Here is a 68,290-nt window from a genome sequence, read left to right as displayed (position 1 = left end):
TGGAATATGAACAATTCTTGAAATCATAAATTTACAGAGAGTGTGTAGCAGGCTTAGAGTAATGGTAAAGTTTCAACAGGTCATTCACTACACAATTCATAAGTAAATGCATCATAGGTCTTTGCTGCATAAATGCCTTAAACAGTGCTAAGACTACTGGATAATGATTTAAGCTAATTCTACGGGAGAAGAACGAACAGACACAGTTTCGTAACTGAAATTGCATGCTGGAATCTTTTCCGTTCAAGATTCTTAGATCTTATAAAATCTGCTCAAGGTTGTTAAGATCGTACATACTAGCTTATTATCCTAAAGCAACGAATGCCATAATGCATTTCATGTAGCATAGCAGGCAATAGCATACTTTTAATCTGTTTTTCTACGCAACAAATTCTAGTACTACTTTACTGAAATCGAGCTGTTTTTTTCTTATGTTTTGCTCAGGTAGTTGGAACTCCCAATTACATGTGTCCTGAACTTCTGGCTGACATTCCGTATGGATTTAAGTCTGACATTTGGTCTCTTGGTATGTTAATGGTCAATTTCTCTTAACTCTAATTCCCACTGAATAAGGCTTGCCATTTTGTAACGTTTCATTTGTCGATTAGGTTGCTGTATGTATGAAATGGCTGCTCATCGCCCCGCTTTCAAGGCTTTTGTAAGATTTCTAGTCCTCATTTGTTCAGCTTCCCTATGTTTTCTATTCCTTTGAAAAATGTTTAAAATCATATTTGTATGCCTAAAAGTGTGTTGAGTCGTTGACGACCTAATGCTCCTGACTATAATAGACATTACTTTTTCTGTTTTCAGATACATAACATATATTTTCTCTGGGCTCATCTTTATTATAAATATATGCATTCACGTCTCAGGATATGGCTGGACTAATAAGCAAGATTAATCGATCATCGATTGGCCCATTGCCTCCTTGCTACTCCCCATCCTTGTAAGCATATTTGTTCTTTGTTGGTCCTTTTTTTTTTCCTTTTTCCGTGATATAATATCTTTGATTATTCTCATTTATATTGTTTGATTAGAGATTCATTCCGCCTATCTTTGAGTTACTTAATGCTCTGTGGTGATCTTTTATACATTTTTTCGTGGAAAAGAAATATAGCCTTCCCTTAGTCCTTTTATGCAATTCAAGGATAAAGAAAGTATAGAATCATAACTCGAATGGTGCTTTATTTAACAGGAAAACGCTAATCAAGAGCATGCTAAGAAAAAACCCGGAACATCGGTCAAGTGTGAGAACCTCCTCTATGTTTCTTTATATTCGTTCCTATTTGTAAACAAGGCCTTCGTATAACCTGATTTTGGATATTTTGTCAGGCATCAGAACTACTGAGGCACCCATATCTGCAGCCTTACGTAGATCAATACCGCCCATCCTATAAACCGATTGCTGCCATTACGCCGGAGAAACCTCCTTCCACTGGTCGTGTAAGTCGAAAGAACATGGCTGAGAGCCAAAGTAGCAGCAGTTCATGCAGTGACAGAGACAGCTTAGTCTCAAGCGAGAAGAACATAGTGAACCGTGGCCATAAGGCCCCCGAAGTGGAGATGGCTTCAGTTGATGAAGACGTTGATTGCTGTCTGCTTTCGAAGACAGAGGGCCCACAGGTTATGGACTCGTTGCCCGTAGATACCAAGGAACATGATGTCGGCAAGCCACTGCATGAGGAACAGAGAAATAGCAATGAAATGAAGCAGCCTAAAACAATTAAAAATATTATGATAGCTCTCAAGGAAGGAAAAAACAGAGAAAATAGTTCTCCACTTAGAAGCCACCATGCAAAGCCAAGCAGTGCTAGCAACCAGAGAATGATTATCGAAGCATCACCAAGAATCGCAAAACAACCAAATCTTGTTAATTATGGCCCTAAGGGTAGTACAGAAACACTGGCAAAGATGAATGCTGATTCCAATAAACGAGTACAGGGAACACCTTCCTTGAAGCATCAGGTAATAAAAGGTTTTTTGTTCCTTTTTTATTTTTCCTTCTCCCCCTCCCCTCGACTGAAACTGGTATAGGCTGGGTTTATATTCTTATTGACCGACCTCTGTAGTTACCTGTTGCGGAAACCCCTCCGAAGACGAAGGCTAGACATGAAGGTATCCCTCCCTCTGGTCTTGTAAAGCCCATTGCTGAAGAAGGATTTTCAACGAGGACGAGACAGAAAACACCTCCTACCCTGTCTAGAAGGCCATCATTTCCTGTACGCACCCGGCCAGCAGCACGTGACGTTCCCAATTGCCTAAATGATAACACGAAGAGTAGTCCTAATGATGTTCAAGATCCTGAAATCACAAAAGCAGTTCCTTATGGCTGCGCTTCACATATTTCAAGGGAAAACATGCAGCACTCGAGAAGATCTTTAGCTGCAGGTTCTAGGAGAATGCAAACGGAGAGCAGCAACTCGGCATCTTCTTCAGTATCTATCCAAGGTTTCGAGCTCTCTGATGATGCATCGACTCCGTTTATTAGCTCACCAGAAGAGTTACTTCACAGCCCTGAGCAAGCTACCGTATATGAAATTATTGACTCTCATTTTCCCCCAGAAAGGATAGGAAATTGCTTCAGGGAGCATCATGAGGCTAACTGCCAAACTAGAATACAGCATGCCGTTGAAGTTGAAATAAACGAGTCCAGACCCAGCTGTTCCACCCGTTCCTCATCACAATCTGAAGGAGTAGAAAATTTATCGCCTGGATGTCGTGGGAGTAACTATGCATCCACAGTATGCTCTTCTGGAAAACTACAAGAACGGTCGGATGATAAACTTATGAATGTCAACAATGCTAATTGTGTTGAGAGAAGGAGCTCTACTACCAATATGGAGATCTCGTTTTGCATCGCTGAAGATACACCTATGGGTGGAGAAGATGCTGCAACCATCAGCAGGCCTGATCCTGTGACCAAGTCGGACCTCACCTCACCATCAAGCGTTGATGACGAGTTCATGATCAAGAAACTCGTTTCTTCTGAGTGCACCTCTTCTGCTGTCCCTTCCATTTCACCGAACCAGAAGAGTTTGTTGCCAGACACAGGATTTCTGGAGCAAAATGCAGCTAATGATATGCCGGTTTTTACCAATACCCCACCAGCTCCGAATGATGTGACACACGTGGTATTTCACAGCAGCATCCAAGCTGTGATTGAGCATCCTGTGGCACAAAACACGAAGCAAGATTCGGATGCTGGAAAAACAATAGATGTGGCTGGAGATGAGGTTGGTTTAAAAGATCCAGCTTCTTCATCAGCTCCACAACCATCCACAGCCTCTGAAACTCCGACTTCGAAATCTACTTGCTCTCTGAATGTAACTCCTACTTCAAATCTCTTTGAAAACCCTGTCACCAAAGAAATAGATGTGACAACTACAACTGCTGACCCCGTGGTTGCAAAGTTGGATCCTTCTGAATCTGAATCTGAACCAGCAAAAACGAACCCCCCTTCAGCTCGGGAAGAAGCACCACCGGTGAAGGAAACTTTAGATGTTAATTCCTTCAGGCAAAGAGCAGAGGCACTCGAAGGACTGCTAGAACTGTCTGCTGACTTGCTTCAGCAGAACCGGCTAGAAGAACTCACAGTCGTCCTGAAACCTTTCGGAAGGGAGAAGGTTTCTCCGAGGGATACAGCAATCTGGCTGGCTAAAAGTCTCAAAGGGATGATGCTGGAAGAGGGCGGACGCAATCTGTAAATGCCGGTATATCTATTCTTTCTCTTCTTGCTCATTAGTTGAGGTTTCCGTATATAGTTCGGTGCATTTCTCGTGACAGCCTAAAACCTTTGCCATTTTACTGTTCTATTGGTTCTTTGTTTTATATTATTGTCAATGCAATGCAATGCATATTGTATATAATGTTGCAACTCAATATTTTTTTCATCTTATCCTTGCAAATGCTTTGTAAAAACAGGAATTGATCTGTGTGAGATTCTTGGGATATGTTGAGCTCCAATTTATAGAAGCTTCTGCTTCAATGGTGTATGGGATTCGGTTGGATGCTATTTATCCCATTATATTCTGTTATTTTGGACCAAATCAAGATTTGATTAATACCCATCTTCTCTTTTTAAAAGGAAAGGATTAGTAGAGATGTCTGAAATCTTTGGATGTCAAGTTTAACAGAAATCTGTTGTTTGAGCAGAAATAATGAGTTTGGCAGCAGTAAAGCGTGTAGGGCTGAATCTTGTTCCTGTTGTTTATGTTTTAACCACTAGCCTCATTTTTAAGATCTTGAATTTAAGTAATAAATATTTGTATAATAGATGAATATTATTATAATTTTGAAGAATTTTAGATAAAAGAGATTCTTCTCTTATATATAGGGTGCGGTTCTATTGAGAATGCTAAATGTATTGAGAACTGAGAATAATAAATAAATCAATTAATTCTTTGAATAAACTAATAAAACTGATGAACATATGTATATATTTAAATATGGTGAAAATCACGCTTCCTCCGGGATTCGAATCCATACCAAAATGTTTGTTTATAAAAATTATTGACTTATTCATCTAAATTATTGTCTTGTTTGCCAGAGTTAAGAAGTATTCTCAATTCTCAACACATTTATCATTCTCAACGAAACATTTCTCTTTTTATATATATACATATAAGGTGGGGCTATAATAAAAATACTCTTAAGTGTATAAAATATAAATGATTTTCAGCTCTTAGATCATCAAGATCTACGGTTGATTCGTAACCCTGTTGGATGAATTCGTGGTCCTGAGTTCGAATCTCAAAGGTAACAAAAATTTATTTTTCGCAATTCGTAACTCTGTTGGATAAATTCATACATGTTCTACATAAAATTCGTACATTAAGAAACGTTTATATTTTATACACTTAAAAGTGTTTTTATTCTAGCCCAACCCCATACGTATATATAATTACTAAACTATTCTTAAAAATTAAAATAAGTAATGATATTATAGGTAGAAATAAACTTAACCCAAAATGATAGCATAGTGCGTACACAAAGTAATCCTAAATTAGGCTTCACATGCATTATCTTTTCTTTCTTTTCTTTTTTCCCTAAAAATAACCAATGCAGAATATGCTGGAATTAGAAAAGGAAAGTTGCTATATATAGAGGTTGACGTCATCGGCCCAAGCCCAGCCCGGTAAGCTTAGTTGAGGCCCGGACCAAGCCAGACCAGGCAGAACAAATAAAAAAAATTATACTACCATAATTTATAAATTCAAGAAAAAAGTTAATTTATGCACTCATTTTTTAATACGAATGCAATTGTTGATTCTAAAATAAAACCTAAATATATATATATACACATTTTGTCATTGTGAACAAATAAGATTAAACATTTATTAAATAAAAGTATCGTTGGAGTAATGAGTATACAGTAACATTTACGATAACAATTGCAACAAATTAATAGGTTGTATGACTCATGATTGCAAATTAGGGTATTGATGATTATTTTATTTGCAATTAACCCTATTCTGGTAGCTAAATCTAGCTAGATTTACTAATTGAGTCCATTAAGTCCAGAAAGGCTAAACCTCATTGAGCTTATTAAATTGATTAATGCTCTTTTTTTAGGTAGCGGTAACCTAATTGTAATTAGCTCCCAATTTCGGAAATTAACCTATTTATAGATTCTCATCTTTATAGTACTTTTAATAGATTCTTCATTAGGAAATCGAAATACACTATATATCACTTTTGAATTTGTATATGCTTTTCCTTTTTGTGTTAATGCATGAAATATCTACACACTCGGATAAGATATTTTGGTAGATGAATGGGAAAATACAAAATGATAGTAATAAATATAATTGAGTCCTAGAAATAACAATGAAATATACTGTGAATAAAAAATACTACAATACAATTAAGACGTCTAAGACATGTAAGTCAAAAGGGAAAAGCCAATTTACACTTGGTTGCAATCAAGAAACGAATAAGAAAAGAAGAAGAAAATATTGGTTTTGACCTCTTAATCATCTACTAATATTTAACAACTTTGCTCATTAATTAGATATTTGAAATCGGAAAGACATTTGTATATAGGAAATAATATAATATAGGTCAACCGACTTAGGAAAACCCCCCATTACAATTAATCACGACAAAAAATCCGAGTCATACAATTAGTGTGAAGAGAGAGAGAGAGAGAGAGAGAGAGAGAGAGAGAGAGAGAGAGAGAGAGAGAGATGTTGAGAAAAGAAAATTAAGAAATGTAATTTTAAATCGTAATCGAATTTGTAAATTGAATTATTCCAATAATGATTTACTAAGGTATCAAAATAAAAAAATAATAGTCAGCTTTAATTGCATCTAAAGTAAATTCGATTAAAAAGATAGATAGGTGAATTACATGATGAGTCGATATCAGTCCTTAAATTGCATCAAAATCAGCTTTAATTGCATCTTTACTTTAGGATGCGGCAATGTGTTTTGGCAATTTGGGAGTTGATTCTTTAATTTCTTTTGTTTGGTTCGACACCAAATTAAAGTGCAATAAATATGAAAATCATAGTGCAATAAAACGAAATATATTTACCAAATGAAATTCTTTTGGAACATAAATACGAGATGGGAGTAAAAGTTATTACTACGAATGTCCCTCTCAGAATCGGAATAAATAATTGGCGATTAGCAAAAGATTAGAAAAATATTCCTTTTATATTTTTCGTCTTCACCCAAATCTCTTTACAGAGTTAACAGTCTTAACATAGTTAGCCTCAACGCCCAATTCCTCTCTCTCTCTCTCTCACTAAAAACAAGCTGAGTTGGTGCGATTTTTGATTCTCCGCCGACCTAGGAGAGAAACACGCGCCGCCGTGATTCCTGTAATGGACGACCGGAATCGGCCTGTGACAGGCTATCCCGCCCCAAATCCGCAGACAAACGGCTACTCAGCCACCGCCGCGCCGCCGCCGCCGCCGGGAACCGCGTACCCTTACGCCGCGGCGGCTCCTCCCCCCAGCGCCTACTACTACCAGAGCAACCCCTACCAGCAGCAGAACTACCAGTACGACGCCGAGTCGGTGCGCCGCGCCACCTGCCTCCGCCGCATCTTCGCCTTCGTGATCGGCCTCGTCGTCATCTTCGGCACCGTCACCTTCATCGTCTGGCTCGTCCTCCGCCCCCAGCTCCCCGAGTTCCGAGTCGACTCCTTCTCTATCTCCAATTTTACGCTCAGCAACGACTCGCTCATCTCCTTCACCTCCGAGATCAAGCTGACCGCCAGAAACCCTAATAAGAAGATGAAGCTCGGCTACGATCACATCGAGACCGCGATTTACTACCAATCGTATTCCCTCTCCGAGACCACCGTCGCGCCCTTCTATCAAGGCACGAAGAACGAGACCTCTCTGACGGCGAGATTCGCGGCGGCGGGGAGTTTTCTGGAGAAGGCCGCGGTGGATGGGATTACTGGCGAGAGGGGGAAGAATGGCAATGTGAACTTCAATTTGAGGATGCTTTCTAGGGTTAGGTTCGAGGCCAAGGCGTGGAGGACTCGAAGGAGGTTTCTGAAGGTGTTCTGTGGGGATCTGGTTCTTGGACTGCCGACTAGTGGGAGATCGGGGGTGTTAACCGGCGGACCGAGGCAGTGCCGCGTCGGGATTTGAGGTGACCTAATAATTCTTTGGTAAAGCTAATTAGGTTTAATTTGTTGGATATCTTTTTTCCCCTTTCTATTTGATGTTGAATGGGTATGAATCTAATTTGGTTCTGTATTTTGATATACAGGCTATTGGTTTCTTAGATTAAACCTGTTCCATGTATAGTTGGAACTCTCTATCTTCTTGATTTTTTCATTGTTGGTTGATTATATTTTTCTGTTAGAAGAATGGGAATGGAGTTTAGATTCACGGCTCTTGGTTTTATTTTAGTTTTATGGATTATATTACATTCTCCTTCTTGAGAGAAGGGGAAGCAATCTTAAGGATCCTGGTTTTGGGCTATGGTAAGAAGAGAAACTGCTAAAAAATCTTAGGACATTGATATGATATGAATATTTTCGATTTATAGAATGTTCTGTTGTGTGAGAAATTAGTTTTATATGTGCGTTTTTCATTGCAGTACTTCCCTCCGGTGCTGTCATACGAAAGTTTGTATCTCCAGGTCTTGAATCTTGCATCAACCAATAACTTATGCTTCAATCATACATTGGTACACATGCATGTCTCTGTTGAAATTGCTAGGAAAACTGTGGTGCAAGAGAGAAGCTGCGGTTTTGTATGCTAAAGAGAAGATGGTTATTTGATAATATATGGAAACCATAATTCGTACTAGATCGCATATATGATAGAAGTTGCATTAGGGCTCATGGTCATGGGCAGCTAATGTTAGTGCTTCGGGTTCTTGGGAGTTGGGATAGTTGCACTGCCATGCCTGCTCTAGGTTTATTCGTGCTTTGGCTCAACCATATCATATAAAAGCTAGGATGCATCATTTCGGATAGTTTTTGTTTAGTCCATAACATTCCTGCTATTTCTGATTAAGTTTCAATGATGAGGCTGCTCAGTCAAAGCATCCCTAGACATGGCATAAACTAACGCTAAATCTGTTGAGCAGAAACAAAGCTCTCTTGTTAATTTCATTGTGAAACTGGCATTTACTTGGTAAAATGCAAATATACTCTGTATTTTCCTGAAACAGAAATCTCCCTGTGATTAAAGATCGGCCTTACATCCAAGTTTTGTAGTTAGATTTTATTTGATAAAGTAAAGAGGATATTATGATAATGGTATGATTATTATCTTACTTTTTATGGTGAATGTTATTTGGTCTATTTAGATCTTATCCTATGACTATGAGAGAGGGAGAGGGAATTTTGTTGGGATGAGTCTCTTCTATTGTGTTCTAGGATGCACGATTTGTTTGGTTTGTGATAAAAAAAAAACTAATGGATGTTAATGCTAGAATTAAATTAGCCTACCATGGCATAACATTTCGAAGTGTTATTTTATTCCCTGATGAAGTGAGTATCATCATTTTCTAGAGGATCTTCGAGTGGCATGAAACCGATTACTTTAAAGTTGTCACTTAGTTATTCTTGGATCATAAAAATATGTAACGAAGTGCAAGTTTGAGGTGCTTATGGATATATTACGTTGTTACTTTCAAATATGGGTCCACCTCAATTAGGATACAGTTTAACCTCTGATACTTCTTCACAGAACCTAGAGGTTTATCAGCTCTTGAAAGCACACTAAAATTGGTAAGTGCTTCATTTTCTTTGGTGCTTGGCAAAATAGAGTTTTTCAATGATTTATCATATCTCAAGTAGGAATCCTTCTGCAATACAGGTGGTGGCTAGAACCTAAATGCTGGTTGTCATCCTCTGATATTGTAATCCTTTTCAAATACAGTGGCTTATGCATCTTATGGTGGCAATCTTGTCATATACGGCCTTCCTCCAGCTAGAATCTATTCATCTTTTTAAGTGTTATTTATCCTCAACTTTTATCCTACACTTTTCCAATAGTTGGATGATATCCAAAAGCAAGCAGGCATGACTTCTATTGTGGGTGGTGGAAATTGTGTAGGATAATTTAGATTCTTGATTATCTTTTTCTTCCCATTTTGATTCTTTGCTTGTGCTCCTTTGAAGCCATCTTTTCTCTCTCTACAGATAGAGAAACTTTGAAACGTAATTGAGGAAAAATGAGAAGTGTATTTGATATCATCATCTTGATATTTACTTCCCTTGGAAGTTGCAAGAAGCCATATATTTTTTAAATCGACACAGGTAATTACTTTCAACATGCAATTTTCTAAAACAATGTGTATAAATGATGCACTATATTTGTATATTGCAATTTTCAATTAGCATTTAAGACAATAAAAGAATTCATGTCAATTTAGAACAATGAAGTTGATCGTTGAGGAAAAGGTAAACTTTATGGGGAAAAATGCATGCTTGCGTAAAGGAAAAGTTCACAAAGTAGAAATGAAGTTTAGCAGAATCCAGAAGCGAATCGAAACAAACATGAAATCTACCATCTATCCGCTCTAGCTACACAATATCTTCAATAACAATAATCAAAACATGGGAATTCGTCTTGACATTAACACCTTTACTAAGGTGTATTAATTTGTTGTATCTGTCTACTGCAAAAACAAAAAAAGAAAAAAATGATTCTTTCTTGACACAATTGGTCTAGACATATGATTTAGTGTTCTCTGCTTTCTTTCTATCCAGATTTTCTGTAAAATACGAGCTCGTTACAGGCAAGACCATAGCACGTGAGATTATTTACCACGATCAAAGTAACGCAATCCCATATTCCAAATATTAGAGGGACAAAAAAAGAAGAAATAAACGAGAGATCAATCAGGCAACTAGCAGTATAGGCTTATAGGACACATGGGTGCTCTTACAGCATGGTCCAGGCGCAATTTTCCCGGGAAGCAGGCGACAAAGCTTTTAACTCGGGTCCTGTTTATGTTTCTGAACAGTTTCCAGACATTCTTTCGCTCTAACCACCTTTGATTGGAGATAGAAACTTCCACTCTGAGTATTCCTCTCGAACAACTTGTCATACCTCTGAGAATATTGAGGGAAATAGTCACATTCATTAGTTTACAATTAGCACACATCAAACACAACTTTTTACCTACAGGAGCAGGAAAAAGAAATGGAAACAGAGAAAGGAGAAGAAACCTTCAGAATCTCTTCCCACGATGTATTCTCAGTGACTCCGAGGATTTGCCTTGCCTCAGCATCAGTCATCATTTTACTACCTCTCTTGATATTTTCCATTGCTTCTTGAGCAGCACCTGTCTTTGAGGCATCTGCAATAAATCATGAAAAAATAGCGTCAGAAATAATGCCAATGCATTCAATGCATTGCCTCTGACCCTCAAGAAAATTGGAACCTCGTGCACAAGCAGTAATAATCAGAACCAGCTACTCCGCAAGCACTATCTCATTCTCCCAAAAATAGAAAACTGAATAACAACATAAAGAAAAGACTTACTTGCAAGTGCCTGACGATATGCTTGAGCAAACGCTCTTATCATTATTCCAGAGCCCATAACAATCAAGTTAGCAATAAGCCTACCAGCCTGCAAACACCAAAACGGGCATGAATTTGCAATAAATACATTTCAATATCTTATAGCGCATGAAGGCATTTTTTAGCATGTGATCCAAGTCCAACTACGATATTACACAATACAATGCCCAATTGGATAGAAGTTGTAAATCAATTCTGGATAACTTATATAGTGTGCGGCTCTAGAAACAGCACATAACACACAATTACAGCTGTAAACCAAAAGTGCAAGACAATTATCAAAAAGAATTTTCCTTAACTATATTCAAGAAATAATATGTGAAATTTAAATGGTCAAGCCTGAACTTCACAGTTAAACGTGAAGCATAATAATGGTTCTTAAACACAGTAAACAATTAATCAATTAGCCAACTCCCCAATCCTGGTGAGTTTAAGACTGTCCTTTAGATCCTTTTGATTTAAAATTAAATGTAAACAAGAAGAGTCATTTTTAATATGTAATATAGAAGCTAGGCATGCAGAAAATTGTGTGTTGCTTGAGATAAAAATCAGGTCAGGACCAGGAATATACCATGGCTAGAGGACTAAAACACGGCCACCAATTGATCTATGAACTCCAAATAACCTACATAAGAACAAAAATTGATAAGATCCAATAAATAAAATTATATGGGTGTAACTAAAACAGAAATTAAAAGAGTATGATCTGATTCATCTCCAAGTACATAGTTTGTATTATATTATATGAGATGTAAACAATTATGAATGATTTGGGGAATAGGCTATTAAGATCAGAGTTCAAATCAGTTATGTTGTTATGCATTCTGTGACGTGTTCAATTTTCATGTTTTGTTCCCTCATATCTCATCATCCAGTAATCTGAAACTTTTATACATTGGGTATGTAGGGAAATCACAGCCATGCCACAATTCAGCGGCTTTAATAGAAATAATCCCACAACTGTGTTCCAAACTGGAAACTCCAAATCTACACCAACATACTAAAATGAGGTAGGCTTACCTTACGTTCAATAATTGAGTTTTTCTTTTAGGTTGGTTCTTTAGACATGCTTTCTTTGTTATAGGCAATAGAATTCAGCAACAGCATGCTCCATAAAAGCACAAACTCAATGAAAAAGCAAAGAAACTCCGCCAATGTACAACCCAAACAGTCCCAAAACTCAAAATATCATTCTGGTAGAATCTTTATATAGATTTACAATGAGTTATGACTTTTACAAACAAATATCCAACCTTTTATTTTTGTTACAAAGATCATATAGCATAGAAAATATTTTATGAGTTCATTACTTTATGCCTTCACCAAATGAAAATATGAATACATAGTAAGCTTTCACAAAATGCACGAATAAACAGAAAATAGTTTAAAGATTATACTAGAGAATATACCATATACTGTTAATGAAATCATTTATTTCTGAACTGAAAAGAGAAAAGTTCAAACAAATTTAAGACACAACAAAATGTCACTTCGAAACTATAGCTAAACAATTGATATGAACCAGTTCAATTTCTATATACAATTCGAATTGTTTTAACATTCTTATAGAAGAATATCAAGCATTCCAAAGTTAGCTACCGTGGAGAACTAGGCATTTGTGATTACTGCAAGGTTTCAATATTTACAGTAAAAGCTCAGAAAAGTCATCTCCACAAAACAAAAGGAGAAAGAACAGTGAGGAAAACATGATTTCGCATAACTAAAATATGACAGTATGACTAAACGGGAGGTAAACATACTTTGCAATATCAACCATATTGCTGATGTAATAAATGTTGAATCATTCTAAAATGTGTGGAATCAACCATTAAAAAACGATCCAGACTCGATTTCTAACCTAATGCCTTTAGAGATTAATCGAAGTCTTGAATCTACCTTTCCGATGAGCTGGGAGCACGCGAGAAGAGCAGTGGTTGAAATCAAATGGAGATGAGCTGTGAGCACGCGAGAAGAGCGGTGGTTGAAATCAAATGGAGAGAAGGATCAAAAATCACGAAATTCCGTTGTGATAAACAAAAGCTAAAAGAAAGAAAAGGTGCAGATATTTCAACGAAGAAGAAAGGTAATATTCGTGCTACGGAAGAAACGGCATACCCTAGATGACCACAATATACATTCATAAGAACCCTATTTCATTTTGCTATTTTTTTTAATTGATTTATTTGTTTTCTTTGTTTATTTGCCTTTTTTTTTCCTTTTTCTAATTTGCCTTATTTTTTAGTTAGAATTTCTTGAGATCATTTTTCTTATTTGAACAAAGAAAAAGTGTGGTGGAATATAAATATTCCACTGCACACTTTAAATAAATAATTATTAAATAATAAAAAATTAAATTCATGTTTTAGTATTTTACATTTTAGTACTTTACACATATTAGATTATAATTGTATCATTTATTATTAAATATATATTTTTAAATAAATAAATAATAAACAGTTTATGTCAAACCGAATCAAATCGAACCCAAAATTTACGGTTCGTTTTGGCTCGGTTTCCGTCATCTACGGTTTGGTTTAGTTTCAAATTTTATGGGCGGTTTGTGTTCAATTTTTTTGGTACGGTTCGATTTTGACCCGAACTGCTCGAATGCTCACCCCTAAATATAACATTCAATTATTTATATTTAAGTTTTAAAACTACATGTCATGAATATTTTTTTAGCTAGTTATTTTTATAAATGCATATGATGTTAGGGTCTCACGGGATTTACTAAAGCCCGCTTTTTATTACTCCCTCCGTCTCACTCTAATAGTCTCGTTTTTCTTTTTGGGACGTTTCATTAGATTAGGCTCGCTTTTTATTTTGAGTAGAAAAATATATGCATAATTGTTGTGTATCATATCATTTTCTTCATAAAAAGTAAATTTTTTTATCTTTATGCTCAAAAGAAGTAAAGCCTATTCGAGTGAGACGGATGAAGTAATATTTTATAGGTATTCGAACATTTAAAAAATAATAATAATAATGATTAGTTATTTTCTATTGTGTTGATTCAAAAATGTGATTTATTGTTTGAACTATGCCTCATTCACTGCAAGTTATGGAATAGTGGCAACAAATTGTCAAATTTTATTTTTCTAACATGTTTTTTTTGTGTGAATTCTAAATGTAGTGATAATCTAATTTTTGGCATATGTTATTATGTGTGTGTCCCAAGATAAAGTAAGTATTTCAACAAGTTAGTATTTTTTTTTAAAGAATTAAAATAAATAACGGTGGATTAGCGACATAAGGATTTGGCTTCAATATGTGTCCGACTGTCGTAGCCGATCTATCGCAAAATGATTAATTAAGTTATACTACTACATTCATTACTTTTTATTTTTAAAAAATCCTTATCATATGTTGTCATCTTATTGTCTCTTATTTGATTTTAGCATTCAAGAGTTTTTGTTGAGACGACGACGACAATTTATTTTAGTCATATGGTTGGAGTCCAATTGCAATCTCGCACCCAAAAAGAGTCAACTTAAACTTAATTGATTGAACATATGATTTCAATATTCCAAGTTTAAAACAAAAAAATACAAATAATCCCTTAATTATCTTAATTTGTCATTTGGATAAGTCCACAAAAAATTATCTTAATATATTTTTAGTAATAATTTGTGGGTTTATTTCTTCACTCGCTAACCTGTTAGCCTTATTTTTCACTCACTAACTTAATTAACTTTTTCTACTTTCTTTATTTGTGGGACACTTTCTCCACTCAATAAATAAATAACGCAATTTTTCTAAAAACACGTGCATCTCTCTCATAGGACAACATTTGGTGGACGGACTGAGTATTTTTTTAATTTTTTTCATGAAAACATCATCATATTTGGGAAATGAAGTTTGATAGATTCAATCTTACATAAGCATTTTTCTATTCGAACCCAAAACTTTTTAGCATAAAAAATATTCACTCCATCACTATGTCATCCCAAAAATTATTCAACAAAAACAATTTTATTAAATTAACTCTGTTCATCAAATTTCAATCCTCTAACTAGTTAATGCATAACACCATAAATTAAAATATTGAGCACATGTCTCATATGAAACCGGTTTTATGGTGAAATCAGCTTCACAATGACACTACTTTAACATACAAATAAAACCGGTTTCATTTGTATGTTGAAGTAATGTCATTGTGAAGACGATTTTACCATAAAATCAGTTTCACGAGAGTTTCCGTGTTAATTAAATGAGCATTAATTAGATGTTCCTCAATAGCATAGAATCCCAACTTAGATGAAAAAGTTTTCAAGATATAGAAAACCACACTCTTTCGTTACACGTCGGCATCATATCTACACATTGAAAAGGGGAGTTTCACTTCATTCAAATTCATCTCATCACCAAAAACTAAACAACAACATGAGCAAGGACTGCGGCAACCACGGCGACGACCACCGGAAGAAGCTCTACCGCCACATCTTCCTGAGCGCGGCGGCGTTCGTCGCCGCCGTGCTCTTCGCGATCCTGCTGGTGTGGCTGATCCTCCGGCCGGCGAAGCCGCATTTCATCCTCCAGGACGCCACCGTGTACGCCTTCAACCTCTCCGCCCCGAACCTCCTCACCGCCACCATCCAGATCACGCTCTCCTCCCGCAACCCTAACGGCAGGATCGGCGTCTACTACGACAGGCTGGACGTCTACGCCGCCTACCACAGCCAGCAGATCACGCTGGCGACGCGGCTGCCGGCCTCCTACCAGGGCCACAGGGACATCACCGTGTGGTCGCCGTTCGTGTACGGCGCGGCCGTGCCGGTGGCGCCGTACCTGGCGGCGTCGCTCGGGCAGGACGAGCTGACGGGGACGGTGCTGATCCACGTTAGGGTTGACGGCAGGGTTAGATGGAAAGTTGGGACGTTTATCTCGGGGAGTTATCACCTGTATGTCAACTGCCCCGCCTATATCAACTTTGGCGCCAAAAATAACGGCATCGCCGCCGTTGGATCCGCCATCAAATATCAGCTGCTTATGGATTGCAATGTTGATGTTTGAGAATTTTTTTTTCTTTTTTTTTTTTTGGAAGAACGTAACGAAGAATTATTTGTCAGTTTTTTATTTATGTTTGCCGTTGCCGTGAAATGACGATGATGCCCCTACCTATGATTTTATGTTTTAAGTTATAATATTAATTGGAGAGTAATTTTTGGACACCAGGTGTCTTAAACACCTTCATAAAAAAATCGGTTTTTACTTAATATTTAATTTGACCGATTTTTTGTTATTTAATGATTTGTCTAAAATATCATTTTCAAAAATATATTCAACCGATTTTGTTAAGGCTAACAACATTAATAAGTAGGGTATGGACTATCTAACTAATACTCCTTATTAGTGGTAAATAATGCAACTTCACTGATTTATTATAGTACTAATAATCTACAGTTGAAGTTGAACTATAATTAATGAATATACATGTAATAAGAATATTGAGGATATATACTCTTAAAAAATCTTTTATTTTCTCTTTGTCTATCTTTGAAGAGAAGCACTTGCTTGTGGCAGAGGTTGCAGAATGCGTGAAGCCAAAAAGGCAAACAATGTTGAAAGTTTTTATTTCTTTCCTATTTTATAGAAAAAGGTAACTCTAGCATCTTGGTTTGGATTCGAACAACATAATTTTATTATTTTAGGATGCATGTTGTTCTATATATGAAAATGAACTATTCGATTGGGAAAATGGAACTCGTTTTGAAATACAAATTTATTTCAAGTATTGTTTTTCTTCATACCTTCGACAGCCATTTAATTCGAAAAGCTACTATGTTCATTCATGACGTAGTTGAATTAGAGTATTTAAAATAGACAGGAAAAAACAACACCAAAATTGCCCTTGACTTGAAACATTTTACATTTTACTCATTATATTTTAGTAAATCTTAATATGCTATCATAGCCAATGAGGCATAGCTCAAGTGACAAAATTGAGGCATCCAAAGACTCTCCATTGTGAGATGTCTTAGATTCAATCCCACGTGTGTGCGGGTAGTTTAGTAATTCCGCCTGCGTGCCGGTAGTTTCTTCACCTTTGTCTTTGTGTAGTGCAGACGTCTTACTTAGTTGATTATATAATAGATATATCTTGTAATTCTAAAAAAAATTATCATAAATAATTTACTAGATTGAAAGTTGAAGAGGGCGGGTGGGTATATTAACATGACATTCATTGGCATCGCATGCTTATAAAAGCAGTGGGTGGTTAGGTTAGGTTTTGTTTTGAACGAGTCTCCGTCTATACATGCTTTGCTTTCACCTTCAGCCTTTTTCAGTTTGGTGATGAGTCCTAAAAAGAAATAGTTTGGTGATCAGACTTTTTCAGTTTCTCACGCATAAATCAACTCATTTCTATTTTATCATATGTTTTAGAGTAACATTATGCTAAACTTTCTATTCCACCCTTATCTTAAAGTTAAAAAATTAATAAAAACATGAAAATTGAAAGATAGTGTCTTAAGGTGCGTTTACTTTTTTTTATTGTAAAATTTTCATTGAAAATGATGAATAAGAAAATATGAAAAATATTATCATTTTCTCTTTATTTTATCATATGTTTACTAGAGATGAAAAATGACAAAATATTGGATAATATTTTCACATCCCTACCATAGGATAATATTATCCAACATTGGAGAGAAAATGAACTGTCCGAGAAAGTGTGTGAAAATATGATTTTTCTCTCATTTTCCATCAAAGTAAACACACCCTTAGAGTTGGAAGTACAAATCTCTTTAGCTATTAAATACCCTTAACTAGTAGAAATTAAGTATGCATATTTACCTCTAACATCAACTATCTTCACCTCCTGCACCAGCAACACCACCACCTGCACCCACATTCCAACTCACACACACACACAACAGAGAGAGAGGAATGTGTTTGATATATATAGAATAGAAGAAGTTATAGAGGAGAATCCATATTTATTGAGAAGGGAATTCAGATCCGACTAATATCACGACCAAAGACCAATGTGGTGAGCCAGTTGATAGCCACATAGAATCTGTTCCTCCAGCTTACAACCCGAGTGAGATACGCCGACCGCCAAATGAACCAGCTGCTGAATCCGGCAATCGACACGCCTTTCCCCTCCTTGCTCTGCCTCAGATCCACCAGCGCCTTGTACCTCCCTATCGTCGCCATGCTCCCTAGATGCTTGTACACGAAAGGGGCCCCCAAATCCAACCCCGTTGCGCCATCAGCGCGTCCCCCGCCACTCTTCCCCACATGGTTCAACACTTTCGCCAGATATTTTCCCTGTCGCTCCGCCACCTGGGCCAGCGCTGGAAGAACATCCTTGCCCGTGCTCTCAAGAAACCCGCTGCAGTCCCCTATGGCAAACACATCCTCCACGCTAGGGACTCGTAGCCATTCATCGATCCCAATCCTGCACCATCACCATTCAATTTTACAACTCAGCGTATCGACCAAAATATAGTATATGACTTATACCTTCCACCGGCTTTAGGAACTTCGAGGCCATTCACAAATGACGAAGGACCAACCCCCGTCGACCACACCAAAATGCCATATGGGATATCGGTACCATCACTGAGAATTATTTTCTCCGGTTGGACGTCCTTCACTATTCCACGGACAAAACGGACTCCTGACTGAGAAATTCATACATCAATACTATATAGATATAGATGCAGAACCTCAAATTTAAATGCTAATCATCACAATAATTCCCTTACCTTAGTCAACTGCTTAATTGCATACTTCCTGAGGCGGTCATCGAAGGATGATAATATCTCATTTGCCTGCAGAAAGAGAAACACAAGATTCAGGACACAAATTCGATTCCAAGCACACAGAGAGGAATGACTTTATCCGTCCTTTATAGACGAGCAAGAAGACTGGGTGAGCAGTATGCAGGCCTAACCTCAACCAACGTAACATGAATATAATCCTTCACGTGAGAATATCTTTGATGAACATCCCTCTGGATGAAGTCGCTAAGTTCACCGCTAAATTCAACTCCCGTTGGACCACCTCCAACTACAACACAATGCAGGAGCCTCCGTTTCTCTTCCTCAGTGACTCCTGTTTACACAAACACTCTAAATGATAATTTTGAGATTCTTTCACTCCAATATAGTACAATGAAGATTTAGCAGGCTTGACATGTCATGCCTGGCACATCTGATAGCATCAGATTTAGCAGCAGTTTCCTGCGGATCTCCTGAGCGTGATAGACTTCACGAAGAAAGGTCGCGTGTTCCTTTGCACCCTTGATACCAAATGTGGATGCCTCTGCTCCAGAAGCAATTACTAGTTTATCATATGCCACTTTAAAGTTCCACGGCTCCAAGGTATTAACACCTTCAGTTACAGTCTGGCAGTGAACCTACCATGAAAGTTGGGATCTCTCAGATTCCCGAACAACCATAGATAATTATGGGACAAGTTTATATATAACAAACACTTGCAGGGTTCGGTTCAACCTACCTTGGTGGAAAAACTGGTATGACATTTGGCAATACCTTTACCTAGATCAGTTATGCCCAATGTTTTAGAACCAAGATGAGATTTTTCGACAATGACTTCCGAAAATTAAATTGACATGGAACTACCATCTACAAGTTAGAACTGAACTAACAAGTGGTGTGCTATTCTGATATAACCATTAACCACAACCAGAAGAAATCACAGAAATAATTTTTTCAATCGGCAGGTCCAAGAAACTCAGCACACATATGCGGTGCAGATTATACTACATATTTTAAGACACTAGAGTAAAATTCTTTCTAAAGTATGTAGAGAGAAATTTTTGTGCACCGTATATGAAACTAGCAGCGTTTCTCACATTTATAAGCAAAACCTAGTAAAAATGGTAACCTCGAACGACATAGAAACATCCAAGAATCCACATAAGATGTATGCTCTGAAATTTTACTGATTCAGTTTTATATTTACCCGCACTCACTAATCACTTGAACTGCCACAATCTACATAATGCCAATTGCTTTCACTCAATCACAATTCAACCCCAGAAAACATAGATGGATAATCTTTTGATAGCCTATTTTGGGTTTAGATTCTTCTTCTACTGTATGTTGCTAGATCTCAATTCTCAATGCAGATTCAAACAAGTAGTATATGCAATTAAAGCTCTCTCATTTACTCATAAATAAATAACATCTCTCCATATATATGTATATATATCAACACAATAAATGGTATACACTCTAACCAACAGGATCAGAAAAAGATTCTTCTTCCAAAATTTAACATAAATCATCCCAAAAAATCACAAAAAACAAATTAAGACAAACAGAAGGCGGAAAAATCAATCTCAGCTAGGGCATACCTGGTGATTCTGAAAATCCACCCCCTTACAATTAGCGAGGAAGAAATAAGAGCCGGGCTCCCGGGAAATGGCGGGCTGGATCCGGCCGATCGGCTCCGCGACGGAGCGGAATTCGAGCGTGCCGACGCACGTGGACGCGAGGAGAGGCGTGAACACCATGTGATTTCTGGGGGAGATGCACACGATATCGTAAATGTTGGTATCTATGTCCTTCATCAGCCTGCATCCGGCCCATCCCGTCCCCAAAACCACCACTCTCGGCTTCTCGTCGCCCTTGGTCGGCCGCGAGCCGGGATGGTTGCTCTGGATTTCGGCGCCGCTGAAATGCCGCAGCAATTGGGTCAGCGACGGCGGGGGGTGGGCGAGCAGCGCCGCCGGTCTCCGCTGCGGCGGCGATTGCCTCACTAGCTGGATGAAATTTCTGAACCACGGCATGATTGATGATGATGATCTGGAGAATGCGAGAGAATTTAATTGGGGTTTTATTTCATGGGTTTAAGAGAAGAATCTCCATGAGTGTAGGAGGGTGGAAAGAGTCTAGGGAGGCGCGACGCGAGGGCGGCGGCAGCTGAAAATGGTGGCGGATTTGGGTCAGCACATGGCAGCTGTAGAATGGTCACACAAATTCAACACATCATCTATGGTCACACAAATTCAAAATTTTCCTAATTATTTAATCCATCAAATCCAACAATCGTATATTGATGGTGAATTTTAAGCGATTCCAAATAAAAATATTTCTTTCATTCACGAAAAAATTAAACACAATTTTCTTTCGAGAAAAGCAATCGAATGTGAATGGCCACACCTCACAACTTTAGCTCAATTTGCAATAATCACATAGGGCAAGTTTTAGTTCTCTTTTGTGTTAAAAGTCATTTTTATTGCACAAATTTAACTCTCGTATGAAACAGAACATATATTTTTGGATACAATGGATGCTCTCTCAATCCTGATTTTTATTAGGACTATCAATCGGTTCGATTTTTGTAAATTAAATCAAATTTTTCGAAATAATTGAAATTAAAATGTGCCCAATTCTAAAAACTATTTCCGAACTAATAATGATTTCGGTTATTCGGTTACTTAATCAATTACTTCTTTTTTTTTTTGAGGAAAACTTAATCAATTACTAATAGACTTTTATTATCAATTAACCAAAAAAAAAGTCTATTATCATTACATATCCATCCTATATCCAAATGATCAAATGATCATTTGGTATATGGAAACCAAGTTGGATATAATTCGATTCGATAAATATTGATTTATCGAAATTGTTTAGACACCCACAGTCCCTTCTATATATGTTAAATAAATTTAAGCATGTAATATTGCAAAATTAGAGTGAAATAATCAAATTCAAAATATGTAGAAAACCACCAAGAAGTAAGGGGAAAAAGAAACTCAAAATATCCCTTCAAAGGCATTCTAACGATCCAATTCTACATATATATAAAAAAAATTATGCTCAAATTAAATATCGGGAGGAAAAGGAAAATGGATAGAAAAGAAAGAAATGAAAAAAATAAAATAAAATTGAAGGGTCGCATATTGAGCCCAATCGAATCGCTTGAAATGATATATAAAAAAAAGCCCAATTAAGGCCCACTAAGAGTTGCACTTAAATGACAATACGCGCCAAAATATCGCCTACGTAACGGTGCAAACTGAAGGCGCGAATATTAAGCCACTCTTTTATAAACTAACTTCTTAAAAGAAGCTTCTACAAAAATTGCATAAAAGTAATGGAAAAAATAACTTATAGCTATTTATTTTTTCTCATAATTATTGAGACGATCCAATAATAACATATTAACATGGGAGTAATATACATTTCTAATAACTTTTCTAACTAATCGGACTCTTTGTGTGACGGCTTGTTGGAGGCGTTCAACCAGGCCCGTAATATGTGTTATCTTATCAAGATGTAATGATTTGGAAATCGAATTTCTCTATCTAATTTTCGACTATTACTCTTTTCGATCTTGAGTAATACAACGCCCGTCTATTCTTTTCAAAAAAAAAATATGATATGATCTATTTTTGGTTCAATCAATTTACAATTGATATATTTGTCTAAAAGAATTTTTCACTCAAGGAATACCAGATAAAGTTTTACACAAATCTGAAATTGAAATCATCAAATTTCACGAGTATTAGATTATTTGGGATATTAGAACAGTAGAAATAATAATAATTTTTTTTTTGAGGCGAGTAGAAATAATAATTTTAAGTGACGGTCTAGTATTATTTTGGCTTTGTCAGATGCTAATTAGCTGTATTAAATATAGTTCTAACTTTTTTCACTATATTAATTAACACAGTTGTGAATGAGTAGATAATAAATACTTATATACTTAATTAATATATTCCAAGAGCATGAAAGGAATGCTTTAAACCTAACAATTTTACTTCGTATAGTAGTTAAGGAAAAAGGAAAAACAATTACGTACTTTATCTCTCTACTTTTATACCTGGGCAACTTTTTTATTTCTTTTATGGTAAATGTGAGTTCGTAATATTTTTATATATTTTTATTTGTAGTCACTAGTCATATTTGGAGTACTTAATTTAATTACACTTAATTGCTAGGCTTCGACCTGCTTTCTAGCCAACGTCCAATGTCTTTTACGGATAAAAAATACTTTCTTCGTCCCTCAAATAACTTATTAAGAAAGAGAAGCACGGATTTTAAGATAAAATTATTGATTATATTAGAAGTGATTAAAAGTGTTATAATTAATATTGAAAGTGGTGAAAAAATAATATAATTAATATTGCGAATAGTAAAAAGTAAAAGAAAGAAAAAGAAAATTTAAAATATTATTAGTGGTGGAGTAGTATTTCAAAATGGATAGAAAGTTAAGAGATGGTAAAAAAAAAAGTTATGTGGAGAACGAGTGGAGTATAATTTTATATTAACTTAATAAAATATATAAACCCACTATTTACAAGTATATGCAAAGTTGTAAACTAGATGGTATATGAAGTATATTATAAAATGCAATCTTTTATTACTCCCTCCGTCCCACGAAGCATGACACAGTTTTCTTTTTGGTTTGTCCTATGAAGCATGACACGTTTCTAAAAATAACAAAAATTTATCCTTTATTCATATTTTCACTTTTTCACCTACCACACTTAACACACAAAATATCAATTTCTTAATTTCCGTGCCGAAAAAAACTGTGTCATGCTTCATGGGACGGAGGGAGTATATTTTTAATTTATATGCATCAATTGGTAGCAACTTGAGCCTGCGGATCACTGCGTGTTTGATTTAATTGTTAAGGGCTGTTTATGGCATGTTTTAACCTTTACTAGGCGTTTGAAATTTAAGTAATATTTGATGGGAGGCCCGTCAGTCAGGCTTGGCCCGGGCAGAAATCCACTGTTACACTAGGAAATTGTAAGAGAGGGGGGAGCCCAGTTTACGAAGCTGGGCTGCTACAGTCGAAACTTTCAAATTTTATTTTCCCCAAATTGCCCATTCTTTCCAATTGAAAAGATCCAAACTTCTTCATTCGCCGCCATTTTTTTCGGAGATTTGCTGAAAACTTCAAAGGCGAAGAAGTGCTCCCGCTACAACGGTAGATTATTCGGCCAGTAATCGGAGATTTCGTCGGTTATAGGTGTGTCTTGCTTCACATATATGGCTATTTTCGTATAGGGGCAGACTTTTGCTTATTTTTTTTCTCGCGCTTTTATATATCACCACCATTGCTATCTTGTTTTGTGAACTCAATGCACCATCTGATTATGGGTTACTCGCATATAGGTATTTCGTGATTTGTGGCTGTCCTGAATTGCGTGTGAATTTTTTTGGAAAACCCAGCAAACTAGGGCTTGGAGAAATGGGTAAGCACCAATTTGGAATAGCTCTTCTTTTTCGATTTTCTACAAGTTATATGCAGGGCGTGAGTGCACTTTTTGCTGCATGTCTTAAAAAATCTATGCTTTCTTCCTTGTATTATATGTGAGTCCTCTGTATGTGTGGTGGAATTGTTGTTTTTGATTCGATTGCTTGTAGATACGGTTGCATAGTGGTTGTTGTGCTCTTGTTTTTTGTGGTGCTTTGTTGAGCTATGACCTTCTGTAAATATTTGAGTTTAGTTGTGTTGTTTATGGCAGTTGTAATGTGTTGTATGAGCATGCCTAACATAATAGATTGTTAGTGCAGTCGCCCTGATCGTGTCAGTGCCAAATAACTTGTGTTTCATTTTGGTGAAATTAGATTCTTTACAGAAAATGAGGAAAAGGAATGCATATGTATGCTTGGCAGTTGCTGAAATTTTACTTGAGCAACTTATGGTTATGGTTATTGTTGTTGACTTCCTTGAGAAATCAAAAAAACGAAAGCGCAAGCGTACACAATTGATAGAACCCTACGGCATGATTCATAGAATACCACAACAAACAAACCACTTGAATAGAATTATCGGGTTTAGTGATATGGACTGCATATTAAACCTTCGAATGGACCGAAGTACGTTTGGCCGATTGTGCCAGTTATTGAGGATGTTGGGGGGTCTTAAGGACAGTAGGTTTGTGACCGTTGAGGAACAAGTCGCGATGTTCCTTTCTGTACTCGCGCATCATAAAAAGAATAGGGTCGTTAAGTTTGACTTCTGGAGGTCTGGTCAGACGGTTTCACATTACATACACGTCGTGTTAAGGGCAATTCTAAGCTTACATGTCATTTTGCTCGTCAAACCAACTCCAATTGCTGCTGATTCAACCGACGCGAGATGGAAGTGGTTCAAGGTATAGTTTCTTACTAAATACATGATTTGTAATGCCATGTCATGTTTGTTGCTAATTCATGCCTTCCTCATGTGTTGGTTGTTGTTATAGGATTGCCTTGGTGCCTTAGACGGAACGTATATAAACGTGATGGTATCAAACAGTGATAAACCGAGATATAGAACACGGAAGGGCCAGATTTCAACTAATGTCCTTGCCGTTTGTGACCAAGACATGAAATTTGTGTATGTCCTGCCTGGCTGGGAGGGCTCGGCTGCCGATTCCAGAATTCTGCGTGATGCCGTTAACCGAGTTAATGGCCTGAAAGTTCCGAGGGGTAAGTATTAGTTAATGAACTGAAATTTCTGAAATAGAGATCTTATTACATTATAATCTGCCAAGTATGTGTAGTTGCTAATGTTTAAATTTTTTTTGTTGTTGAAATGATGTAGGTTCCTATTATTTGGTCGATAATGGATACGCCAACTCAGAAGGTTTTTTAGCACCCTACAAAGGTGTTAGGTACCATCTAAAGGAGTGGGAAGCCGCTCGGCCACAAAATAAGGAGGAATTATTCAACTTTCGACACACGCGTGCACGTAATGTTATAGAACGGGCATTTGGGGTAATGAAGATGAGGTGGGGGGTATTACGGAGTACCACTTATTACCCCATTAAGGTTCAAATTAGGCTCATAATGGCCTGTTTTATACTAAACAACTTCATTAGATCGGAAATGGCTGTTGACCCTATCGAGCAAGCCTTTGATAACTTGCCCACTGAAAATGAGTTTGGAGAGCCTGCCCACGATGACCATGTTGATACCGTCGAACCTAGTGCCGAATGGACAGCAAATAGGGATGCCATTGCGCAAAGTATGTGGCAGCAATATCTTTTGCAACATTAAGGTTTGCCACGAATATGTGTTCTTGCTGTTATATGTTTTTTTCTCCACGTTTTTTATTTATGAATTAATTTTTCCTTCGATGTACCCTCATGATGGCTAGAATGTTCAATATACCCAATGTGTATTTTTTTCTTCTGTTTCTAATGAATTTATTAGAATGATCAGTGCATTTGTTTGTGTTTGTAGCTGGGATGGAGCCATATAGTTTAGGCTGGTACCCAAACCCAGATTGTAGCTGTGGGAGAAGGATGTTACTTCTACGTGCTGGATATAAAGCACATAATGCAGGGCGTTACTACTACAAGTGCCCCACTTTTGAGAACCATCTGAATGGTTTTTTCTGGTTTGACGAATTCCAGCTGCACGCGCGAGGCAATGTGTACTCAAGCCTGAATCAGGGGAGCTCATCTCAACAAAACACGTATATTGAGCAAACCGCGACATCATCTGTTGGTCGAGTAGCCCCGCCGGTGATCGAGGGCATGCAAGGCAGTGCTTCTGTGACCGCTACTACCGACAGTCATAGTTACGTTAGAATAGGGTCTATTTGCGTGTTTGTACTTGGCATGCTATTTGGGAAGCTCCTCTAAGACTCATTTGGGATTGACTATTTTGTATGTTAGCTCCTTTTTTTGTTGATGGCTGTGTGAACTTGGGTTTTATTGTTGACTCATGGGAGCACTATGTTAGCTCCTTTTTTTTTTCTTGGCTATGTGAACTTGGTTAGCTGCATCTGGGCAATTATGAATTTATTAGTGCCTTTGTTTAAATGGAACTTTTATATTTTTGTTGATTGATCTGAGTACCATTTTATATTTGTTTAAATGGAATTAGCATCATTATATCTAATAGAAGGTGTAAATGCGCCTGATTTTGTTAGATGCAAGGCAGAGGCTAAAATAAATGCCACACACACTGATCTTCAAATTGGAAGTTGAGATGCAATTAACCTCTGCGAGATTGTGTGAAATTACGTATGCATACTGAACAATAATCACCAACAGTGAAATGTCTAATTAATTCCTATTTGATGGGCCAACCACCATCCACTCTGATTACTTTAAATTATATTTGCCTCTATAAATGTCTGCATATTGAGTAGAAGGAAATACACAACATAACCTCTTGAAAGCTTATAGCACATAAGATGGAGAACTTCGACAACATTCCGGATCAAGCTCGTTTTTTCTATAACGAAAAATGGAACAAGGAGAAGGACGCCGTGCTCCTTCGGAGCATTCTGGTCGTCGAAAAAACAACTGACATCGTTGGTAATTATCTTTCTGGTTTTGGTGCTTTTTTTCTCAATGATTTTTGGAATTTTGTATCTGCTAATTTAGATTATATTTGCGCAGAGGGAACTGCATACCAATCACCACATGCACGCCTTATGGCACTCGGAGACATTAATGGCAAATTCGGCACCAACCTACGGCTGCTTGACATCGAAATGCGGCTCAGTGTCTTACACAATCGCTATAAAACCTTCAGATCCATAATGAAGATGCCAGAAACACGTTGGTGCCGGGAGACCAACGTAATCACAGCCCTTGATAGAGTATGGGAGCGGGTTTTTCAGGTTGGTATATTACACGTTTGTATTCATAATATTTGGGTTTTATTATGCTAATCACGTATAATTCTATCACGAATGAAGGCAAATGACTTGGCACGGGCTTACTATCACCAAGGGGAGCCGGAGTACTATAAAATGTGTGCGGTGTTTGGGCTAAATGACATCAAGCACGAGCCAATCAGAGAGGTTATCAACATCAGTGACTCGGTTTATATCATACAGCTCTCGTCCGATGAGGAGGTTACGTCGCCGGTGTTTGAAGATAAAGGAAATGCTTCCCGGAGCGTATCCGACGATGATGATGCCCAGCCACCGCCCATTGCAGAGAGCTCAGGTGCCTCACACAGCCCTTTTAAATAGCTCTACGAACGGTAACTTCTTTTGGCTTCGTAGCAGCGGCGACTTCACTATTGATATTCTGCGCCTAAAATTGAATCCGTGCTAGCTACCTTTTGTCTTATATCCTTTGTTATATATCATGTATCAACTTTGCAGTACCTAACAATCACTATTTCCATGAAAAAACGGCAAATGAAGTAACTTTTGAATCTGTATATATAAAAGTATGTGTTCTGTCTTTTGTTGTTCTGATTTTTCGTATGCAAAGTATAGCCTATACTACAAATTCTTTCTACAAGAGAAACTTATTAATACACAACTATTGAGCTCCAAGAGATTGAAATAATTAGCATATGCTCTAAATGGAGCCTCAATACTCAACCGAAACTTATTTCACAAAAAACACCACAAAAATAACAGGATACACCCAAATGAAGGCACTCTCCATTAGATAGAACACAATATCATTAGAAAGGAAAATATGTAAATATATTATCTATAAATGTACCATATCCACAATGAAGCATCATTAAGGCTGTCATGTCCTATAAGCCAACAAAATATGAACAAGATACAAATTTCACCAACACTAGTAGCTAATAACAATGAAGCATCATTAAGGCTGTCATGTCCTATAAGCCAACAAAATATGAACAAGATACAAATTTCACCAACACTAGTAGCTAATAACAATGAAGCATCATTAAGGCTGTCATGTCCTATAAGCCAACAAAATATGAACAAGATACAAATTTCACCAACACTAGTAGCTAATAACCTTATATATGCATCATATAGTTGTATGAGAAACGACATCCCACATCAACATTATATACAAAATAGCAGCAGCACAAAAGCCATTTTCATTTGGTTCGATTTCATTTACTCTTCCCCTGCAAGATGCGCATCGCATATGCAAGGCGTGCATCGGGTGGTAGGCTCATGAAGATCTCCAGTCGCTCCGTCTTATAAGCAATTAGCTCAGTCACGTCAAATGTTTCTTCAAGTGTTAGCCCCGGGATTTTGCTGACCTGCTCAAACACTTCCTTCCTTGCTTGCCCGAGGTCAACTTCATAACCGACACGATTTCCCAATGACTCCAAGCTTTGTTTAGTGGTTCGGCTCATCTCGCGTAAAAGCTCGTACACATTCCCTGAATCATCTCTCTCTTTACGCTTCTTCTTAGCTCCACTTGTAGTCCCTTCACTCTTTTTGAATTGACTAGTGTTCTCATCAACATCCTCGTTCTCCAGCACGTCTTCAAGCTCAACGTGATAGTCACCGACAGGAGTGTTCTGCACCGTATTGTTGCAGCGAAACATATCGGTGACAGCATCCATCAGGTCCTCAGCGTTGTCACCCGTTGCGCGGTCCTTACCGAACACTTCCTTCCATGCATCAAGCATAGGCCACGACTTGTACCTCATATGTGTCGCATTCGAATCGCGCTGCATATATATCAACAATGAGTTCTAATTTTACAGCAACAAATCCACGTAATGAAAGCATAAATACTGACCTTCACAATTTGCACCCACTCTTCGTTAGTCACATCTATCGTGTGATCCCCGTGCACATTGAATCCAATACCGGTGACTTTCAGGATCAACAACAGGCTGTTGTAGTTTTTCTTCCAAGCGCATATCTTTGAATTAATGTGTGGAACGCCTTTCAAGTCCGTGTTGGGGAACACGCTCCTCATCGCGTTCTCTAGCTTATTCAAATAGCCCCCTCTGAAGCCATTATCAGACTTCCAGCCTTGAGCAACCAATTCCTTCAGTGAGCTAATGAGAGTCTCCTCCTCTTTACTGGTCCAAGTCCGGCGAGTCTTATCCGTTTTGTTCACACGGGTACGAACCGCCTCACTGCTCCCTGTTTTAAACACAAACGACACACATCCCACATTCAATCACAGCAAAGCAGCAAGCCCATTCCAAACATATGTAAATTGATATAAAGTTTATACACCATTATCAGATTTCACACATGAGCCTATACACAATAATCAGATTCAACAATCACTAAGCTATTTCAGGACTTAGCTAACAGAAGAAAATAAAGAACAAGCCGACAAATATATGCACTTCGTGGTATCTTCAGATGACATCTATCATTTATGTATGTGTAAAAAACTATGAGACGAACCATATCGATTAGAAGATGATAACAACACATGATGAACGAACCTTGATGTGGCGAACTCATTTTCGCACCAGTAGCGTGACTCTTGAATCGACTGCAATTTTTTCCCCACAGCTCTCAGCAGATGAATCGGGAAGAATGTCAAGCGGCGTTGGTGAATGGGTGTTATATAAAGCCTCGTTTTTTCCCTCCCAAAATCACGCATCGGCGGGAGAAAGGCTTGGCCCGGTTTGGAATTAAGAAAAAACAAGGGGGTTATAATTGTCATTTCGCGTGCTGTTAAATATGCTGATGGGCTGTTATCAAACACTGCGCCCATATATCGTGTGTCACATATGGGTTTTCAAATGCCTGACAAGTGAAACACTACCAGCCCACTAGCCTTATTATTTCCTTGAGTTTCGCTAAATGGGCTTAACAATACCAACAAATCAAACACGCCCTTATGATCTTATCCTATGGTTAATTGGCAATTAGTATTTCTTTTATATAATTTGTAATTTTAACATAATGTTTAAAGTATTGCAATAATGTAACAACCTTCAATTTCTTGCAAAATTGACACCATCAATTTTTTTTAACTTATCAAATATATTAATCGAAACAAAAATATTGAAGTCGTGCGATCGCAATTTAGCTTGCAACGTTATCTCTATTAAAAGATGTCATGTTAATTTTTAATGACAGAAAACAATGAATGTGTTAATTTTTATCATAAATTAAAAGACAAGGAAATTATTACTATAATATTTCAAAATTGATAAAAAAAAACATATATTAATTAACAATAAAGTATAATAAAAATAAGAAAATTATGGATAAATAAGGTAGATGTAGAATTTAATTATAGGAAGGGGTAAAAAAGTAATAAAGTGGTTCCCTCCACATCTATATCCGAACCAAATTCCCTCCTTCCTTTCTCTCTCTCTATCTTTCCCTCGTTTTCTTCTCCATTTTCTTTCCCTCTTTTTTATTGCTGTCTCTCCCAAATCAGATCTCTCCAAACCCTCACTTCCATTCTGCTCCCAATTCTCATCACCTTCCACAATTCTATTCCTTTTTCCCCCATTCGATTTCATTCCCTCTCAAACCCCAAAAACCTCAGAGATCAATTCCTGAGAGCCGGAATTGATTACAAAATTCGGGAATTCTTTCGGTTTGTTGAGGTATTTTTGAGCTCCAAAGAAAGAGATCGAATCATGCAGCGGCAGACACCGCCGCCTCCGAGTTCGAGAAAGCAGTTGCCTTTCACTTCCATGAAGCCGCCGTTTGGTGGAGGCGGTGGAGGAGGAGGAGGCGACTACCACCACTTTGCTTCCGGTGACGCTCAGCGGCCTGATCACGAATTTGTCGAGTCCGTCGCTGTCAAGAAGCGCCCTGTGAGTTGTCAAGCTCTTCGGAGTTTTCTTCTTAACTTCGAATTGGGGTTGGCGAGCATTACTGGTCCACTTTTCATTGTTAGCGGCGTCGTTGAAATGGGCCTGGAGTTTTTCTTGTGTGATGTGATTCTGTGGATTTATTGACTTTTCTCAGTTCTTGAATTTTGTGAATTAAGTGGAGCGAGATGAATGGTTGTTGGGTTCTGTTGAGCATTTGTTGTTCGCTTTGCAGTTTTAGTGGCGTCGTTGAAGTAGGACTGGAGGTTTCTTTTGTGGAGTGTGATTCTCTAGATATATTTTCTTGGTTCCGTTCTTGTAATTTTTGTATTAAGTATAGCAGGTGAGTGTTATCCGGTTTTTCCAAGCATTTCTTGTTTACTTCAGTTTTAGGGGCTCAGTTGAAATGGGACTAGAGGCTTTATTCTGGGATCGTATTGGATACATTTATTTTATTTGCTCTGTTCTTGAATTTTGTGAATCAAGTATAACCAGGTGAATGTTATGTGTTTAAATTCTGCAGTGAACAGGTTCCGTTTATTTTTAGAATAACATCTATTGAAAAGCTCTGAACTTTATTTAATTAAAGTCCATCATGGAAATTTGCAGTTATCGGAATTATTTGATTAACAACTAATTAGGGCTAGACCTCCACTGTCCAGTGATTCAGCCTCAATGTTTCAATTATATGTTTGTATTTAGGGTGGGTGATCTACTGTTTGCTTCATTGATGTATCACTTCAGCTATGTCTTCGTTGCTTGATAACCTGATCTGTGATTTTTGGATGCATTTCACAACTGGTCATTCTCTCTAGACTCTAGCTCCTTTGTTCAACATTTGCACTTTTTTAGTGGAATTTTAGCTATTGGTTGACTTGATTGAACTCATTCAAAACTCTGGGTGGAAGTAAACTCTTTATGAATTTTTGGTTATGCTAGTATAACTGGATCTCTGCTTAATTTCATCTGAATTTGTACATCCATGGTGCATAGAACTGCCATGCTATTCCAAAAACTATCTGGATCTTGCATGTTATGTGAGTTGTGCTGAAAGGCCTTAGGGTGATTACTTTTCAGGACTATTTGGTCAGTGTAGTTGGGAATGTACAATTTAAGAATGGCCTAGTATGGCCTGGAATGTGGAATCAAGGAGGAAGGAAAGCACATGTGGATGCCACTTTCTCCTGTAGCTTTATTTTCACCACTTTAATCTATATTGTTATGGAGATAATAAAGTAAGAGGCAAAATCAATTTCAAAATATTTTCAGTGCACAACCTCGCAAAATATAACTTTCCTAGCAGCTGTTTTTTTCCTTCCTTTCTGTCCATGTTTGTCAATATCATGTAGAATTTTTCCCTCTGTGGGATGCATCAAATTTGAACCCTCCAAATGTACAAGCTTATCTGAAATGACCCTTGACACTTATGTGTTCACGATGAGCCTATAGACAGTTTGGAAGATAACTTGGGTGTCCAATCTAAAGGAACAGCTAAAATGATGTCTGCTTTTATTAAATTGTAATGAATTTTTTTGATGGATCATTTATGTGTTAATGATGAGCATATAGATCCAGTTTATGGTTCTCTATCTGAAATGCTTATTAAGGTCTTCCAATGATCCATTATAGTTATGCTAGAGTAAGGTAGTGTTTTCATCGACATGTGATTTATGGTCCTTGATGATTCCTCTTTCTTTTCGAGAAGCTTAATTTATTGAGGCGTAATTTTTTTGTTTTGCTGATTGTGGCTTGCTTACTTTTTGTCTGTAAGCCATTAAAGCGGAAAAGTGGAGTAGCAGAACCTGAAGTGGAACCTGCTGACCACAATGCAAGTCCTGGCAATGTTACTGTCCCGAAAGGTCCCTTTCAAACACCACCATCTGCAAAATCAGGAAAACAAAAGGTTTCAAGGTCAAAGGCCAACAAGGCTGGATCTCAGATTCCCATTCCAAATGTTGGTAAGTGGGAGTTTGATCAAATTTTATCTTAGCTGAAACTCTATAGCAATATCTTTTTCAGATTTTGTGAACTGTAGTTCATGAATACTCCTATCGTACTTTTCCTTGTCCAACTTGTTTCCAATGGAGCAAGGAATAATAGTTCTTAAACATTTTCTTGCAGGGTCTCCTAGTGGCAATCACACCCCTGTTGGTCCTTGTCGTTATGATAGCTCGCTAGGTGAGAGAAATATCCCTGTGTTATTTTGCCATCGTTTCTCCCTTGCCTCTTGTTGCACTCATGTGTTTGTGACTCTCGCTTAAAACTCTTCCAGTCCCAATTCATTTTGTATCCGAGGATGAACTAATTAACAATATTTGCCCTCTCAGGTCTATTGACAAAAAAGTTCATCAATCTAATTAAACATGCAGAAGATGGTGTTCTGGATTTGAATAAAGCTGCAGATACTTTAGAGGTAATTATGTTGGTAAGTTATGCTTCACATTTAACCATGCTAGCTACTGACATTTTTTTTTCATTTCAACAGGTACAGAAGAGGCGTATATATGATATTACTAATGTTCTTGAAGGCATTGGTCTTATAGAAAAGAATCTCAAGAACAGAATCCAGTGGAAGTATGAAAGGACTTCTCCAATATCTTTAAATTTATTTGTCTTCTGTTTCGCCATTAAGATTTCACTTGCCCTTGAGAATCACTAAGATAACACCAGTTACTGAATTTCCTTCCTATCTGGCAGGGGTCTAGATGTAGCAAGACCAGGGGAAGCTGATGAGAGCGTACCTGCTTTACAGGTATATGGACGTAAAATGTGCAAATTGTATAGCTGCACAAAGTTTTCTTTTGCAATTTCACTTTAGTGTCAATACCATCAGGATTTTTCCCATTATGTTATTGATGAGTCCAAGTACCTGAGCCAGACTGAAACTTTTTTGCATCATAAGATGCAGAACACATTATTTAGTAATTATTTATAAGAACGTTTACAAAATTTCTATGGCAACCACTATATCCCAACGCAACCTTGAGCAAGCATTTATTGATTTTTTTTGCAATCTACTTGCTTTCTTCAATCTTCAGGAAGAGCTTGAAAATCTGAACATCGAGGAGCGCAGATTAGATGACCGCATAAGGTCATCACCCAACACTTACTAAAATTCAATGTCAAAAACGTACTTCCTCATTTACTATTGAGAGTGCTAGTCTTCTAATAAGTTCTCTTTTATTTCAGAGAAATGCAGGAAAAGTTGAGGGGCCTGAGTGAAGATGAAGGCAATGAAAGGTAACATATGTGCCTATTTTTCATGGAACTGAACTATTTTAAGGTGAGTTGGGGTATGTTATAACCACTTATCACATGTTTTCTTAGGTGGCTCTTTGTCACAGAAGAAGATATAAAATGCTTACCCTGCTTCCAGGTATTAGCTTGGCAACTCTTCGGTGCCCTTGTATCAAGTCTTTTAGGTCTAAAATGTAGTTATGTTTTGTCTGCCAGAATGAAACTCTTATAGCAATTAAAGCTCCTCATGGCACTACTTTAGAAGTTCCAGACCCTGATGAGGTAATTATTTATCTTCCTTTCGTTAGTGTAGCTTGGACAATCAAAACAGTTCAACTTGTAAACATTCGTTACTCAACCTCCTGCAGGCAGTTGATTATCCACAAAGAAGGTACAGAATAGTTCTTCGGAGCACAATGGGGCCTATCGATGTTTACCTTGTCAGGTATGTTTCATTGCTCCATCCTTTTCATTTTCCCTCCTCTAGCTTCCCCAAGGGAAGACTGTACTACGGCTCATCAGAATGTAGTTTGATAATCTGATCGTACTAAATATCTATTCAATATGGAGTTGTATCACAGTTATTTCTTCTTATTCTTAATTTCTTCTTTCCCATTCTCATTTCTTCAGCCAATTTGAGGAAAAATTTGAGGAGATTAATGCTGTCGAAGAACAACCAAGCATTCCTGCTATGCAGGGAGTAGAGGCTAATGTTTATGCTTCTGTACCATCTCCAAAGCTGGAAATCGGAGGACATGAAACTGCTGCACAGGAAGTAGAGCCTCAAAGGATGTGTTTGGATGCGAGTACGTCACAGGATTTTGTGAGTGGAATCCTGAAGATAGTGCCAGAAGTTGATGTAAGTCACGACAGACATTTGATTTTAGTAAATGCTGATATATGAAAAGAAAAGTCGCAGATATTAATTTTCTTTTGTTTTTGTTGTTGTGAAGATAGATATAGGAACAATTTACAGCACATCTGAAAATATGAATCTTTCCATCTCTTTAACTCTAATCTGATATCTGATTTCTGCAGATTGGTGCTGATTACTGGCTATCGTCGGATGCGGATATAAGCTACACTGACATGTGGAGCATAGAATGTATCCTAGTATAAATTTTTGTCATGTTTTAGTTTTCATTCTTTTATAACACTACATGTTTCACCACATTCCATGACTTCCCACTATAGCTGTCATCGACTGGGATAGTTTGGATGTGCCTGATTACGCCACAGCAGGTATCACTACGCCACGAGCCCAAACTCCAGCACGAAACACGACTGCAGCGTCTCCAAGTCAAGCTGCCGTGCCTTCTGCTTTGCCACCAGACCAAATCACAACCACAACCACAACCACAACCACAACCACGGCCACCATACCTCCTTCAACCACGATTTGATGATGAATTTGGACGAAGACGCGCTGTTGTACATTAGAGAGTGAAAAGGTTGGTCTATCTCTACCGATATAATGTAGATATGTTGGAGTAGTAGAAAGATGGATGATATTCTTGGCTGTACAGTTTCAAAATTAGAAGGTACATGCAATAGCAATAAATGATTAACTGCTGTGAGAATTCAAATTATGTACATCAACCACGAGAATTTCTTAGGCATTTTTTCTTTTCTAGTTTGTAATATAGGATTCTAGGTTGATGTTCTTGATGTCTAGCATTCGGCTTGTGAGATCTCTGGTACCAAATCCATTTATATTTTTGTTTAAAGATGAATTCATGTAACCCTATTGATAGTTTAGTAGTTTAGCCCTATTTGGTTGAGTTTATAAGCCTTTTCAAATAATTTATAAGTTCTTTCAAAGTGTTGTAAAAGTTCATTGCAAAATAGACTGGGTACGTTTTTTGTTGTAAATCATATAGTAATGGTTTGTTAAAATGTTGAGAAACTAAATAATGAAAATTAATTACATAAATATTAGATATGCATCATTTAGTTAAAATTGTGTATCTGATTTTTTTTAAATCGTCATACAATCTTGAACTTCTAAAATTTAGTGTAGTTAATTATCTAATGCATCTTGAAGGAATTAAAGTATTATGTTTTCCTTAAGAAAATAAAATTTAAGGTATTTAAAATATTTCCAACTCAAAGGGGGTGTTTGTTTTGTTTTGAAACAAGATTATTCAATATATGAAAAAGTCCAACAACTTTGAAAATGACCCCACGTCGTCACAAATTGCAAAAAAAAAAAAAGTTCAATAGATTAGGTATATTTCTTTAACACTTTAATAAGAATAGTATTATAATTAGAAATTAGATAACGAAGGGAGATTTTATTTGCAATTAACCCAAAAATTAATGATTTATGCTTCTGTCATAGTCCAACCATACCTTTAAAGACACTCGCCTATTTGGAAATCTTTAAATATTTTTAATATATATAACCCATTAAATCCCTACACATTTATCAAAGCATCCATGCAAGTAATTTGAATCGCGATATCACCAGCGCACATGCCTTCCACCAATAATAGATGGAAACTGAAGAATCTGTTGATATCTAGCTGTGCATCTCGGCAACCGAGAAGCGCCACCACTCCGCAGATGATCAACGACAGTTTCGCCGTCGCCGTGGTCAAGGAATCCGACGATCCGTATCGCGATTTCCGGCAATCGATGCTTGAAATGATCTCCGAGAAAGAGATATATTCGAGGAGCGATCTTCAGCAGCTCCTCCGCTGCTTTCTCGACCTAAATCCGCCCCGCCACCATGAGATCATAGTTCGCGCCTTCATCGATATATGGAACGCCGCCGAGGACAGAACACCGCCGCCGTCGTTTAAATAAAAAGTTATATATGTAAATATGCGTGGAATGAAATAATAATGGTAAGTAGCTCTCTTTTAGATGTTGTGCTTTGTTTTGTGCAAGTGTATTTTGGATGTTACTATAATGTTACCCAAAAAATCTAATGACTATAAATTTCCTTTCTCATTTTGCCTAGTTATTTTAATACCTTATATACATGTATAAAATATTGCTATTTTGTATGACAACGTTAATACGTGTCAATTGTCATATCGTTTTTTATGTATAGAACATAATCTATAAAAAAAATAGACCCAACTTTGAATTCAAATTAAATAAACCAAAGCCCATATCTATCTATTTTATCCTTTTATTCACAATCAAGCTCAACTTAATTAACTAAGACAAGGCCCCAGAAATATAGCCCATAAGTTAGAACATACAAGCCCACAATTTGGTGAATGAAATAAATAGTACGTTGCACGATTAGACATATTTATAAACTTCACATATCCTAAAATTCTCAATGACTTTATCATTTAAATATTGCACAAAAATTAAAATTTTAAATTTTAAATAAACAATTTGATTTAAAATTTTAAAAATTATATTTATTTAAATATTAAAATTTAAAAAAAATCTCTCATCTCTTTTTTTTTAAATAAATCACTTTTTCAATTTTTTTATTTTTATTTTCGTTTTTTATATTTTCATAATATCAATTTTTATTATTATAAACTTCTTTATTTCTTAATATTCAACTTAAATATATTTAATTAAAAATTAAAAATTAAAAATAATAATGAATTGTAAGTTTGTATCTACAAGTTGAAATGTATAAATGGGTTGTTTATATTAAAAAAAAAATGGTTTACTAGTAAATAATGAAGAAACAGCAACACTCTAATTCTATAATCCTATTTAATCAGTAAACTTGTAATTCCAATTCTAATCCATATAACACACCCGCATATTTTTCATGACTCCGGTCCGCAAAATACACATCCTTCATTTTCATAAATGCGTGACACGTCAGCAAGCTATCCGAACCGGCCTGATGGCACTTCCCCACGACCCGGTCCACCTCGAGCGCCCGGGCCACCCGGTCCAACCCGCCGTGGAGGGCCCCACAGAACCGCATCAGATGCTTCACGTCGTACACGTTGCTCCCGAAGAAGGCCCGCAGCACCGCCAGGAAATCGCCCAGCCCAGCGGGGAGCCGGCGGCGCGTGAGGACCTTCACCAGGTACCCGAAGTCGTACGCGCTGTGGAAGGTCACCCAGCTCACGTCGTCGTTGCAGACCAGGCCGGAGCCCATCATCAGCTCCGCGAACCGGGCCGAGTCGACCCCCTGCGCCCGGTTCGCGTCGAAGTCGATCCCGTGGGAGCGGAGCAGCTCGATCGACTCCGGCGCGTGGGGGTGACGCGCGGCGTCGAAGTCGGAGAAGTTGAATTGCCAGATGCCGAGGGCGGGGAGGTTGCCGACGGGGTCGGAGAGGGTGAGGCCGAGCTGGATGAGGTTGAGCGCGTCGACGTTCGCCTTGAGGGTGTCGTAGTGGTCGTCGGGGCGGCGGCGGTCGGCGGAGTGCGGCGGCGGCTTGAAGATGACGCCGGGGAATTCGGTGTCCATGGAGATGAAGGGGTAGCGGTCGACCAGATCCGAGATCAGCGCGAATTCCGATTCCAAATTGTCCGACCATACCTCTCGGATCGTTATCGGTGGCCTGCTAGGGCTTTCCGCCTGCATCGCTTCTGCAGAAAATTGAAATTGAAATGGTTGAGATTGAAATCGTCGAAACACGGAGGGGAAGGGGGAGAAAGAGAGAGTGAGAGAGGGAGAGAGAGAAAAGGCGGTTGAATGTTGCTTGTGAAGAAGGGTAGAATTAGATGTGACATGTGATACGTTTTTATTTTAGAGTGAGAAAATGAGAGAGTGGGAGGATTCGGTGTTCCTAGGCGGCGTCCACAGTATTCATATACAGCTTATCTCCTTCACTCCATTTTTAAAGCCTTTCGCTATTTTTTTTATATAAAATTAATTCAAAATAATTCTTTCAATTTACTCAAAAAAAAAAAATCTTTCAATAATCAAATTCATAATAACTAGATCACACATTTAAGTAGAAATCAAACATACCGCTTGCGCTGAATCACTTTTTTTTGATTATTTGACAAATTCAATGAATTTCTTTCTGAAAGGAAAATTTGAAGAAATTTTTTTAGAACGTGTAAATAAATGACGAAATATTTTTATTTTATAGAAAATTCGAGATTTCAAGCACAAGAAGGATCAGTTTTTCTTACCTTTTTTTTCACCATTGGTATTGTGGAACTTGTGTTGCGTTTCTCAAATATCGAACACTATGCTCACGTTGTGAAAATTGAAATTTTATTTTCACCAACACCTAATTTAATTGTATATGTATTTTGCCCAGTTCCACACAATACCTTTTGTAGTTTTGTTATTGCAAGATCCAACTCCGGTGTATCCCTCTAATCAAGAATAATATGCTATAATATTTATCTAGTAAAGTTTGGTGAGTCAATATTTCTGTGGGTGCAAAATTATAAAGTAGGGTGTATTTATAATAGTAGAAGAATTGTTAATTACTTGTGCGCCAAATCACTTTTTAAACCCTAGCCCACTAAAGCCGTTTCTTTAGGGCTTCCTTCTTTTATGAATAATTTAAAATAATTAAGCCCAAAATTCAATAGTGACTTAACGAAAATACAATAAAACTCCATAAGTAATAAATAAGTCTCTAGGAGAGAGACTTTCACTTCAATTTGTGGGTAACGTCAAATTTTCAATGCAAAAAATGTGTAGCACCATGCCAACTAGTCGAGAAGTGGGTTGTTTAGTCATATTGGAGTTCACTTGGAAATATGAAGAAATGAGTGGTGGAGATGAGGGAGGTTTATGAGTGTTAATCGTGGTGAGAAAATTGTGGGATTAGAAGAGGGTTAAAATTAATTTCACATCAAATTATAATAGAGCTTCATGAGGGACAGAGATAAGTGAGTAATTTCGGTGATTCATAAAAAGGTCTTTGTATTTGTTCTTGTTTATTACTACTTCAATTCGTCCCATTTCAAATAACCAAAAACTATAGAATTGTCCTATAATTTTTGGGTAATTTCAAGTGCGACGGAGGGAGTATTATCTTTCAGACGAGTTTGCACATTGTCAGATCGAATTTTTTCATATCGAAAATTTCAGTGAATATACTATATTGATCCACCTCTGTTATAAAATTCGAACATAGAACATTTGGTCATAAATATTTTTAATAAAAAATTATCAAAAAAAAAATATTCTTAATGAAAAGGTGATTTTTTTTATACCATAAAAAAGGTGAATTCAATTCAAACGATTCCTTAAACCTTTTATCCTATTATTAATTTTCAATTGACTGCATTTAATTAGTGCAAATTAGAATTCAATGTAATCTCTAAGAACAATTTAACAAAACAAAAGATTTTAGCGTACAATAATATAAAGAAGATTTCAATGACCCTCTTTTTTTTTTTAAGGGAATGACCTAACTAATTAAAATATGAAGTTTATAAAAAAGGAAATGTTTGAAGCCTACCTATGTGGCTATAAGACATTTAATTTCTTGGAATGTAAGAAACTATAAATAAATAATTAAAACACACAATGCGATAAATAGAGTAATAAAAAAGAGAAAAAAAAAATTGGAATTCAAGTCCGGATCCCTTTCCCGGCTCGGCTTCCCCCTCCGCCGCCTCGTCAACCAAATCGCCCGCCGCCCGCCGCCGTATGCTCGTAGCTCCACCCTTACTCCGTCGGTTAGTTCATACCTGAACCGCTATAGAGATACGCACTCGCCCGATTCATTCTCTTATGAATTTCCCGCGATCGAACTAGTTGATATCGGCGTCCTCGAATGGCGTGGAGGGCTGTAGGGAGAAAGGTTGCTTCTTTTCCTATCTTCCTGATGAGTTCCGGAAAATCCCCAAATTGAAAGATGTTGAGGATGGGAAATGTCCCGTTATTTGCATTCACTCGAAATCCCCCTTTTCACTCTTCAGGAAAATTTGTGTTCATTTGTGATTGTCAGGATTATAATTCGTTTTGTTTGTTTCTACATTATAAGTTGGCGTAGTTATTGGTTTCAACTTCGTCTTTGTCAATGTTAGTGGCAGAAATGTTTAACATTCAGCTGTGTTGAATCTCCGTGCAGGGTATTTCGGTTAGTTTCAGTCAGGCATTGACTAGATGTTCAGTTGCATCACTTTCGAAATGTGGAAATCAAGATTTGGCCAGAGTTCTTTCTGCTTCGCTCAGACATTTGCACGGTAAAATGGTGGTTATTTGCTGATTTATTTATCATATTTGAAGAACTATTGATGGTTTATCCTTTGGTTATGGATGGTTGGATGGTCATTTTCCGCTGAAGATTTATTTTCATTTGGTCTGGTAGCTCCGTCTTCGTATTGTATTACATAATCTACATTACAGTTGGTACAAGTTTGTATCAGTCAAGAGAAACCAGCAACTTGTGCACTATGCTATACCCTTTTTTCTTTTATCATATTCATTAACCTGTGGACTATTTGGTTAGAGAAATAGATTAATTGGCAAGAGCTATTTAGACTGGCTTTAATTTTATGTCCTGTTCTGTTTCAGGCAACACTGCAGCAGTTTTAGGTGCTGACAAGGATCTCAATTTCTCAGCGAGAAGATGTTTAGATAGGTAATTCTGCTTTATTAATTACTCACTCCGTCCCATAAGAGTGTGCATGATTGTTGGTGTCACGAGTTTTAATAAATGTTGGGTGAGTGTGTTATTAGTGGAAGAATGAACCCACTTATATTAGTGAAAGAAGGGGTCCAAAAAAGGAAAGTGCACACTCGTATGGGACGTCCCAAAATGGCAAAAAGTGCACGCTCTTATGGGACGGAGGGAGTATTACATTACCCAACAATCAATGTAGCATGGATTCTTGACTATGGTTAGCTTCTATGGTACTCAATTTCTGTAAGTGTGCCTCTGTGAATTGTGCCACCGGTGGAGTGCAGAGCCCTATACTAACTTATTAGGCATGTAGATCCATGATTGCTTCTTCTTTACCTTACAAGTTCATGTAAGCTAGAAGAGATAACTTTGTCATTATCCGTTCAAGTAATTGTTCTAGTATCTCAAGTCTTGTTGATTTATCATTACTAGAGTTTCCTTTTCTATTTGAAGCTTGAGATACTTGAACAGTCCACTTATTCCTGAGATGAGGTAGTTTAATATCAGACAATTTCTCATCGATCTTATAATCACTTTAAAAACCTTTTTTAGTGTTTGTTGGGTTGAATCTCTTTAGAGCATTTGACCAATGTTTGAAAGCTTAAAAAAATGTTGATCCATGTCCTATATTAAATAAGATGATTGGATCTTCAAGTTCACGAATGTATGGTAGATTAAGTACCCATGAAGAAGTAATATATACATTAAAACTTAATGAAGAAATTCATTAAATATACTAGTGAACTACCTTGAAAATTTTAAAAATGCTAATGTAATGTTTAACTTATACTTTTATACTATATATTTTTAGCATAAAAATATTTTATTTAACGAAACAATATATTTTTTAGTTTATACATAGGGAACTCATCTGGGCTTCAATAACTCATGAGCCTTAGATGTATTTGGTAAATTAAGCGCAGCTCAGCTTCATAATAAACAAGCCAAACTCATACTTTCTCATGCTTGGTCTTGGTTTGGTTACAGCCGGACTTGGGGTGGGCTTGTAGACTTCGGGTTTTGCACGAGCTGTATCCCCTGTAAATATATATAGTTATGTGTATGAGCTTGAAGAGTGAAATGAGTTGTACTTGCATATTTGTTTTTTGGCAGCAAGATATGACGAACGACCCCCAATTCTCCTTTTTGAATTGACAACGGGAGAGAATCCAGCACTTCTTTGTTGAGAATCCCTGAACTGGGGTTCATTCCCATCCATACATTATACATAGTGTGCTGAACTAAGATTTCAACCCTTCCGTGTTTTTGTGGCAGCATATTGTTCTGTGAAGCTAAGGTTCAAAAAAATGGAAGAAATAAGCTTCCCGCCTCTTTACCACCCAGGGAATCTGTTTTACATGATCCCTCTTTCATAGCCACATATCTTTCTGCCAAGGAATGGGAAATTGTTTTCCATTTCTCCCTTGATTTTTACAAGTATTTCTTATTTCCAGCTGAAGTGAAGCCTTAACTGTCCCATCATAATTCTGAAGTTGTGTTGATTAAGTGCATAATACACTGATAAATGAAAAACATGAGAGTATCATTTTGGAAAGAGAAAATGAGGTTACACTACCTTGGACAAATGTAAAACCTTTTGCTCTGTTAGATTCCCATCTATGACTATGTATTTGTGCAATGTTGAATTACTCATTATATAAATTTAACATCATGTTCTATATGACCCTTGATCTTGCTGCTATCTCAGAAGTTGCTTGTCTTTTGTGTTTCTTTTGCTGGGTTTAGATACCTGATAGGCTAGTCAGTTTGTCTCCCTGCATTACTTGAAGTTGTTAGTATGGATGGTGATAGAATATCCCTTTCCAGGTATTTTCATGCAAGCCCAGAGCTTCTGGCTAAAAAGAAGGTCGATGACTCATTGGGTCTAAAGAATTCCAGGAGACCGAAAGTTGTAAATAAAGGGAAGTTCTCGAAGAGAAAGAAATTGCCCATACCTGCAGTTGACACCCCTTATGTGCCTCCAAAACTGATGCGAAGTGCAAAATCTTTGGATAAAACAATTGAAATATTTGAAGGGATGACCATTGTAGAGCTTGCCAAACGTTGTGGAGAGTCTATTGCTACAATTGAGAACATCATCTCAAATGTTGGTGAGAAAGCTGATTCAGAGTTTGACGCTCTCAGCATTGACGTAGCAGAGCTGGTTGCAATGGTAATCCCTTGGATTTGGATGTTATGTTCTGACTTCAAATTGATTATTTTAATGAGTAGGAAACTGTAAACACGAATCCTGGGTTTCAAAATATTCTATTGGGAGTACAACACGTAATGAAGATATAGGTGTATCTTTGATTTTTTGTTTTTAGGCAGCATCACAAACACCACAAAAACCCTGGACAGGAAACTAAAAGTCAAACTGGTTCTAAGAATGTGTTGGTTCACTTTCTTCAGTATATATTTCCTGTTTATGAAGTCATAATCAGAATGATGATGTCTTCAGGAAGTTGGGGTCAATGTCCGTCGGAGGCACTCAGATGTAGGTGTTCAAATGATTCCACGTCCTCCAGTTGTCACAGTTATGGGCCATGTTGATCATGGCAAGACATCTCTATTGGATGCCCTTCGTCAAACATCCTTGGCTGCTGCAGAAGCTGGAGGCATAACGCAGCATCTAGGTGCATTTGTTGTTGGCATGCAATCAGGGGCATCCATCACTTTCCTTGACACCCCAGGCCATGCTGCCTTCAGTGCTATGCGAGCCAGAGGTGCGGCAGTTACAGATGTAGTGGTGCTTGTGGTGGCTGCAGATGATGGTGTGATGCCTCAAACACTCGAAGCCATTGCTCATGCCAAAGCAGCTAATGTTCCAATTGTTGTTGCTATCAACAAGTGTGACAAAGCAGATGCGAATCCTGAAAGAGTAAAAGTTCAGCTTGCATCCGAAGGGTTGCCACTGGAGGAGATGGGCGGAGATGTACAGGTTGTTGAAGTTTCTGCAATAAAAGGAACCGGACTGGATAGTTTGGAGGATGCTTTACTGCTACAAGCTGAGTTAATGGATCTTAAGGCACGCATTGATGGACCTGCCCTAGCTTATGTAGTTGAGGCAAGGGTTGATAAGGGCCGTGGTCCACTGGCCACTGCGATTGTGAAGGCAGGAACTCTGATTTCTGGGAAGTATGTTGTCATAGGTTCTGAGTGGGGAAGAATTAGGTGTATAAGGGACACAAAAGGAAATGTGATATCACAGGCTACACCTGCCATGCCTGTTGAGATTGAAGGGTTGAAGGGGCTCCCAATGGCCGGGGATGACATTGTTGTCGTTGATTCTGAGGAAAGAGCAAAGATGCTTAGTGAAGGTAGGAAAGAGAAAGCTGAGAAGGACAGACTCACAAAACTTGTAGATGAGAGGCAAAAGCTGGAGCAAGAGACGCTAAAAGATGAAGAAAATGAAGAGAATGAGGATGAAAAGGAGAGGTCGAAGAGAGTTGAAATCCCAGTCATTGTGAAAGCAGATGTGCAAGGCACTGTGCAAGCAGTCAGCGATGCATTGAAAACTTTGGACAGTCCACAGGTGGTGTTAAATTCTTGAAATATAATTTCTCTGCCTCAATTAATGTCTGTCCTCTGACTCATAGGTTTGATCACTATTACAGGTTTATTTGAAGATCATCCACGCAGGAGTCGGGCCTGTTTCCCAGTCTGATGTTGATATGGCAGCAGCCTGTGATGCGTGTGTTGTCGGATTCAATGTTCGGAACCCGCTGGCAGAAGTCACTCTTGCAGCTACTCAAGCAAAGATTCAGGTATGAGGTCCTCTGCTTACTTTGAACAGAAACAGGCTAGTTTGACTGACTCGAGCAATAACGTATTGTAGATAAAACTACACCAAGTGATCTATCATCTTTTGGAGGATATTGGTAACTTTATTGTGGAAAAGGCTCCTGGAACGACGGAGACGCAAGTCGGGGGAGAAGCTCAGGTGCTCAGCATATTTGTGGTTAAGGGAAAGGGAAAAAACAAAGGAGTGGATTTGAAAATCGCCGGTTGCAAGGTGATGGACGGCCGGCTCACGAGGACTTCAGATGTAAGACTTCTTAGAAGTGGGGAAGCTGTTTTTGAAGGGAGGTGCTCATCTCTGAAGAGGGAGCAGCGGGATGTGGATGCAGTGGGCAAGGGCACCGAATGTGGGCTCATGATCGAGGACTGCCACGACATCCAGGTCGGGGACGTCGTTCAGTGCTTGGTCAAGATCAATCGGAAACCCAAGTTTGTCTCATCGGAGAGCGGGGCAGTTCGCATAGAGTGCTGATCTTAGAGGCTGCAGTTGGCCTCTGCCATTTTTGTTGATAGCCTTCTTGGTCTTTTTCCATACGGTAATCCTATGGGAAACTTCTAAGGCCACTAACTTAAGAGATAAGAGCTGCTAGGCGAAGTCGCATTTGATTTTCACGTGTTTCGCATTTTGCAGATTAAAAGGGTGTTTGGCTAAGCTTATTTTAAAGAGCTTATAAGATGTACTAGTTTTTTATAAGTTTATAAGTTGTCAAAATTTTTGGATAATTGATCTTATAAGTTATAGAGACATTTTTAGTTGAAGAGAAAAAAAAAATCTTTGTTACAGATAAAAAATCGAAGAGAGATTAATGAATTAATAAATTTGTATTGTAATGCCAAAATTTATGAAGGTCATGATTTTCTATGCACGAGTATACCCGACTTAAAAAATACTACTAATTGTTAAAAATAAAATACTCTTTTTGTTCAATTAAAAGTGGTCTGTATTTTATTTTGGGTCGTCCCATTATAAGTGACTTGTTTTCATAAGTGAAAATTTTTAACCCTGAAAAAAAAGGTAGGTCCTATCACTTTCAATCAATTTACACATTCTTCTTAATTTTCGTACTGAAAAGTTTTGAGCCACTTATTGTGAGACGGAGGGAGTATTTTGTATGCATGAGTATTAGTTATTGATTAAGCCATTCGGTTGGTCACAAATGTATAGGTTAGTCCAATAGTTCTACCAAATTTAGACAAAAAAATGGATGTAATTTACCAAATACTATCTCTTTACCGTGGGTGTAATAGCGAATAGTACAAAGTTTGGGTAGAAATCGCAATAAAAAGAAATAACAAAACAGAATCGTGCATCACATGAAGTCATGAACATTAGTGAATAATTTATCAATTATTCAGAAAATGGTATATCTGTCACCGTCACCTTGAATACATTCCTTCGGCATCCATTCTATCTCCACGATCTCTACTTCAGTATTCTCCGAAGATAAACGAATTACCCGACCCGAATCATCAACCCGTTCCGCATCCGAAGATGAATGACGCCGATGTATCGAAGCAGATCCAGCAGATGGTCCGCTTCATCCGCCAAGAGGCGGAGGAGAAGGCGAACGAGATCTCCGTCTCCGCCGAGGAAGTAAGGCTTCTCTATTATCTCCGATCGCCAGATTTTTCCGATCAGACCCGCTGAGTTTTTTTTTGGTAATTGTAGGTTGATTTGATTTTGTTGTTTGTGTAGGAATTCAATATCGAGAAGTTGCAGCTAGTGGAAGCCGAGAAGAAGAAGATCAGACAAGAGTATGAGCGCAAAGACAAACAAGTCCAAGTTCGGAAGAAGATGTGAGTTCAATTGGTTTTTCAGACTAGTTTGTGCAGCTCGTGTGCGATTCGGAAGAATTTTTTTTGACTATTTTGTAGCTAAATGCTTCAGGATTTTGTCAATGCAGTATGTTTAAGATTTGAATTAGATTAGTATCTTACTATATAGAGAGTAAATTGAATTATCCGTTTAAGTGATCTGGATTACTATATAAAGAGTAATCTGAATGATCCGTTTAAGTGATCTGGAGAAAATTGCGGGTAATGTAGTTCCCCAATTGAATTGGAGATCTAAATTGAGTAATGTGTGTCATAATCTCTTATGTGTATCTTCTGCTGAAGATGGTTGTCTCAGAGTTTTGAAGTATTCTACTGCTGGCATTGAATATGGCCACATTTAGAAATTGGAAAGTGTCAGACGCATGTACTACTAGTATTATGGATGTGTAGAGATAAAATTTCTGCTGGATTTTGGTTCTTGCAGTGAGTACTCTATGCAACTGAATGCTTCTCGGCTCAAGGTTCTTCAGGCGCAGGATGATTTGGTCAATTCCATGAAGGAGTCTGCATCGAAGGAGCTTTTACATGTTGGCGGTAACCACCGAAGCTACGAGCATCTCCTCAAGGATCTCATTGTTCAGGTTGGGCAAGCCGAGTCTTGAGTATCTTGTGGTTAGCGTCTATAGTTGAATTTCTTTTTCATCAAAATTTCGTCCAAACATTTAGCACATTGTTGCAAAATCCTGAGGTACCAATGTGAATCTGTGTGGAAGCAAAATGCAGAATTAAGATTATGTAATCTACTTCATAACTATTTAAATAGCTGTCTTTAGTAGGCTGTAAATAATCCTGAAATCTCACTAAACTATTTCAGTAGCAAGTGTTGCAACTATTCAATCCTGTTATATAGATCATGTTTACATGAGTAAAGAATGTGAATATAAGTGAAAGCAAAAATTCAATATTCAAATTTTTGTAATCTGCTTCATGACAATTTAAATCAAGTTGCTATTTAGTTTACCTTGCTCTGACATTTTTAATGCTTAGATATTAAGTTATATTTGAACTCTGATTTATTTACCTGATTCCTGAACAATTTTTTTGCACTCTTGCATCTGCCATTGCTCTAATGTATATTGTTCCATTACAGGGTTTGTTGAGGCTAAAAGAGCCATCTGTGTTATTGCGCTGTCGTAAAGCTGACTTACAGTATGTGGAGCCCATCTTGGACAGAGCAAAGAAGGAATATGCCGAGAAGGCAAAAGTTCATTCTCCTGAGATCATAGTTGACCAAGTCTACCTTCCACCAGCTCCTTCTCATCACAATGCTCACGATCGTTTCTGGTAAAATTAAGAACTAAAACTTACTATACTTGTTGTACCTTCGTAATAATAAATATGTGAAAAAAAATTAGCTAATGCTGCAGCTAAACAAACTTTAGGCTACAATTACCTATAATGGTTTAGTCACATTTCTCTCCTGCTCAGTCTTAAGCAGTATCTGAGCTGTTGAACTGATTGATTAATTTTTCTAAAACCCATATCAACCTTTAATTTGATTCCGTTCCCTGTTTTCTATTTTAGTTCTGGAGGTGTGGTGTTGGCTTCTAGAGACGGGAAAATTGTGTTTGAGAACTCTCTTGATGCTAGACTGGAGGTTGTATTCCGAAAAAAGCTACCAGAGGTACTCCATATTCGTTTGCTACGAGAGAATCTTATTCGTCTATCCATTTATTGTAGTAATGATTAATCTATATATTCAAGATTGTAAAATGTAAATTAGAGATCATGTTTACTTCTTATTTTTTATACAGTAATTTGCCTTCTCTCATTTGTATAGATACCTTTCACTAAAAAAGTGTATTTCAACTAGAGATCATTACAGACCTTTCGAATCAGAATACAACTGTAGGTGTCCATATGATGTTGTGCTCTGCTGATGTCCAACTTTAACTTAGGGTGTTTTTGATTCATGTAGTATGTCTTAGACTCTTAGGAATAGGATTTAACCATAATGTTCATCTTCTGCTACATGAGTGCCCTAACCATGTTCACTTCTCTCACATAATCTTGTATTTGTTTTCAGATACGCAAGAGCCTATTTGGTGAGGTTGCTGCATGATGGTTAAAATTTTAATTTATTTTTCCATCTCGCGTTGTGCTTGGGTTTGAGCTTCGCCATCGGACTCTATAAATTACTCTGCATTTGATGACTTCTCCTGATATTCTTGTTTCAAGTATATTGAGCGCCTGCTTTTCTTCCCCTTCCGGCTTCCTCCCCTACCAATATCTATTATTATTCGAAAGCATTGATATTTTTCATCACCAATAAGCAGGATGCAGACCTACGATTTGTTGAATAGAGATGATAAACAAAGATTGGGAGACGATGGGCTTTCAATTGAGTGATGAATGGCCATGTTTCTTGCTTCATTACTTCACTAATTTTGGTTACCTTTTTCGTTAACTTTGTTAATATACTAGGAAAATAAAAATATGGGAACTTGCGAGCCTTTATCAAGGGAAAATATAACAAAATCTCTCAAAATGAACACTTTTAGCTTAAAATGTCTCATACTACATCAATAATGTGTTAACAATGCCAATAAGGCTTAACTCAAGTGAAAAAATTGAGACACCAAAAGACTGTCATTTGTGAGAGGTTTTATGACAAATGTGAGGGATTCAATGACTCTCCTTTATGAGAGGTTCAATTCCACCTGTGTGTGATATTTAATTAAAAAGTTAATAAAAAGGAAACTTAAAACTAAAATGTCATCCTCATAGTCCCTTTCCCTTCTTAATTGAAAAATAGATGATGTATCCAATCATGTCTAAACACAATACTGTATTTACTTAAACAAAACATTACAACATTAAATTTAAAGGATGCTTGAGCATACGAAGGTAATCAATAAAATCATAAACAATACAATCATAAAAATGCTAATGAGGCATAGCTCAAGTGGCAAAGTTGAGGCACCCAAAATTCTCATTTGTGAGAGGTCATGGGTTCAATTGTGTGGGTAGTGTTCCCACTTTTATGTGGATAGTAATGTTCTCGTCTGCGTGCGGTTATTTTTTCACTTTTGTGTGGTGTAGAGTAGTGTTTTCGTCTGCGTGCGGATTGTTTATTTGATTATATTTTGATGCCATTTGTAATTCTAATGTTTGATAGCTCTAGATAAAGCAAAATAGATAAATAATCATGTTTTATCTAAGCGTTTGATAGCAATATTGAATAACAAGAAAGCCCGCATTAAGGGAGAGGCCCGCTCTTATATCACTGTTCCACTAAGAAATTTAATATCTCCTCCCCTGGTATTATTTATCTAGGTATTATTTATCTAAGTTTTATTTATCACCCTTTATCTCATTTTTCTATCAAACACACAGGAAATATATATATAAATAATCATAAAAATATTACTAATTTCAAATGAAGTTCTTTTCCCACAAATGGTCAATAAGAGCATTTCGAAGTGCATATTAGTGGGCGACTTATCATGAATTTGTTTATGATAAGCAAGAAACTTTTCAAATCGAGCATGCTCATCGTGTGACAATTCAACCTCTAGATACTATCAGAATTAAAATTTAATATGAACACGTGAATAAATATAGTGCAAATCAAATTTATAAATTAATATAAAAAGGTCAATTTAAAAAAAAATTAAATAAAATAACACAATAATAGTACATTATAATTTTATAAAACAATTATAATCATATTCTCATTCCATTGTTCAATTATGTCTTCTATGGAGTTCATCAACAATTCCTTTTCCTCTTTTTCTGTTTCTTTCTTTCTTTCTTTCATTTCTAATCATGAAAGTAACAATTAAATAGGCTACTTGAAGCAACCATGTTCTTACATTCTTTCTTTCTTTCTTTTTGTTTTGCTTTTGCTATCAACAATACAAGGGTCTAAAATTTGGTATGAGATAGAAGCATACACACAACTCAAGAAGTGAAATTACAAAACCACCCCCTTATTCTTCATTCCTTCTCCTCTGTCTTAATTATACATCAAGAAAAGATGCAACTTTAAAACTAAAAAAAAGAAAAATAAAATACAGGAGGGCTTTAATTAATTAGGGGAGCTAGGATTCTAAACTAAACTCAAGAGTTGAAGACACTGAGGTGGTGAGGCTCATGCAGAAAATTAAGCAAAACAGTGCTCTTGCATTTGGGGCACTTTGGATCGTCTTGAAACAACATGACATACATAAGGCAGCGCGGGCATCCCACCAACATCATCGACATCGCCTCCGGGCTGCTCGCGTGGCCGTCGGGGCTCGTCTCCCGCGACACACACGAGCTCCGGGGCGAAATCGATATCGATTTCGCCCCTTTTGGCGACATAACTTGTCGCTGTTCCCCCGGTGGGGACAGGTTCAGCTTTAGCTCAAGTTTTGGGCTCTCTCCATCATACTTGATCATGTTTCCCCACACCTTGCTTATAACAAAAATAATAATCATTATCAATTCAGTAAAGAAAAAAAAAGGGACTGAATCCACTTCCATGATCCAATTCTCAAACAAGAAAAAGCTGACAATTCAAGATTTTTTATATACCTTTTACCAGAGAATTCAACTGCATGCAATTTGGGATTCTGAGGGAGTTGGAAGATTTCTTGATATATGTATGTGTATATATATATATATTTGCAATTGTTGGTGTGAGTTCAACCTTTAAGGGCTATACACATATATATATATATGTGTATAAATAGAGTGAGAGAGAGAGGATATAATGGGACGAAATCCCATTTAAATCAAGAATTGATTACACATAGGCTAGGAGAAATAAAATTGGAAAAAGAATTGAATAAAAGAAGGTGGGGGTAGAAGATGAGAGTTAAATACATGTATTAATTGAAGGGGGAGATCAGATCACAAGAACTTTGCTGGGAGAGTGAAATTTTTTAAGTAAATTGCAACTACATATATGCTATGATGTGACTAATTAATGGTTTCATTTATTGCTGAAATTTGTTGGTTTACATATTAGTACTTGCGGGAAGCAATTCAAATTTCATTAATTGCGTAACTGCCATCAGATTCGATATTAATTCTGGGAAAACTACATCGAGATTGTAACGCCTTGCTCAATCGATTCACTTGGCCTTCGACTTTGTTTTTTTGATAAATTATATAAGTAAATAATGAAATTTAAAGATCGTTCGTGACGGATGATTTGAACTCAGGGCATTAATCTCCTACCACTTGGGCTTCGACTTTGTTTTGATTCAAGAAACAATATGTGATACAAAATGTGTATCACATATTAAACACTCGGATTAGGGCTAGGCAAGTATTTTTAGCATATCCTAGATCATTTAAACCCACAATAACTATGAATCTATGATTTAGTTTATAAAGAAAAGTATATTATGAAACGGATCAGTACTAATTGATATCAAAATTAGCAAGATTATCCACTAAATTGGTATGTAGTAATCAAAGGGAATTATGGGGCTATTTATTATTAATTAATTTGTTGTTCAAAATATAGGTTATCTATCATCCTAAAAAATGGTAGAGCGTAGCTATGAGATAATTTATCCAGCCATAATGGTTAGATATATAGCTCACGAAGCACAATCAAAATTTCAACCACTTTTTCCTGGAATAAATTGTCTGGTTGAAAATTTATTGAATCATGAATATTTTGTTTTGTTTCGAGGAATATAGCTGATGATGAATTACGTACGAACAAATTTCACACTAAATAGGGGTAGGGGTGTGCAGCGGGTCGGACCCGGACCGACCCGGACCGACCCGCCGGGTTTGAAGACCCGAAAATTTCAAAAAACAGGACCGACCCGGACCGAAATATTCGTGCGGGCCGACCCGGGACCGGACCGAACCCGAGCAACGGGTCCGGTTCGGTCCGGGTCAGACCCGCTAATAACCTACTTTTTTTTCCCCCTATTTTTGCACCTATTTTTCAGAATGGGGAAATTCTACAATGGAGGGTAAAACTCAAAATTCTGCAACGTTATATGAAGCAACAGGAGGCCAACACCATGGCTGCACGAATTGAGTATGAATCGAGACTTAACATTGAGCATGAGAATAGAGACTTACCAGAGGGCGGAGGAGGCCGTGGAGAGGCGGCGAGGGCCGAGAGGGGTGGTTGCGGGGCGGCGTCTGGGCAGGGGAAGACTGCGTTGGGCGCGCGGAGTCAGGCAGTGGTCGCGCGAGGCGTCTGGACTCTGGGCGCAGGGGCAGTCGGTGCTGGGCGATGGTCGGTCCGGTAGGTGGGGCGGCGGGGCGGCGGGTTTGAGTGGAGTGGATGGGTGCGGCAGTTTGAAGATTCAAAATTCAAAGAGGCAGTAACAGTATAGGTATTCTAGGGTTAGAAGATAACTTAGATTAATACTATATTATTATTATAAATATTAAATATAAATATTAAATATTAAATTTTAAATGGCATGGGTCGGTTCCGGGTTCGCCGGGTTTCGACCGGGTTCGACCCGGACCGACCCGGAAATCTCTCGGTCCTGAAAATAGGACCCAACCCGGACCAAACACCTATACTGGGCCGGTTCGGTCCGGACCGAACCCGTCGGTCCGGGCGGGTTCGGCGGGTCCGGGTTGGGTTTGCACACCCCTAAATAGGGGTTGGAGCCTGGGTTCCATCAATATGGACTTATTATTAAAAACACACACACACCTATACCAGTCAAAATTTCGACCAAAATTACTACTGATATAACTATTCGAATAATTGATGTGGCATAAACGAAAGGAGAGCAAAGCAACATCGTTTATGCGTACCCAAACGAAGTCGGTTTTCTGCTAATGTGTGAGCAGTATTAGGGATCCAATAATGAAATAACATGGGAGATTAGTGGTAGAGACGAGAGAAAACAAGAAGAGCTAAAGAGAATCTTGATTGGTAACAAAATCAGATTAAATTAATAGTTCAATAATTATCATGTCAAATTTTAAAGTTTGTATAACTAAATTTTTTACAATTTGATGAAAGTTCAATAATTTATAAATAATTAACTCTTAAAAAATATACTCCGTATTTAATATTTTTTGGAAATTATAATTAATTTATATATAACTATTTTATTTTGCCCTTATTTATTGCTTCACATATTACCTTCACAAGCATTAAATAAACTACTTTAGAATTTTCTAAGGCAATTCAAATTAAGAAAGTGGATTATAATTTGGGGCATTCCAAAAAAAATAGAGGACTAATTTATGGGATGAAGAAAGTAGATATAAACCCTCGCACCCACTGACACAATATTCTTCTCATTTTTCTCTACTTTAATGCTCACTCCGTCCCTCAAAATTATGTATGATCGACTCCGGCGCGAGTTTTAATAAAAAAATTATTTATAGTAATGATAGTGGAGAAATAGTCCCACATTGAGAGTATTATTAAGTAGATTATGAGTAAATAGTACTCCAGTTAAAAAATGGTAAAATTGTAAAAATTATATGTGAGATAGTGTCCAAAATTAGAGGATGCATAATTTTGGGGGACGTACCAAAAAAAAAAGATATGCATAATTTTGGGGGACGGAGGGAGTATTTGGCAATTTAGACAATATTTTTCAATAACTACGTGTCCTGTTAGAAATGGATATTGGGTCCATTCCTCCCTTAAAAGGCCTTATAAGGGAGAGGGTTGCCTCACCATATAAAGTGGCTCATGCCACTATCTCCAATCCAATGTGGGACACTTCAATACACCCCCCGCACGCGCAGCGTGGACTATCCCAAACGCCATCTGTTGACAACGATATTGGGGGGCTCATCATTGGATTGGGTTGGCTCTGATATCATGTTAGAAATGTATATTGAGCTCATTCCTCCCTTAAAAGGCCTTATAAGGGAGAGGGTTGCCTCACCATATAAATTGGCTCATGCCACTATCTCCAATCCAATGTGGGACACTTCAATATGTCCCACAAGTATCCCACTATGCACACTTTTTTTTTTTTTCGTCCTACAAAATTATCTCAACTTGTTTACAACAAATATTATATGTGGGCTCATTTCTCTACTTACAATAATGTAAATAATATAAACCACTTTCTTTACTCACAATACACTCAATTAACATTCTTGTGATGGTAATAAACAGGGACGGAGCCAGGGGGGCTAGAGCCCCCTCCCAAATTTTGAGTTTTTTTTTTTTTTTAATTTTAATTTAAATTTTAAAATATATATAGATATATGTTTATACCTATTATAAAATAATTTTATTTTATAAAAGAGCATAATACTTAATTCCTGGCTCCGTCCCTGGTAATAAACATCTCCTCTTGAGTCTTGACCCTTTCGTGGATGTACAGTCGTAACGATTGGAACCACATAAATCTTGATGTTCTTCCTCTTCTGCATGATTTCATACTGTTGCGGTGCTGCATTATGTTTAGAGTTCTATTTGTGCAACTTTTTGTGGATCTTTACCGGAGTGAATCGGTTTTGATTCACATAAACCAATTCTTTTGGCTTCAATTTCACCATGCCGTCTTTTTAAATTTTGGAGTAGTGCACTTAGCTTTTACTTTTCTAATTAAATAAATTAATTAAATGCATTAAACATGTGAGACACTATAATTTTCTCTCTAATCTAACTCTCTCAAATATCTGTGCCCAAAAATTTAGTGTCTTCATCATTTTAATGGGACGAAGAGAGCATTATACTCCATATATATATATATACTCCCACGGTCCCACGAAGCATGACACATTTTTCTTTTTGATCTGTCCCACGATGCATGACACGTTTCTAAAAATGGCAAAAAATTTACTCTTTATTCACATTTTCACTTTTTCACCTACCACACGTAACACACAAAATACCAATTTCTTAATTCCCGTGCCGAAAAAAAGTGTGTCATGCTTCATGGGACGGAGGGAGTATATTTTAAGACAAATATATTTTGGTAGAAAAAGGCAGAAACTTTAATTTTATTTCAGGTAAGGCAGAGTGACGTACATATTGAAGATAATGAAACAGATTGCTTAAATATATGTGAGTGAGACTGGTAGTTAAAGCTGGTGGTGAGTGAAGAGAAGAGATAAGCTCTGTCTTTAATTTTGATGAATAAATACTCAACTCAACACAATTGCTGGATTTAATTTCAACTAACCCTTAGTAATGTTCGACTACATCGTTTATGGATTGTTCTGCCTCTTCACGCCATATCACATCAAACCCAATTTCCTATATTCATCTTAGATTCTCTACTCTTAAATTATCTTTTCCATTCTTTCATATATCACATCAAACCCACTTTCCTATATTCATTTTAATAAACAATTACTCATTCTGTCCTATTTTAAGTGGCTCTAAATTGTTCGACACTGAGAAAAAAGTGTCAATTGATTAAAAATTACTCCCTTCATCCCACGAAACATGACACAGTTTTCTTTTTGGTCTGTCCCACGAATCATGACACGTTTCTAAAAATGACAAAAAATTTATCATTTATTCACATTTTCATTTTTCCACCTACCGGGGGTTGGTAGTTGAATTTGATTCGGGAAAAAGCATTATGCTACTGTAGCAAAGAGGAATTCCCGTTCGGATACCTTTACGACGGGGGAATTCCCGTTCAGATACCTCAACAACGCCAACCTTTCGAACGGCGCCGTTCCGCCTCATCTGCAGCTGCTGCTGGAACAGATCCGCCAGCGCCCGCTCGTGAATCAAGTTCTCCTCCTTCCTCGACGACCGACCGATTGCTCCCGGCGCCGGCCTCCACTCTTCGGCGGCGATCTGTCGCAGCGGGAGAGAACGCCGGAGCTTTCAGATCGTTGTCGTCCGAGCTGCTGGAGCTGCAAGATCACGATCCGAGCCGCTGAAGCTGCCAGAGCGAAAGAGCGCCGAAACTGCCACAGCTCCTCAACTGGCTCCCGATCCTCCTTGCTACTGGAGCTGCCAGAGCGCCGGTGCCCGGTCGCCGCCACTCCACCTGCTGCAGCGTCATCCCCTCCTCTCCGATCATCCGCCGCTGATCTAGCATCCACCGATTGAGCAACTGAGATCTGCACGCAGCCGTCCACAGCAGCCTCCGTCAACCTCATCTACGAGAAAACTTCCTCCGGAACGGATGATGCGGTTCTCGTCCTCTATCTCCGATCGAAATTCCTTGTAAGCTTCTTTATCACCTCTTTGTTGTTAATCTCTAGTAGAGAGGTGAGTTCTGTTCGAATTTCTTCTTCTTTTCTTCGTTGGTTGTTTTGCTCGAATCTGATCGATCCTGGTCTCTTATCGGATATTTCGAACTTTTGCTGTTTTCATTTTCGTGTTTGAAATATTCTGTGGCCCAAGAAGGAATTTTTGGATGACATGAGCAACCCGCCTGCTTTCATGACTTCCGATTTTCCTCCCATCTCCAACAACTTTGTTAGACCTATGCCTTCTTCCTCCGGTAAGAACCACAATCGGCCGTCGGATGTTCCCTTGAGTTCCAATCTCAAACCCGATTCTGAGAACGGCAAGAGTCATTCCGAGACTCTTGTCAAATCGACGCTGCATGGAATATCTAGCCCTAGCACTGAGGCGAAAAGGAACAAACTCTCTTTTGCGCGAACGGTCCAGCGATCAGTTCCCAAACCAGCAGATGTTTTTGCCCAGGACTACAACGCTCTTCACCCCGTAAACATTGGCAACAAATCTATTCTTCGGATTCCAGAAGCCCTGTATCAAAGTAAACTCAAGGAATTTGAGTTCGCTGTTCACGCCAGGCTTTTGCTGAATAAGGGAGACGCCCCCAGATTTGCTTCTGACATTAAGCAAGAACTCATGGCTTTATGGAAAACCTCGGATGCAATCCGTGTGGTGCCACTTGGAAAAGGTTTCTTTTCAATAATTTTCGCGAATGAATATGAGATTGGTACGGCAAAATCTAGGGCTACTTGGAAATTGAGCAAAGGTATTATTCGAATCAGGGAATGGGTTCCGGATTTTGACCCATACAAAGAATCATCTGCTCTCTCCCAAGTCTGGCTGAGAATCTATTATCTTCCTCACGAATACTGGCATCCGGAAGTGATAATCGGCATCGCCAGATATGTCGGTCTTCCTATTAAACTTGATGGTTTTGCATTTTCTGGGCAAGTGGGTCACTTTGCTCGTGTTCTTGTCGACATGGATGTCTCTAAACCTATTCCCGAAACTCTCACAGTGGATAAGGGAACGCGCTCGTTCGAGGTTGAATTCGTATATGAAAATTTGCCGCATTTTTGTGGCTTTTGCAATCTTGCAGGTCATAACATTGCTCAATGCCGCCGCAAGAAACAGCAGGACAACAACACGGACATCACGAAGCCTACAAGCTCGGATCAACCTCCTCTCAAAACCATTCACAACAAAACTATGGGGAAAGAATGGCAGAAAAATAAAGAGATTCCGATCGGTAATTCTTTCGAAGCTTTACCTCTAGAGCCTTCCGGAGATGAGGACGTCAATCAGGAGCCTCTTATTGAGAAGGAGAGGACTTCCAATATCAGCGCTTCAGAACATATTAATCACACTCCCCCTGAGGAGTTTCGTCAGACAGATGGGGCACAGAATTTGCCCCAGCGTAAAGAAGGATTGTCCGGACCTGATTTGCTTGCAGCTGCGTGCAGACCTGTTCATGATTCGAACATCGTACCACTGATTATACCCGAAGATGATAGTAATAACAAGAGCACTGACACGGGTACTTTTGCTGATAAAGAGGTGGCCTTAGGAAACATGATGAAAGTGCAGATTTTTGAAACAACATTAACACAAAATCAAAAGGCTGATAGTGCTAGTGAAAGGCAAGAACAAGAGACAAACTGTCGAACAGTTTGTGCCATTAGTCGTACTACAAACGAGATGATTGAAGCTGTACCAATCAAACGGGGGCGGGGTAGGCCGCCTAAGCAAACTGTCGAACAGTTGGTGCGCACGGCAACTCCGACTTTGAAAGATCGTCTTCGACACAATCAGGCAGCTAATATTGGGGATCAGGTTGGACAACTTCAGGGGACCACGACGGAGTTTAACTCTTTGGTTAAGGAAGCGGTGGATAAAGGCGTTCAAATTTCAGAGTTCCTCATCTCTCAAACTTCTTCTGCTGCTGGTAAAAGTATGGACACAGCTTCTTCACGGAAATGGGGTGATTTGGTGGATGATGATTATGATCCTCAAGAGGAGGACGATAATATCCACCTTCCTCAATGAACATTCTCTCTTGGAATATTCGTGGTATGACGGACACGGCACGTAACTTGCTTCACAATTACTGTCATGTTCATCATCCTATTATTCTAGGCATTATTGAGCCTAAGACTAACTTTCTGCATATTCCGACCTCATTCTGGAACTCTATCAATTTGACTCCTTTCCATCAAAATGATCGCGCCCCTCATGCTTCCAACATCTGGATTCTCATCGCCAACGGGGTTACCTGCTCGTTGATTATGTCCACGGAGCAGATGGTTATTTTTGACATCTTGTTTTCTAGCTATTCTTTCAGAGTGGCTATTGTTCACGGAAGTTGTAATTATATCACTCGCAGGATTCTTTGGGATGATATCTCTTCTTGTATGGTCCCTCAAATGGTGATTCTTGGGGACTTTAATGCTGTGCTTGGAGCTCATGAGCGGCGTGGACGCAGGTTTCCCAGCCGTGCTTCCTGTAGAGATTTTCAAGCTTTCATCGATCGCCATACTCTCATTCAAGCTCCCACCTCTGGGCCTTTTTTTACTTGGACGGACAGGCGTAAATTTCCTATGACTACTGAGTCTGTCCTGGACCGCACTCTTTTCTCAGAGGATTTTGCTACGCATTGGCATTCTACTGAGAGCCGGGTGTTGCCTCGTCTTGGCTCTGACCATGCTCCTATTTTGTTTAAATGTTCCACTCCTCCTAATACCTATGGCGCCCGTCCTTTTCGTTTCCTGAACATGTGGAGTTCTCACTCTGATTTTATTCCAATGGTTCAGCGTTCTTGGGCTCCTGTTGTTGACACGAACTGCCCCATGGTGCGTATGATGCACAAGTTGAAGCGTTTGAGGAAAGAGCTCAAAATGTGGAATAAATCCACTTTTGGGAACTTCAACACTTCGCTTGAGGAACTCTATTATAAGCTCTCTTCTCTTCAGGCACATATCGATAATGTTGGATATTCTGAGACGCTCTTTGATCAAGAAGTTGAGCTTGAAGCCTCTATCTCGGTCATGCTCTCTCGGCAAGAGAACCTACTTCGCCAGAAAAGTAGAATTCGATGGCTCCAGGATGGCGATCGAAATACAAAGTTTTATCATAACATGTTGAGAATGAAGCGCGCTAGCCATACTATCAAGCATCTTGAGATTAACGACGTCCTGGTTGAAGATCATAACACTTTGGCGTCTCATGTGGAAAACTTTTATAAATCTCTTTTTGCGGCGGATATCAATCCTGGGGCCGATCTCTCGTGGATTGCTAATTATATCCCCAGTAGCCTCACTTTGGAACATAAATCGGCTTTGGTTACTTGTCCGACTGCGACGGAGATCAAAGCGGTGGTCTTTGCTTTGGACAAAGATAGCGCTCCCGGCCCGGATGGCTTTGGAGGTACTTTTTATCGTTCCGCTTGGGAAATTATTGAGCATGATTTCACTTCCGCCATCAGAAGATTCTTCACTCATCATTATCTCCCTTCGGGTCTCAATTCCAATACTCTGAGCCTTCTTCCCAAGAAAGTTAATGCCAAGGTTATCTCTGACTATCGGCTCATCGTTCTTGGCAATTTCTTTTTCAAAGTTATTTCCAAGATTCTGGCGATCCGACTGAATGCTGCTGCGGCCACCATCGTCTCCAACAACCAATTTGGCTTTATTTTGGGACGTTCTATTCATGAGTGCATCACTCTTGCCTCAGAAGGGGCGAACTGCATGGAGAGATCTTTACACGGCAAAAACATGGCTCTTAAAGTCGACATTCATAAGGCCTTTGATACGCTTAGATGGGATTTTCTTCTGTTCGTGCTTCAACAGTTTGGCTTCCCCAATATTTTCTGCTCTTGGATCAAAACTATTCTCAGCTCGGCTCGCATCTCTATTCGGTTCAATGGTGCTCTCTATGGCTATTTCGAATGCGGTCGGGGAGTGAGACAAGGAGATCCTTTGTCTCCCATTCTTTTTGCCTTGGCGGAAGATGTTCTTAGCCGTATTTTTCTGGATGCTGGTAATCGGGGTTTAATTGCCGGCATGCGTTTCTCGAGATCTTTGAGTTTCCCTTCTCATTTGCTTTACGCTGACGATGTGCTCCTGTTCTGTCAGGCCTCCAAGCGTAATTGCATTATGATTGACTCGATTATTCAGCTCTATGCCACGGTCTCTGGTCAATATTGTAACAAGAATAAGTCTACTCTTTACTTCGGGAAAGGGGTGTCGCCCGGGCGACGTTCTACGCTACAACGGATTTTGAACTTCAACATTGGCTCCATGCCTTTCACATACTTGGGAGTGCCTATTTTCTCGGGTAGACCTTCTTGCGCTAAACTTCGACCTATCTTTGATCGGATTCTTGCACATTTCCCTAGGTGGCAAGGTAGTCAACTCTCTATGGCGGGCAGGCTCTGCTTAGTTTCTTCTGTTATCAACAGTGCTGCGGTACATAGTATGCTGGTTTATAAATGGCCGGTGAAACTTCTGCAGAATCTTGACAGAGCTTGTAGATCGTTCATCTGGACTGGGAGTACGTTGAAGAAACCTTCTTTTTCTGTGAGTTGGATCAGAGCTCGTGCTCTGAAGGAACATGGCGGCATTGGAGTCAAATCTTTCTCTGACATCAATAATAGTTTCATGTTTCGGCTTGGTTGGTATATTCTGAACATGAACAGCTTCGGCTATCGGCTGCTTCGTCAGAAATATCTCACTCAGACCATGGATTGGGCTTCCCAATGGGCGAGTTCGTCGATTTGGACTGGTGTTAGAAGGACGATTCGGGAGATTGTTTCGGATACCTTCTGCACGATTGGCAATGGAGATACGATTTATTTTTGGAGAGATAATTGGCTCGGGTATCGGCTGATCGACAAACTTCATATTCCGGAGTTCATGACACCCTATTTCTCTCAGAAGATTTCAGACTTCTTCTTTAATAATAAGTGGCACCTCACTTTTAGTTTTATACAGTCTTTCCCGCGCATTGCTCTCGACATCATATCTACCCCCATTCCTGGATTGACGGACGACAGATCCTGGATTCACTCGGGTTTCGGGAACATTACTGCTGCCTCGGCCTTTGCTCACATTCGACCTCAGTTCCCTAAGGTCGACTGGGGATCCTGGATTTGGGCCCCTTTTATCCCTGCTCGACGATCTCTCTTTGTCTGGCGCACTATTGTTGGCAAGCTCCCTACCTTTGATATGAATCGCCTCCTTGGTTTTCAGGGGCCTAACCGCTGCCCTTTATGCTCGGCGGCAGAAGAGACGATGGATCACGTTCTGTTGAACTGCTCCTTCTCGGCTTCTATTTGGGCGGATGTCTTTCGTTGGTTTTTGATTGACCAAACTTTACCGTTGGACGTGGGCAGCATGATTCGCTTCTCTATCCACCAGAATTACAGCAAACAAGTTGGCAATTTGTGGAAAGTTGGGGTGGTCTCTCTCCTCTGGAGTCTCTGGTCTCACCGCAATAACGTCATACACAACAATTTAGCACCTTCGCGCCACCTAATTCTCAAGCAGGTCCGGGTTTTTCTTTGTGAAGCTGCCAACAATTTCGTCCTTGGCACTATGGCCAACTCGGTTACTGATCTTCTCATTCTTAAGAATCTTTCCATCGCTGGACAACCCAGGAAGCCTTTCTCCTTTATTTTCGTTGCTTGGCACCTTCCCCCGCCGTCTTGGATTAAAGTTAATACTGATGGCTCGGTCCGTGAAGGGAGGATTCATGCGGGGGGCGTCTTTAGGAATGCCTTCAACGACGTTCTTGGTTGTTATCATTTTTCAGGCGGCCATGGGGTTGCGTTCGAAGCAGAGCTTTTAGCTATTATTATTGCGATTGAATCTGCACATCGCGCCAAATGGGAGAGAGTTTGGTTTGAGTCGGATTCTTCTTACGTGGTTCAGCTTCTTCAGTCGCTTTCTGAGACGGTTCCTTGGAGATTCAAGCCTCGGTGGCAGCTTGCTCTCTCCAAACTCCATTCTTTCACGTGGCGCATTTCTCACATTTTTCGTGAGGGCAACAGATCGGCGGATTTTTTAGCTTCTCAAGCTTCGGAGGAGGGTTTTTGGCCTCATGCCATTGCTGGTTTAAATAATTTTGTCAAGGAGGATGTTTCTATTCCCTATTTTTCTCGTTTCGCTTGATTTTTTGGTTTTTTTCTCTTCGTTCTGGATCGGTTGTGAGCCGGGAGGCCTAAGGGTAATGGTTCGGCCGGAATCCTTGAGATCTCCTAACTCAGCTCTGTCAACCTTGGTCCTTGACGAGTACTCTTTTTCCTCAGCTATTATGAGGTTTTAACGAGGCTCGGCCCTTAGTCTGCAGCTTTGTGCTTTCAAGGGTTTTTGGTTCTCCATTGTTGTTTCTTTTCTTTTTAATAAAATCTTATTTCAGCAGCATTTTTCCACCTACCACACTTAATACACAAAATACTAATTTCTTAATTCCCGTGCCGAAAAGAAGTGTGTCATGCTTCATGGGACGGAGGGAGTAGTTAAAAGTGATAGAACCTATATTTTTTTAAGAGTTAAATTTTTTTTATTTATGAAAACAAGCCACTTATAATGGGACGAATGAGTACTTATTTTTATAACCCATCCCTTCATGAAACATTTTTCATCACACCAATATTTTGAAATTGGAAAACGGACGTGGAGTAATTTTTTTTTATTTAAGAATAAACAATTAGTTATTTTATTAATTTATCCATTCGTGAAATATTTTTCTAAGAATGAGCAGCGGCAGATCTCAAGCTTTTCTCTCAACTTAATTCTCTGACTTTATTTCATGGAGTTGTCTTTTTTTTTTGCTACCTACTTACCTGTTCCATTCTTTTAATTTCTTGTCATCATTTTTCTTTTCTCATGAAAGAAATTTGAACACATCCCCTTTTCTGTAATTTGAATTGAAGAGAGAAAAGTCAAAAGCCCAAGAATAAATGGACTGAATGAGAAATGCAGTTTCTTTTTTTTGTGGGTCATGGAGTATTGAATAACACTATAAAAATTAATATTTAACATATAATATTTTATACGTCTACGGTGAATAGTCTCGTTTGAGGGAGGATACGAGTTTTAATAAAGTTTTTGTAAATAGAATAAAAGTACAATTTGTAAAGATAATATTAATACAAAAAAGTAAAATAAATATATATTATTGATTTAAAAAAAGAAAAAAAAAATACTCCATTCGTCCCCAAATAACTTCATATATTTCCTTTTTGGGAGGTTCCTCAAATAAATTTTTATTCATTTTGAGACAATACTCCACCACTAATAATATTTTATTTATTCTTACTTTTTAAGTTTTCATCATTCTCAATACTAATATAACACTTTTTCACCATTTTCAATATTAGTTGCAACATTTTTTTTCTCCACTATCAATACACTTAACAATTTTTTTCTTAAAATCTGTGGCGTTCCCTACTAGGAGTCCCAGCTTTTAGTATCCAGTTGAAAGTGACACGGGTTTTAATAAAGTGATTGAGTGTGTTGTGAGTGAAATAAGGGACATTTTATGTGAGTGTTAAAATAATTAAAGTGGAGTAAGGACCCCACCCACTTTTACTAAAAATAGAAATGGATGCCAAAATGTGGGACGACCAAAAAATGAAAGCTGAATACTAAAAGTTGGCACGGGGAGAGTATAATTTATAGTTAAATGTAGGAAAGAATGTAGGATGTAATAGTTCAAAAAGTGATTAGTAAAAAAAAGAAAGGAAAAAGGCATAAACATACATTAACTTTGCTTCCTCTATTTTATTTTGTACGTGACTTTTGAATTTTCTTGTAAAGTTATCAACTTTTAACTTTGTTCGATTTTTTCATAATTTTAAATTTCATTCACATTGAATCTGACTTGAAGCTTATAAGGCAGTCATGCATGTACCGACATCTCTTGCATCACTACAACGTCGTTCATACCTAAAATTAGGGCAACATTACGACAGAATTCTCGGCTCCATCTGAATTTTTTGGAGTCATGGTCTTCAGTTTCTCCGAATTTTCAATTCTTTCATCTGAGTGTTGACTTTACTGCTTCTTGATCTTCAATAATTGAATGATTAATGAGTCAATCTTTAGGATGAAGCTCCTTCTTAGCGTGGTTGGGTTTTGGCCTGTCGATCGTTGCTACTTGGAGGATTCAAATATGAATTTTCAACAAATATAAAGCGCTACTTATTGTAGACAATTAAATTGTCGTCGAATTAAATCGTGCCACGTGTAAATTCATGAATTAAATATTCAATTATATTTTCTATTTTATTAAATGGGATTTTATTCCTAATTAAATAGATATATATGATTAATATTTAATAAAATGAATTAATGGGCTTATTGGCCACTTAAGGCCCTAAGGCCCATACATGGAGGCCCAAAGCCCATAAAGCCCACGAAGCCCATCTCTAAAATCTATAAATAGAGGTGTTGGGAGCTCATAAATAACAACTCGAAGGAGCGGAAGATCGAAGAGCATAAAGAATTCTCTCTAGTATCACAAGTTGAAGTGGAAGATTGAGGAGTTCAAAGAATTCTATCAAGTCTTCGAGTATTCATCAAGTATCCTTCAAATCTTCAAGATCTTCAAGGCAACATTCAAGTATCCTTCGAATCTTCAAGTATTTGAGAATTCAAATCTTCAAGTATCATTCGAATCTTCAAGTATTTGAGCGTTCAAATCTTCAAGTATCCTTCAAACTCTTCAAGTATTCCTGCAAATCTTTGAAGTGATCTTCAAGTATCCAAAGAAATCAAGTTCGAAAGCTTCAAGGCGTTCTTACAAATTCCAAGAACGATCTTCCTCAAATCAAATCAACCAAGTCCCAAAGCTTCAAGGCGTTCTTACAAATTCTAAGGACGTTCTTCAAATCAAATCAAATCAAGTTCAACGTTCAATCCAAAATCATGACTTAAGTCCCTTGGATTGGCGTCATCAAATCAAGTATTTCAATAACCTTCGAGCTTGTTCAAGAATCAAATGGAAGAGAAGAATCAGAGGATTAACTAGATATTGCAACCCGCATAAATCTATCTTCAAATTCTATCAAATTATTTTTGTAACGCGTTTTTGTATTTTATCAAATTGAAATACAAAAATTTGTGTTTACAAATTTTGGCACGCCCGGTGGGACATCTCTACCTCTCATCTCTACTCTTCACCAAAAATCTTGAACTATGTCTACTCAATCAAATGCAGCTGCTCCAGCTTCATCCAAAGCTTCTTCGGCAAACGTTGGTATGATCACGCGAAGCAAAGCAAAATTGATGCAAGAGGTGTCCAAGTCAACCTCCCGTCTTCCATCTATCCATGAAGAAGATGACAACTTTGAGAGAAGCTTCACATTCCCCACTGAAAATTATCAACTCCATGCAAGTGTCATGATGACAAACACTTCCACCATGGAGGAACAACTCTTGAACTTGACAAAGATGGTTGAATCTCTAACCAAGCACATCCAAGAGCAAGATGCCCAGATTGCAAAGCTTAAAGGAGAAAAAGGAGATTCAAGCCACGCCAACAACGATAGGGAAGGCGAAGAAAGCGAAGAAGATGGAGAGAATAACGATGAAGAAATCTCCAAAGACAAATCAAAGAGTGATGGAAAAAGGCCTTCAGGAAAAGACATTCTCTTCTCGTCTGGTGGCCTAATTCCCATTGACCAACTCAAAGAGTTCATCGAAGCAACAATGAAGAATAACTCCGATGGAAGCTCCAAGTCATCGTTAACTTACTCCAAGCCATATACTCGGCGAATTGACAGTATGAGGATGCCTCTTGGTTATCAGCCCCCCAAATTCCAACAATTTGATGGCCAAGGAAATCCGAGACAACATGTGGCTCATTTCATTGAAACATGCAACAACGCTGGTACTTATGGAGATCATTTGGTCAAACAGTTTGTTCGCTCATTGAAAGGTAATGCCTTTGATTGGTACACCGATTTAGAATCAAACTCAATTGATAGTTGGGAACAACTGGAGCATGAGTTCCTCAACCGCTTCTATAGCACTAGAAGAACTGTCAGCATGGTGGAGCTCACAAGCTCGCGCCAATTTAAAGAAGAGCCAGTTATTGACTACATTAACCGATGGAGAAACCTTTGTCTCAACTGCAAGGACCGATTGTCTGAATCATCTGCCATCGAAATGTGTATTCAAGGGATGCATTGGGGCTTGCAATACATCTTGCGAGGAATCCAGCCTAGAACATTCGAAGAACTTGCTACAAGAGCTCATGATATGGAGTTGAGCATGATGGCAAGCGGGATCGAAGAACCACCCATCCGAGAACCTCGCAAATTCAAGCCAGAATTCAAGAAAGGAAGCAAACCATCCGATGAAACACCAA

The 68,290-nt window shown here is 38.2% G+C and overlaps 12 protein-coding genes and 1 long non-coding RNA gene across 17 annotated transcripts in view; 8 read left to right on the top strand and 5 right to left on the bottom strand.

The window, feature by feature from the left end:
* The window catches only part of LOC131000242 (serine/threonine-protein kinase Nek5-like), a 6,840-nt gene extending 2,868 nt beyond the window's left edge, over window positions 1-3,972 (top strand). Inside the window, exons 9-14 of the mRNA XM_057926041.1 lie at window positions 445-526; window positions 609-658; window positions 873-946; window positions 1,196-1,247; window positions 1,333-1,965; window positions 2,070-3,972. Of these exons, the coding sequence (XP_057782024.1) occupies window positions 445-526; window positions 609-658; window positions 873-946; window positions 1,196-1,247; window positions 1,333-1,965; window positions 2,070-3,704 (2,526 nt within the window). The 3' untranslated portion in view covers window positions 3,705-3,972. The remainder of the gene's footprint in view (window positions 1-444; window positions 527-608; window positions 659-872; window positions 947-1,195; window positions 1,248-1,332; window positions 1,966-2,069) is intronic.
* Window positions 3,973-6,593: 2,621 nt separating this feature from the next.
* Window positions 6,594-9,670, top strand: LOC131000238 (NDR1/HIN1-like protein 10). Of its 3 annotated transcripts, XR_009093691.1 has the most exons (4): window positions 6,675-7,608; window positions 8,062-8,103; window positions 9,162-9,202; window positions 9,291-9,670. XR_009093691.1 is itself a non-coding variant. In XM_057926035.1 (3 exons), exon 1 carries the CDS (start codon window positions 6,828-6,830, stop codon window positions 7,605-7,607), a length of 780 nt encoding a protein of 259 aa, XP_057782018.1. In that variant the 5' UTR covers window positions 6,594-6,827; the 3' UTR covers window position 7,608; window positions 9,162-9,202; window positions 9,291-9,670. The 3 variants fall into 3 exon arrangements, 2 of the variants coding, with proteins under 2 accessions (XP_057782018.1, XP_057782019.1); XM_057926035.1 differs by lacking the exon at window positions 8,062-8,103 and having other exon boundaries at window positions 6,594-7,608; XM_057926036.1 differs by lacking the exons at window positions 9,162-9,202; window positions 9,291-9,670 and having other exon boundaries at window positions 8,062-8,563.
* Window positions 9,671-10,012: 342 nt separating this feature from the next.
* On the bottom strand, window positions 10,013-13,154 carry LOC131000241 (mitochondrial import inner membrane translocase subunit PAM16 like 2-like). Of its 2 annotated transcripts, none has more exons than XM_057926040.1 (5): window positions 12,862-13,154; window positions 11,575-11,628; window positions 10,965-11,052; window positions 10,649-10,779; window positions 10,013-10,531 (listed from the first exon to the last, which is right to left on the bottom strand). In XM_057926040.1, the coding sequence occupies exons 2-5, from the start codon at window positions 11,575-11,577 to the stop codon at window positions 10,412-10,414; spliced, it is 342 nt and encodes a 113-aa protein (XP_057782023.1). In that variant the 5' UTR covers window positions 11,578-11,628; window positions 12,862-13,154; the 3' UTR covers window positions 10,013-10,411. The 2 variants fall into 2 exon arrangements, with proteins under 2 accessions (XP_057782023.1, XP_057782022.1); XM_057926039.1 differs by having other exon boundaries at window positions 12,900-13,148.
* A 2,057-nt stretch (window positions 13,155-15,211) lies between these two features.
* On the top strand, window positions 15,212-16,069 carry LOC131000239 (NDR1/HIN1-like protein 1). Its single transcript, XM_057926037.1, has one exon. It carries the CDS (start codon window positions 15,261-15,263, stop codon window positions 16,014-16,016), a length of 756 nt encoding a protein of 251 aa, XP_057782020.1. The 5' UTR covers window positions 15,212-15,260; the 3' UTR covers window positions 16,017-16,069.
* A 1,815-nt stretch (window positions 16,070-17,884) lies between these two features.
* On the bottom strand, window positions 17,885-20,980 carry LOC131000237 (internal alternative NAD(P)H-ubiquinone oxidoreductase A1, mitochondrial-like). Its single transcript, XM_057926033.1, has 6 exons — window positions 20,332-20,980; window positions 19,155-19,368; window positions 18,904-19,064; window positions 18,716-18,781; window positions 18,471-18,631; window positions 17,885-18,405 (listed from the first exon to the last, which is right to left on the bottom strand). The coding sequence occupies exons 1-6, from the start codon at window positions 20,764-20,766 to the stop codon at window positions 17,958-17,960; spliced, it is 1,485 nt and encodes a 494-aa protein (XP_057782016.1). The 5' UTR covers window positions 20,767-20,980; the 3' UTR covers window positions 17,885-17,957.
* A 2,755-nt stretch (window positions 20,981-23,735) lies between these two features.
* On the top strand, window positions 23,736-26,777 carry LOC131000240 (uncharacterized). Its single transcript, XM_057926038.1, has 3 exons — window positions 23,736-23,966; window positions 24,113-24,192; window positions 26,171-26,777. The coding sequence occupies exons 2-3, from the start codon at window positions 24,189-24,191 to the stop codon at window positions 26,572-26,574; spliced, it is 408 nt and encodes a 135-aa protein (XP_057782021.1). The 5' UTR covers window positions 23,736-23,966; window positions 24,113-24,188; the 3' UTR covers window positions 26,575-26,777.
* A 1,589-nt stretch (window positions 26,778-28,366) lies between these two features.
* Window positions 28,367-30,481, bottom strand: LOC131000236 (uncharacterized). Its single transcript, XM_057926032.1, has 3 exons — window positions 30,086-30,481; window positions 29,419-29,771; window positions 28,367-29,347 (listed from the first exon to the last, which is right to left on the bottom strand). Exons 1-3 carry the CDS (start codon window positions 30,102-30,104, stop codon window positions 28,778-28,780), a joined length of 942 nt encoding a protein of 313 aa, XP_057782015.1. The 5' UTR covers window positions 30,105-30,481; the 3' UTR covers window positions 28,367-28,777.
* Window positions 30,180-36,396, top strand: LOC130997978 (transcription factor E2FB-like). The gene is made up of 15 exons (XM_057923417.1): window positions 30,180-30,195; window positions 30,915-31,420; window positions 33,189-33,375; window positions 33,539-33,595; window positions 33,745-33,830; window positions 33,903-33,991; window positions 34,115-34,169; window positions 34,456-34,508; window positions 34,607-34,657; window positions 34,745-34,793; window positions 34,871-34,936; window positions 35,023-35,099; window positions 35,285-35,513; window positions 35,693-35,759; window positions 35,849-36,396. Exons 1-15 carry the CDS (start codon window positions 30,180-30,182, stop codon window positions 36,055-36,057), a joined length of 1,797 nt encoding a protein of 598 aa, XP_057779400.1. The 3' UTR covers window positions 36,058-36,396.
* A 554-nt stretch (window positions 36,397-36,950) lies between these two features.
* LOC131000235 (transcription repressor OFP6-like) lies at window positions 36,951-37,597 on the top strand. The gene has a single exon (XM_057926031.1). The coding sequence runs from the start codon at window positions 37,130-37,132 to the stop codon at window positions 37,460-37,462; it is 333 nt and encodes a 110-aa protein (XP_057782014.1). The 5' UTR covers window positions 36,951-37,129; the 3' UTR covers window positions 37,463-37,597.
* Window positions 37,598-38,257: 660 nt separating this feature from the next.
* LOC131000233 (probable CCR4-associated factor 1 homolog 11) lies at window positions 38,258-39,414 on the bottom strand. Its single transcript, XM_057926030.1, has one exon. The coding sequence runs from the start codon at window positions 39,168-39,170 to the stop codon at window positions 38,349-38,351; it is 822 nt and encodes a 273-aa protein (XP_057782013.1). The 5' UTR covers window positions 39,171-39,414; the 3' UTR covers window positions 38,258-38,348.
* Window positions 39,415-41,016: 1,602 nt separating this feature from the next.
* On the top strand, window positions 41,017-46,705 carry LOC131000232 (uncharacterized). Its single transcript, XM_057926029.1, has 7 exons — window positions 41,017-41,361; window positions 41,632-41,746; window positions 42,078-42,144; window positions 44,014-44,359; window positions 44,648-45,721; window positions 45,804-45,953; window positions 46,025-46,705. The coding sequence occupies exons 1-7, from the start codon at window positions 41,335-41,337 to the stop codon at window positions 46,457-46,459; spliced, it is 2,214 nt and encodes a 737-aa protein (XP_057782012.1). The 5' UTR covers window positions 41,017-41,334; the 3' UTR covers window positions 46,460-46,705.
* Window positions 46,706-47,308: 603 nt separating this feature from the next.
* On the top strand, window positions 47,309-50,196 carry LOC131000231 (V-type proton ATPase subunit E-like). 2 transcript variants are annotated; one of them, XM_057926028.1, is made up of 6 exons: window positions 47,309-47,581; window positions 47,684-47,784; window positions 48,248-48,404; window positions 48,914-49,107; window positions 49,348-49,447; window positions 49,850-50,196. In XM_057926028.1, exons 1-6 carry the CDS (start codon window positions 47,480-47,482, stop codon window positions 49,883-49,885), a joined length of 690 nt encoding a protein of 229 aa, XP_057782011.1. In that variant the 5' UTR covers window positions 47,309-47,479; the 3' UTR covers window positions 49,886-50,196. The 2 variants fall into 2 exon arrangements, with proteins under 2 accessions (XP_057782011.1, XP_057782010.1); XM_057926027.1 differs by having other exon boundaries at window positions 47,315-47,581; window positions 49,348-50,196.
* A 1,538-nt stretch (window positions 50,197-51,734) lies between these two features.
* LOC131000230 (uncharacterized) lies at window positions 51,735-52,661 on the bottom strand. Its single transcript, XR_009093690.1, has 2 exons — window positions 52,342-52,661; window positions 51,735-52,218 (listed from the first exon to the last, which is right to left on the bottom strand). It is a non-coding gene; the product is annotated as an uncharacterized LOC131000230 (long non-coding RNA).
* Window positions 52,662-68,290: the final 15,629 nt, after the last annotated feature.

The sequence above is a fragment of the Salvia miltiorrhiza genome, chromosome 8 (genome assembly GCF_028751815.1).
Source record: "Salvia miltiorrhiza cultivar Shanhuang (shh) chromosome 8, IMPLAD_Smil_shh, whole genome shotgun sequence".
NCBI lineage: Eukaryota > Viridiplantae > Streptophyta > Magnoliopsida > Lamiales > Lamiaceae > Salvia > Salvia miltiorrhiza.
This window is presented reverse-complemented; position numbering and strand designations above follow the sequence as displayed.

Coding starts and splice junctions, on each gene's coding strand:
- LOC131000238 (XM_057926035.1), top strand. CDS start 6,828: ATGGACGACCGGAATCGGCCTGTGACAGGCTATCCCGCCCCAAATCCG.
- LOC131000241 (XM_057926040.1), bottom strand. Junction 10,780..10,964: donor ATATCGTCAGGCACTTGCAA/GTAAGTCTTTTC, acceptor GATTTATTGCAG/ATGCCTCAAAGACAGGTGCT. Junction 10,532..10,648: donor CGTGGGAAGAGATTCTGAAG/GTTTCTTCTCCT, acceptor CAATATTCTCAG/AGGTATGACAAGTTGTTCGA.
- LOC131000239 (XM_057926037.1), top strand. CDS start 15,261: ATGAAAAAGTTTTCAAGATATAGAAAACCACACTCTTTCGTTACACGT.
- LOC131000237 (XM_057926033.1), bottom strand. CDS start 20,766: ATGCCGTGGTTCAGAAATTTCATCCAGCTAGTGAGGCAATCGCCGCCG. Junction 18,632..18,715: donor CAATTAAGCAGTTGACTAAG/GTAAGGGAATTA, acceptor TGAATTTCTCAG/TCAGGAGTCCGTTTTGTCCG. Junction 18,406..18,470: donor GTTCCTAAAGCCGGTGGAAG/GTATAAGTCATA, acceptor GTGATGGTGCAG/GATTGGGATCGATGAATGGC.
- LOC131000236 (XM_057926032.1), bottom strand. Junction 29,348..29,418: donor AGTGGGTGCAAATTGTGAAG/GTCAGTATTTAT, acceptor ATATATATGCAG/CGCGATTCGAATGCGACACA.
- LOC130997978 (XM_057923417.1), top strand. Junction 33,831..33,902: donor AAGCTGCAGATACTTTAGAG/GTAATTATGTTG, acceptor TCATTTCAACAG/GTACAGAAGAGGCGTATATA. Junction 34,794..34,870: donor AATGCTTACCCTGCTTCCAG/GTATTAGCTTGG, acceptor TTTGTCTGCCAG/AATGAAACTCTTATAGCAAT.
- LOC131000235 (XM_057926031.1), top strand. CDS start 37,130: ATGCCTTCCACCAATAATAGATGGAAACTGAAGAATCTGTTGATATCT.
- LOC131000233 (XM_057926030.1), bottom strand. CDS start 39,170: ATGCAGGCGGAAAGCCCTAGCAGGCCACCGATAACGATCCGAGAGGTA.
- LOC131000232 (XM_057926029.1), top strand. CDS start 41,335: ATGGCGTGGAGGGCTGTAGGGAGAAAG. Junction 41,362..41,631: donor GGAGGGCTGTAGGGAGAAAG/GTTGCTTCTTTT, acceptor ATCTCCGTGCAG/GGTATTTCGGTTAGTTTCAG. Junction 45,722..45,803: donor AAACTTTGGACAGTCCACAG/GTGGTGTTAAAT, acceptor TCACTATTACAG/GTTTATTTGAAGATCATCCA.
- LOC131000231 (XM_057926027.1), top strand. CDS start 47,480: ATGAATGACGCCGATGTATCGAAGCAGATCCAGCAGATGGTCCGCTTC. Junction 47,582..47,683: donor TCTCCGTCTCCGCCGAGGAA/GTAAGGCTTCTC, acceptor TTGTTTGTGTAG/GAATTCAATATCGAGAAGTT. Junction 47,785..48,247: donor GTCCAAGTTCGGAAGAAGAT/GTGAGTTCAATT, acceptor TGGTTCTTGCAG/TGAGTACTCTATGCAACTGA.